We start from the raw sequence: 65,844 nt of genomic DNA, 5'->3' as shown, positions 1-65,844 counted from the left end.
GGCTGTATTCTTTTATTTTTTTATTATAAAATCTAAGTGTATGTTTTGTGACTTTCAAATTCTGACACGAATACGATTGATTTTGTAATTCAACATTCGACTTAACAGACACCGTCTTTAAAAATCTGAATTGGTCTAGGGATATTTCATCATCGAATATGATAAACGAAAAGATTCCAGCTTCACACAAATTTTATCTTCTCGTTCAAGCGGTGAAGCGTAAACGTTTTATTCAACGATTACCAACAGTTAAAAAAAATAAATATGTTTCGCAAAAGTTTATTCTTTTCACTATTACAAAACCACAAATGATGGCAGTCAATAGCAATAGATGATTAATTGATTGAACACGAAACGCTCTTATAGCCAAACGTGTCAGCTTGATCATGGAAAACGTTCATAGATAAGGAATCTACAGCAGTGTTTAGAAGCAGTCGTATTATAAATCTGACACACTACAAAACCGTCTTGTTTTAAAATTTAGGCAAAATGAAGACACTGCTATAAATAAACCTTCTATTTATTCTTTCAAAACATCTGTAATAATAGCACACATGAAAGTTTTCATCCATATAGTTTGCTCATATACTGATATCACAGTCAATATTGTCACCATAAAAAACTCAAAAACCATCTCCTATATTTTGTACCTGATTATCCTCTGTCAAAGAGGGGCGAAAAATACCAGAGAGACAGTCAAACTCATAGATCGAAATAAACTGATAATGAAATGGCTAAAAAAAAAATACAAACAGACAAATAAAAGTACACAAGACACAACATAGGAAACTAAAGACAAAACAACACAAACCCCACCAAAAAATTGGTCTCCGGAAGGATAGGCAAATCCTGTTACACATATGGCACCTGACATGTTTCCGAAGGTGGTGTATTAAAGTCGTTTATGCGGTTTACGCCTATTTTTTTTTTATTGTAATTGAATATACAGGAAGAGCGAATTTCCGTCACGGACTGGCAGAAATAAAGAACTAACACTGTTACGTTGTATCAATATCCAATTTGTTTATGTTTATCAGAACAAAAATACAGATGGACGAATTGTGCTTGTTCTCTTTTTAGGTTTGCAATATTATTTTTGTTTATTCACTCCAAAGCCAGTTTGGTTTTTGCAAACAATCCATCAATGCGTTATTTTTTTATATCTTTTCGCAGATTATAAGACATTATATAAATTATTGACACAAACAATTTGCTGTTTACATAAATCTTATCAAGACCAAGACATTTTATGACAGAAAAACATTGAATTATCAGGAAAAGACAAACTCATTGATCACGATTAAAAATAGATAGAAAGTAAAAAAATATCTAAATTCAATCATAACACAATTATATCAACTGGGAGATAAATACTGCATATGGCATATTATATTAGCTTTGCGATAAATACTGGATATGGAATGGTATATCAACTTGGAGATAAAAAATGCATATGGAATATCATATTAACTGGGAGATAAATACTGCATATGGCATATTATATTAGCTTGGCGATAAATACTGCATATGGAATGGTATATCAACTTGGAGATAAAAAATGCATATGGAATATCATATTAACTGGGAGATAAATACTGCATATGGCATATTATATTAGCTTGGCGATACATACTGCATATGGAATGGTATATCAACTTGGAGATAAAAACTGCATATGAAAAATCATATCAACTGGGGGATAAATACTGCAAATGGCAAATTATATTAGCTTGGCGATAAATACTGCATATGGAATGGTATATCAACTTGGAGATAAAAACTGCATATGAAATATCATATCAACTAGGGGATAAATACTGCATATGGCATATTATATTAGCTTGGCGATAAATACTGCATATGGAATGGTATATCAACTTGGAGATAAAAATGCATATGGAATATCATATCAACTGGGAGATAAATACTGTATATGGAATATCATATCAACTGAAAAATAAATACTCCATATGGAATATCATATCAACTTGGAGATAAATACTGTATATGGAATAGTATATCAACTGGGAGATAAATACTGTATATGGAATAGTATATCAATTGGGTGATAGATTCTGCATATGGAATTTTATATCAACTGGGAGATAAATACTGCATATGGAATAGTTAACCACCTGGGAGATAAATACTGCATATGCGTCGACAGAATTTCTAAATTAAATTATGAAAACTTTATAAACGGCACTGTTCTGAGGTGCTTTATCAAGATTTCTAAATTTTCACATTTGAAAGCCAGGGATGGCTTATAAAACGTTTTAACCTTTGAACATTAATGACCATTTAACACTAAAGTATAAGATAATATTGAATCTTGCTTTCGTTATTCCCAATATGCGTTTATTGAATTAAGCAGTTTTGTGATTAGAAAAATAAATTGGAATATATATATATATAGGTTGATACGACAAAATTAATCACAAAAATATTTCAGATTTTGTATTTTTAATATCAGTATATAAGATATAAAATTCTTTCTCAGAACAAAGCAACCATGATGTCTGTATTATAAAGTTAAGGTAACTGAAAGTGTCATGAACGGCAGCAATCACAGTTGCATAGTACAGTTCTTTCCTCTTACTTAGTATATATTACTAACCACAAAACCTAAGTTGTCACAGGATATTTTATAAACATGAGAATAATGGCGGGAGTAACTTGTATATCATTTAACACATCTCTGAGATATATTTCCCCATCTAGAATGTACCAATTGACAAACGGAATATGATATTCAGATTGATAACATGTTTATGAGAAATTTTCTAAAATAGAAGCGATGTTTCTAAAGCCATTTTTTTCAGCATACATGAGAGCTGTCCATCCATAAATATCAAAACTACTGACAGCACAGTTATTGTCGATAAGAAATCTTACAAAATTGGCTCGCTCATTTTCAACAGAACTCGATTTTCTACTTGACGTCTGGTTGTTTCGACATGTTTCTATAAGTGGTGTGCTGCCAAAATAGTTTATACAGTTTACTGGTTCACTTCTTGAAATTATTTCTGCAGCCAGCTTAAACTTCTCATCATTGATTGCCTGAAATAAAGCGCCGATGTTTTCATTTTTGTTATCTTTGGTAAATCCTGCCCCCATTTTCTTATGATTATCCAGAAAAAATATATAGCAGATCAAAGAATTTACTTATTTTCTATTCGATGTCAAATGTTGCATTGTGGTATTTTCCTTAACGTCATGTCTTTTAAATGAATTGATAACTGCGTCATTTTTAGATAGAAGTTCGTCATAGCCACGTGGGCTGCTTATGACGTTTGAGTTGACACCAACTGTGAAATACAACAAAGTAATCAAGAAAAAGGCATATTAGATAAACTCATAATAGATACCAGCACTAAATTTAGTAAATACGCTAGACGCGTGTTTCGTCTACAAAAGACTCATCAGTGACGCTCGAATCCAAAAAAGTTAAAAAGGCCAAATAAAGTAAGAGCATTGAGGAACAAAATCCCTAAAAGTTTATGTTCATTACAGTTTCAAAAGAACGATCGTCAAACAATACTTATAGGAACTGTATGTCTTCCATTTATGAGTTTTCTTGTTGTAAAAGGCCGTACGGTGACTTATTATGTTAATTTCTTTGTCATTTGTTCTCTTGTGGAAAGTTGTCTCATTGGCAATTATACCACATTTTTTTTTATATTTTTACAGTTTATTATGTATCGAGATACGTATACTACAGAAGAAAATGTAAAGTATAAGAGAAAACAAAACATCTGCATTCATATAAGTAACTGCTATAGGATGTTCAGTCTCATTGTAAGGTAGATTGTCATTGTGAGAATAACCCAATTACCTCCATACGTGGGTTGTCCTGAAACTACTATGTTCATATGGGTAACCTAGTACATGTATATAATGGGCATGTCGCATATTTATTTAGTACATACTGAACAAAAAAACATCATGCAACATACTTCGAAATGACAACTAAACGTCAATCAATTAAAACTAATAGGAAATGAAGGAGCTATCTAAAAATAGTCTTAAATTGTATGATCTATTCAATTGATATATTATTCAAACACACTCAACTTACGACGTAAATTAGATTTACATCTACCATGCTATCATATAGAACGATTTATGTATTGTTAAAATTTATATTGTTTCTGATCTTCTGTTTACTTATTTATAAATATTCACGAACAAATAGACTTACTGACTGGACCTAACCTTGAAGAAGAATTGTCATGTGACTTCTTATAATGATCCATGTAAACTTTTGATGAAATGGAGATTTCTGTATTTTTTTTATATCTAGGTCTAATGCTCTATTCCCCTAAGCAACTATCAAACGAGATATATACATTCTTGTATTCATAACTATACTTGATGAACATCTGAAGATTAAACAAATTTTGTATAGTGTTGTATTTCCACTATTTTCCATTATTGCTCTTAAACAATTGTTAACAAAATGATCTTCAAATGAAAGTAGTGGTTTGAATTTGTATTTTTTCAACTCATTCAAAAAGTACCTAAATAGAGGCGTCCAGAACGTTTAATGTATCTTATACTCTATTTAACGTGCGTGTCGGATATTGAGGATGCGTTTGTTACGGATGAAGGAACAGGTATCAAATTAAATCATTTCAATGAAAAAATAATTGTTTAAAATAAATCTTATAACAAATGTATCATACGGAAATGAGATATGTCGAATACTTCTTAGGTGGATATAAAGTTATCTCTTTTCCCGGACTTAGTATGTATTTTAGGTATATGGACATTGCAATGAAAACCTAATGTACAATAAAATACATACTTCTTCGTACTTTATCACAAAGACATATTACCATATAAGAAAGGTGTTGAAGTAACGTATGTTTTTGACATATATATACAGATGCTAAAAGTTAAGAAATTGGGTTGAAAATCTTTATGCTATCAGCTTCATTGCCCTACGTCAAATTAACTCCATTGTCTCGAAAATGCCCTAAAATGAAAATTTATGCCTTTAGGCATTTCTGGTAAAATTGTAACCTGATTGTGTAAATTATATTTATCGCATGAGGAATCGATGAGTCAGTGTAAGGTGAACCTGATGGCCGGAGGCCAGAGGGCGATCTTACACTGACACCTCAAGTCCTAATGGGATAACTATTTTACATCTCAGCTGTTCTTAAAAACCATTTACAATTCATAAAATCCGGTTCAGAACGCCGCACAACCATTATAATAAATACCCTTTATGACCTCCGAACACGATGTTCAAAATATGTAACCATATCAACTCGTCCCACTGGCCAACCAGTCCCACACTAAATCGTCACTTTCTAAAACATCGCCCCACTCTTGTTTACCAACTCACCCCATTTATGAAAAAGGTTAAAATCCCATTGAATAAAGGTCAGCAAACTCGTCCCACTTAAGAAAATAAAAAAAATCCACGATTGATTTAGTCGTGACCACTTACCCCACTCATCAGAGAACTCTTCACTTAGATAGTACTCGAGTGGGGCGCTTTTTTTAAAGTGGGGCGAGTTGCCAGTGGGGCTTGTGATCTTGTTTCTTTTAAATATGTTATATTACTGAGAGTTTGTATCCAGTCGTCCTGTTGTAGGGGTTTGATTTGTCTTCGTTTGCTGAAGGTCTTGTGTTCCCAGCATAGACACTAGATTTTTTCAAAACAAATTTTGAAAGTTAGTCTTTTCCGTATAAATATTTATAAGGTTTATTGTGGATATAACATTCCCGCCAAAAAGTTACAGAACAAAGCAAAGCATGCAAACAAGGCGGCTCCAGCTAGGTTGATCTTGTAGGGGTGATCCGGCTCAGATCACCCCTGGTAGAACATAGGGCTGGGATGTAACAGTGTAATTAATTGACAATGGGATAAAGTTAAATACCTTGCCTTTGGCAGTTTTCTCATCTCTAACGATTGTTTACTGCTAATTAGGAAATTTAAGATAATCAAACAAATACTAGAGAGTTAATACAAAATGAAAATGTCCACATTTTCCATTTGTTCATGTACAGCATGTACACCTGAAAAACTTAATTTAAGTAGGCATCAAATTAAAATGAATTGTGAAACGATCTTAAAGGTACATATATAGTTGACTTAATAGTTAAAAAAATGTTTTGTGCATACCCCTGAGTTTAAAATTTAAAGAAATTCGTATTTTGAACATATAAAGTGACCACTTCCTGTTTTACTTATTGTATTGATAATCCTCCTGATATAGGAGCACTTATACCGAGGCCCCTCATGGGGGGGTCCTAGTAATCACATAATCACCATTTTTTTGCCAATATAATCACATAATCATTAAATATTTGCTTATCTTTAGTAATCAAATAATCATAAACTAAAAATACAGTCCTAGGTAATCAAATAATCATGAAATATTTGGCTTAATAATCAAATAATCATTAAAAAAACGGCCAAGTAATCACATAATTAAAAACCCCATGAGGGCCCTCTATACCAAATGCTTTTATTTTCAACAATTATGGAGAACATAAGGAACCATTACTGTAGTATTGGCCCGAGACCACAATTAATTCCTGTGTTAGTTCTTAAGAACGTGTTAATTTTTTTTTTGTCTAATTATTTGTGTGTGTAATGTACAGTAAAAGACCAAAAATATATCCAAATTTCAGAAAAAAATGCATGTTTACGTCATACACATTTGGCTAATACGCCCCTATATGCAAGTCAAGAGATATTCAAGAGAAATATTACCTTTTTGCACCTGGCCTAATCACTCTTTTCCATATCAAAATCAGTTAAAATAAAACATTCGAAAGTTTATATTAGCTCTCTTCTTTCATTTGCAACCCATAAAAATTTTAAAAAATGTATGAGAAAGGGATAAAATGAAGAAAAAATACAGCGTTCATTATCACTGAACTAGTACATATTTGTTTAGGGGCCAGCTGAGGGACGCCTCCGGGTGCAGGAATTTCTCGTTACATTGAAGACCTGTCGGTGACCTTCTGCTGTTGTTTTTTCTATGGTCGGGTTGTTGTCTCTTTGACACATTCCCCATTTCCATTCTCAATTTTACTATAATTTAAGCGAACTATTTTCGTGGACAACGAAAAGCGGGACATTAATTGTGGTCTTGGGCCTATTACATTAATATATCATCTCCTGTTCCACCTGTTGTATTTTTAAAACTCCGGATCCTTACCTAGGACAATTTGATGTCCACTTAATATTTGCTGTAACAATTTACTAAGTTTACAGCCTTAACTTAGTATCCCTCATGTTAGCTTACCTAATAGTTAAAGTAAGCACTATTAGGCAAGATATTATTTATTCATAATATTAGTATTCATAACACAAGACATTTCACAAAATATATTTGATAAATTATTGCGATTATACACATACATTACATTTTGGTTTTTTTTTTCTCTCCATAGTATTTATTTTTTCCGGAATCAACTCCGTTATTGGTATGATCCGTGTTTCCATTAATATTTGGCACAGTGTTGTTTTCGCATGTTTTTCTGATGTTTCAGTCTCGTTAAAATCTCGATCTTGAATTATTTCCAAAACATGTGATACAAGTTGGAAATATCAATGAATTTTAATTTTTTTATTATCAAACTTAACTCGTTAAAAAATGTGTAGTTACAATAAGTGGTTTTTGAGTAATGAGTTTTTCAAATCTTATTTCCAAATAAATTGAAATAATATGCGTTTGTTCCTAAACTAGAGAAAAATCACAAAATTACAAAATTGAAAGCATGGTAAATTTGACACTAAAAAGCATCAAAATGGGATAAAACGTTCATATATTAATACACCTACCTAAAGGTTTTTTAAGTTAAATTTATTCAGATTGGTCTAATTCATCTTTATTGAAAGTATGCAAAAAAAGTTTAATTGTGGAACAATAATGTGATGGAGCTTTAATAATTTGTGAACGCTCAATCGTATACTTAATCTATGGAAGTGGTGTAGCAATGGAACAAAATCACAAACTTTAAAAAACTATTGGAAAGGGATTATTCATCAGATCGAAAGCAATCACAAATATCAAAATGACAAAGCTCCTAAACATACATGAACTATTTGCCCCTTGATGTTAAGCAACAAACAATCAATAATTCATCGCTGTATCATGTCAAACCTTACAAGGTAGCATGGAAACTGACTAAAACAAATATGATTTTCAGTGAACTATGGAAGTTATACTATTATACTAGCAAACAACTTTATGGCACTACTATATCATAGTCCTAAACATACATGAAATATTTGCCACTGGATGTTAAGCAACCAACAATCAATAATTCATCGCTGTATCATGTCAAACCTTACAAGGTAGCATGGAAACTGACTAAACAAATATGATTGTCAATGAACTATGGAAGTTATACTATTATACTAGCAAACAACCTGATGTCATTACTATATCATAGTCCTAAACATACATGAAATATTTGCCACTGGATGTTAAGCAGCCAACTATTAATAATGCATCGCTCTATCATGTCAAACCATAGAAGGTAGCATGGAAACTGACTAAAACAAATATGACTGTCAATGAACTATGGAAGTAATACTAAAGTATACTAGCAAACAACCTTAAGTCATTACTATATCATAGTCCTAAACATACATGAAATATTTGCCACTGGATGTAAGCAACCAACAATCAATAATTCATTGCTGTATCATGTCAAACCTTACAAGGTAGCATGGAAACTGACTAAAACAAATATAATTGTCAATGAACTATGGAAGTTATACTATTATACTAGCAAACAACCTTATGTCATTATACTTTATCTTATATAGTCCTTAACATACATTAATTATTTGCCACTGGATGTTAAGCAGTCAACAATTAATTATTCATCGCTGTATCATGTCAAACCATAGAAGGTAGCATGGAAAATCACTAAAACAAATATGATTGTCAATGAACTATGGAAGTTATACTATTTTACTAGCAAACAACCTTGTCATTACTATATCATAGTCCTAAACATACATGAAATATTGGCAACAGGACGTTTAGCAACTAATATCGATACTAATTAGTATGTCAAGCCGTTTAAGGTTACATAGAAACTAATAACAAATAAATATGATTGTCAATGAACAACGAAAGTTATACTATTATACTAGCAACAGATCGTTGGCGTTTCAATGGGCAGAGTTGCCTCCCTGGAAATATCTGATATTGCTATATTTGACCATAATTATAGACATAAAACAGAGAAATATGCTATAAAAATAATATTAAATTCCACTTAAGAATGAGAATTGATGGATTTAATAAATTTAATGAAGAAACGGAACAAAGTGAACAACTATTTGAAATAGTACACTGTTTTCATGCCTTCGGAAGGTACGAGAATTCTTAGAAACAATAGCAACATGCACAAATGAGAATATCGTATATATACGGTCTAAAGTATACATGTCTTACACATTTCACCCTAACGAAACAGTTAGACTAAGTTAGCATAGATGCATATAGCAACTTCTAAAGAAACCAAAGATTAGAAAACAAATGACTGAAATATTTTTGAATATCTTAACACGGTATTAACAAAATTTTGGTATATAATTCGGAAAGAAAAAAAAATAGATAAAAAAACTAAATCCAAACCAGATAGTGGTTTTAAAAAACAATATGAATATTGGCAACATGATAATTAATCATTAAGCCGAAGACATCAATTTGATTCACAATACCCCACCACGGGAGGCTTTAGTATACAATCATTATACTGTGAAACAGATGTAAAAAGACGTGATGCCGTTTACTTTCAAGCGATCACGTACAAAGGAAAATCGAATGGTTCGGGTTATATTCATGTATAGATCCGACATGGTATCTACACAAACCTCCCCAATTGTTAAACAGGGAGACTTTTGATATTATCAAATAGGTGTTAAAACATACACGATAGTCTAATGTGAATTTCACAGTATAGCACTGATAACTACTATCTCTATTAGATCTCGTGTAGAGTTAGGATAGATTAGATTACGTGAATAAAGACAATAAGTCCTTTCATTATATATATGAATAATTAACCAAAGATGCTGATCTACTTGGTCAGTTTCTGTAGTCTGTAAAAAGACTAGCTACAACGTAGACCTATATGCACGTGAAGTAAATTTGAAAAAAAACTGTTATGAAACAGACACACATCTATCTATGATACTAGATACGAAATAAATAAAGAAAGGTCGACCTCTGATGAGGGTTTACCTGGGATTATTCCCGAAAAAAACCCGAAACATTGCATATTAAATTCTAAAGAATTAAGCAATAAAAAGTACGTAGTGTCAGGTCAGAAATATTGATACCATACCATGAATAGGTGGGTTTATGGTCAATTTATAAAACTACAAAGTGAACAACTATTTGAAATAGTACACTGTTTTCATGCCTTCGGAAGGTACGAGAATTCTTAGAAACAATAGCAACATGTACAAATGACAATATCGTATATATACGGTCTAAAGTATACATGTCTTGCACATTTCACCCTAACGAAACAGTTAGACTAAGTTAGCATAGATGCATATAGCAACTTCTAAAGAAACCAAAGATTAGAAAACAAATGACTGAAATATTTTTGAATATCTTAACACGGTATTAACAAAATTTTGGTATATAATTCGGAAAGATCCGATTGCCAAAAAATAGATAAAAAAACTATCTAAATCCAAACCAGATAGTGGTTTTAAAAAACAATATGAATATTGGCAACATGATAATTAATCATTAAGCCGAAGACATCAATTTGATTCACGATACCCCACCACGGAAGTTTTTAGTATACAATCATTATACTGTGAAACAGATGTAAAAAGACGTGATGCCGTTTACTTTCAAGCGATCACATACAAAGGAAAATCGAATGGTTCGGGTTATATTCATGTATAGATCCGACATGGTATCTACACAAACCTCCCCAATTGTTAAACAGGGGGACTTTTGATATTATCAAATAGGTGTTAAAACATACACGACAGTCTACTGTGAATTTCACAGTATAGCACTGATAACTACTATCTCTATTAGATCTCGTGTAGAGTTAGGATAGATTAGATTACGTGAATAAAGACAATAAGTCCTTTCATTATAAATATGAATAATTAACCAAAGATGCTGATCTACTTGGTCAGTTTCTGTAGTCTGTAAAAAGACTAGCTACAACGTAGACCTATATGCACGTGTAGTAAATTTGAAAAAAAAACTGTTATGAAACAGACACACATCTATCTATGATACTAGATACGAAATAAATATATAAAAGTCGACCTCTGATGAGGGTTTACCTGGGATTATTCCCGAAAAAAACCGAAACATTGCATATCAAATTCTAAAGAATTAAGCAATAAAAAGTACGTAGTGTCAGGTCAGAAATATTGATACCATACCATGAATAAGTGGGTTTATGGTCAATTTATAAAACTATAAGACCACAATTAATTCCTGTATCAGTTCTTTAGAACGTGTTAATTTTTTTGATTTTTTTTTTTTTTTTTTGTCTAATTATTTGTGTGTGTAATGTACAGTAAAAGACCCAAAATATATCCAAATTTCAGAACAAAATGCATGTTTACGTCATACACATTTGGCTAATACACCCCTATACGCAAGTCAAGAGATATTCAAGAGAAATATTACCTTTTTGCACCTGGCCTAATCACTCTTTTCCATATTAAAATCAGTTAAAATAAAACATTCGAAAGTTTATTTTAGCTCTCTTCTTTCATTTGCAACCCATAAAAATTTTTAAAAATGTATGAGAAAGGGATAAAGTGAAGAAAAAATACAGCGTTCATTATCACTGAACTAGTACATATTTTTTTAGGGGCCAGCTGAGGGACGCCTCCGGGTGCAGGAATTTCTCGTTACATTGAAGACCTGTCGGTGACCTTCTGCTGTTGTTTTTTCTATGGTCGGGTTGTTGTCTCTTTGACACATTCCCCATTTCCATTCTCAATTTTACTATAATTTAAACTATTTTCGTGGACAACGAAAAGCGGGACATTAATTGTGGTCTTGGGCCTATTACATCAATATATCATCTCCTGTTCCACCTGTTGTATTTTTAAAACTCCGGATCCTTACCTAGGACAATTTGATGTCCACTTAATATTTGCTGTAACAATTTACTAAGTTTACAGCTTTGATTTAGTATCCCTCATGTTAGCTTACCTAATAGTTAAGGTAAGCACTATTTGGCAAGATATTATTTATTCATAATATTAGTATTCATAACACAAGACATTTCACAAAATGTATTTGATAAATTATTGTGATTATACACATACATTACATTTTGGTTTTTTTTTCTCTCCATAGTATTTATTTTTTCCGGAATCAACTCCGTTATTGGTATGATCCGTGTTTCCATTAATATTTGGCACAGTGTTGTTTTCGCATGTTTTTCTGATGTTTCAGTCTCGTTGAAATCTCTATCTTGAATTATTTCCAAAACATGTGATACAAGTTGGAAATATCAATGAATTTTAATTTTTTTATTATCAAACTTAACTCGTTAAAAAATGTGTAGTTACAATAAGTGGTTTTTGAGTAATGAGTTTTTCAAATCTTATTTCCAATCAAGTCAGTCTTTTTAGCCAAAATTTTAAGAAAATGGGTAAGAAGAAATGATTTTACCGGAAAGATGTACATCCCATATTACATTTATTTTTCAAATTTATTAGAATTGTATTTTTTCAATCATTTAAAACAAAGAAATTGAAATAATATGCGTTTGTTCCTAAACTAGAGAAAAATCACAAAATTACAAAATTGAAAGCATGGTAAATTTGACACTAAAAAGCATCAAAATGGGATAAAACGTTCATATGTTAATACACCTACCTCAAGGTTTTTTAAGTTAAATTTATTCAGATTGGTCTAATTCATCTTTATTGAAAGTATGCAAAAAAAGTTTAATTGTGGAACAATAATGTGATGGAGCATTAATAATTTGTGAACGCTCAATCGTATACTTAATCTATGGAAGTGGTGTAGCAATGGAACAAAATCACAAACTTTAAAAAACTATTGGAAAGGGATTATTCATCAGATCGAAAGCAATCACAAATATCAAAATTACAAAGCTTAACAAAATATTTTTCATTCGTAGGGTGAACTTTATAAAATAAATCTTTAGTTGACCAAATGTTGTGTTATTCAGACATTAACCTTAAGATTTAAAATCAAATGTCTCAATTTTGAGTATCTGTGAAATAAAACAAAAATGTCATATAATATACGTAAATTCAAAACTGTTCTTATTAATTGTGTTAGTGTGTCATTGTCATAACTGACGAAAAATTGTGTCTATGTTGCATATATGAGTTAAGGATTAATGTGGGAAGCCCATATACATGTTTTAAAACCAAAAGACGTCCGTGGAAATGAGACACGAAGTATACTTAACATAAGTTCTATAATAATACATACACAAATGATGCATTTGTTTTGAGATTTAATTCAGTTTTTTTTCTAAATTGAGAATTTTACCTGCTAAACGGCAGGTTTGAACCATGTTCTATCATTCATTACAAATGAATTCTACGTTACAATATCTTTTTTGACGCAAGTTCACGGCAAATGAGACGAAAGATATATTATGTTTTAAAATGTATTTCTTGAACGATACATGTAAATCAAATCTATTGAAGATACTCATAACATACATATGCATGTGTATAAACCAAACAGTATGCTTAACTTTTGAGACAGCAATGAAACGGGGATGGTAAAGTTTATAAGGGTCAATTCTAATTTTTTTCCTAACTGTATTTTGCCAACTAATGTCATAACTTTTAGTATATGTGTGATAAAACAAGACGTATAAATATTATACGTAACTTCAACACATTAATAATGTGTTTAACACCTACCTTATGTGTTAGTGTGTCATTGTGATATAAGATTTTCTTTCGATGACCATATAGCTACATACTATAAACGTTCGGGAGCAAATACATGACATATAAGAATCATATAATTTACCTAAATACTCGACATATCACACATGCGTATAACACATTGTTTTGTTTTTTTAGGCTGTTTTTTTTTTTCATGTTAAGAAGATGATTAAAAGTTATACATGTCCATCGTCCATTACAAGCGCATGTAACGTTCGAAACGTTCGTTTAATTATTATGAATGAATAAAGGCAATAGCAGTAAGCGAAACAAATCCGGGTCACAAACCAACACTCAGGGAAACACATTAACTTTAAGAGGACAAGCGGAACAACAGAAACAGTGAACTATTTAATAGTAACTGCCATAGTCTTGACTTGGTAACGGACATTCATAGAAATAAAACAGTTTTGTTTAACCTGAATGTATGGCTAGCCAAACCTCAGTTTGTAATCTAGTTAACTTGTTTTTTGTTTGTTCAAGCGTCACTGATGAGTCTTTTGAAGACGTGTCTTGTGTACATTTGTTTTAAAGTATATATGATGAGCAACTGTTCGTGAACGCTTAACCCTACCCTCTTCATTTGTCACTAGTTTGACATATTTTACATAAAATTAAGGTGTTGTGGTTGGTCCTTGGTCTCTTTTATAAAGTCTAAATATTGATTCTGTAATGAGAATGGTCATAATGCCTTACTTTTGATTACTTTGTTGTATTTCACAGTTGGTGTCATTATAAATGTCATAGGCAACCCATGTGACTAAGACAAACTTTTAGCTAACAATGATGCAGTTATCAATTGATTTAAAAAAGATGGACGAAAGATACCAAAGGGACAGTCAAACTCATTAATCTAAAACAAACTGACAACGCCATGGCTAAAAATGAAAAAGATAAACGAACAACAGCACACATGACACAACATAGAAAACTAAAGAATAAACAACACGAACCCACCAAAAACTAGGGGTGATCTCAGGTGCTCCGGAAGGGTAAGCATATCCTGCTCCACATGTGGCACCCGTCGTGTTGCTTATGTGATAACAAATCCGGTACATAGTCTAATTCGGTTGGTCACATTCATGAAAGGGAAGGGGATTGTAGATACGACGTAAGGAACATATCTGATATCATTAAAAGACCCAAAATGGGAGAAAATATATCAATTTATCATTTTATATTGAATATATAAGCACAGTTCTGCGATTTGATATTTTGTGTTGATAAATATAAGAAAATGGGAGCAGGATTTACCAAAGATAACATAAATAAAAACATCGGCGCTTTAATATTTCAAGCAATCAATGAGACGAAATTTAAGCTTGCCGCAGATATAATTTCTGTTTTGGCGATTTTGTGGTGACATATGAAACAGTCACACAACTCTTTTACCATATTTTGCACCAAAAAGTTTTATTGAACCTTTTTAACTACTGTAAATCAAGTGGAGAATACTGATTACAAACATATGTAAATTTATGACACAAATAATAACCTAGTTAGACTAAAAGGAATAATAGTTGGTAACATTTATGATGTTTAACTTTGATTTTTTTCTAATTGTATATTTCAAACTAATGTCTTCATGTGTTAAATAAAACAAAATATGTCAATTATCAAACGTAACTTCAAGACCTCAATTATGTGTTTTACACATGTGTTAGTATGTATTTGTCATCACGTACGATTTACCATACATGTCCCTTGTGGAGAGTTGTCTCATTGGCAATTATAACACATCTTTGTTATATGTAGTTCCAGCTAAGGTCATTACCCGAGAATGCACTTGCAATGAATGATGAAACATGGTCTAAATTTGATTATCTGCCGCTTAACCAAAAAAAAAAAACTCATTGAAAAAATAATTTACATGTAAATAAATCTCATGATAAATGTATGACATTTATGCTTGATATATCAAATATTTAAATATTAAAAGTATGGCAAATGTGAAGCAAGATCCTCATACTGTTCCTGAGCAGTTGTTTTTTCGAAGTATTTTCATGGTATTTTCTTTCAGCTATAGAAGATAAACATTAATCAGCCCATTGTATACTCGGTAACTTCAATGAACAGGGAATACGAACTTATATAATGTGCTGTGGTTAAATATTTTTGTGAACACCAAATCGATCCTCTAGATTGTCACTGTTTAGACATATACTTTAACGGAGGGGTGGGGTTTGGTGGGGGGTCTGTAAACGATTGTGATTTTGATTGTCTACTAAATATCTTTTGATTTATGTAAAATGTTACTCTTGATACTGCTATGAGTATTGTCATAATATACTTTAGTCTTTAATAACCTGTTGTAGTTCACAGTTGGTGTCATTTTTAATGTCATAGGCAACCCATGTGGCTAAGTCGAACGTTTATTTAACAATGACGCAGTAAACAATTCATTTAAAAGACCTGACTTTGACAAGAATATAACAGTATATCATTTGATAGCGTATATAGAACAAGTGCTAATCTCGATCTGATATTTGATAGAAATGGGAGCAGGATTTACCAAGGATAACAAAAATGAAAACATCGGCGCTTTATTTCAGGCAATCAATGAAGAGAAATTTAAGCTTGCTGAAGAAATAATTTCAAGAAGCGAACCAGTAGACTGTATCAACTACTTTGGTAGCACACCACTTATAGAAACCTGTCGATGCAACCAGACGTCATGTAGAAAATCGAGTTCTGTTGAAAAAGACCGAGCCAATTTTGTAAGATTTCTTATTGACAATAACTGTGTTGTCAGTAGTTATGATATATATGGATGGACAGCTCTTATGTATGCTGAAAAAAATGGTCATGAAAACATTGCTGATATTTTGGAAAAAAGAGAAAGGATGGTATGTATATTGTAATAAAGCAACGTAAATTACGAGCTAAACAGTGGAAAATTACAAGACATACAATAATGACTTTCTGGACCAGCACTTCTAATCATTGATAAGTTTCTCTTTTCTAATAAACTTTATTAATGATTATTTTTTTTAAAGTTAATTTTATTAGATATGTTTGTGTATAATCAATAAGTTATTAGTGAATCAAGATTTGAAAAAAAAAATTCATATTGCGTGTGTAATGATATTAAACATTGAAACATTTCGTTTTATTTTCTATGTTTACGCCATGTATCCAAACAACGTCTCCATATTTTTTATAGAGACTTAAGCCTTCATCCTTTAACATTTTTTGTTTGTCATTAACGGCCATGCGTAAAGCTAAATACGAAACAGCATATATCAAAGGGTCGTAATGACTTCAATATCAACAAAATAAATAGTTTACATGTAATATTTTATAGATTAAAATTCCATTCACATTTATTTTACTTTTAACTCGGAAAAAGAAGTCTTGTAGAAATGTATTTAAATGCAAAAGATATATATTAAGGATGCAACACCATTTTACAATTATTATTCTTATACTTTCAGATTTACTAGAAGCTGAATTGACTATCTACATGGGTTTCATATATCCTAAACAAAATGGTACTGGAATCAAATATACAAGACATCCGATAATTAAGTGATCGTCATAGCTTCTCAACATTACTATACTTATTTCATAGAAAATATTTGTTTTAATAATTTCGTAATTTGTAATCTGCAATAGTTTATTATATCAATGTTGAGATAACTGTGTTGCTATTAATATGATACCAAATAGACCTATCATAGATACCAGGATTGAAATTTAGTATTTACGCCTCACGCGCGTTTCGTCTACAAAGGTCTCATCAGTGACACTCGAATAAAAAAATTAACAGGCGAAATAAAGCTATTAATTTGCTGTTGCCTTTATTTTTCGGTCTGAAAATAATACAGCATTTTTCCATAGACATATTCAGTATGATATCTATCTCTTACAGGTATTATATCATACTCACGTTGCTCCCGTCATGGTTATGATAGCTTATAAATATCCGTTTGTCCCAACGTTGGTTTCTGTTCTCGTTCTTTAGTTTGCCTCAACTAAATGTTATGAAACCTAATCACATTGCTTATTACCATAAAACAAGACTAAGTTTGGTGGTGTCACTTAAACCGTCCAAGAGTTATGTCCCTTTACAAATAGAAATCTTGCTGAATTTCCGTTTCTGTTCTCTAACTTTAGTTTGTCTTTACCAGATGTTATTAAAATTATACACAATGCTTAAAACCACCAAATGCAGATCAACTTTGAATTTTGGTGGTGTAACTTTCACTGTTCTATGCAATGCCTCTTTATAGAGGGAAAAAGTTGCTGAATTTTTTGTTTTGTATTTCTTTCTTTAGTTTGCCTCAACCAAATGTTACGAAACTTTTACACAATTCTTATCACCATAAAAGTTAGTACACAATTGGTAAGTGTCTTCAGTCATGTCCGTTTATGACTTTTATGATATGGAAGCGGGAGCATCATCTGTGTCCAATGGACACATTCCGCATTTATTTCAAATCTTTTAGATAAGTTAGATTATTATATATTAGAATAAAAAGAAAGGTTCTGTAGTTCTTCTTCAATTTCAATTTTAGCACAGTTAAATCGACATAGTGACAAATAAGTGTTTGCATAAAGGTTTCGATACATGTCGATTTACATGGGAGGTAAATAGTAACAGCCATTATGTGTACATAATCTGACTCTGTGCAATAGTATACTAGTCCACAAAAGAAACGATGCAAGGCAATGTATTTTCCATAGATAATGAAATTGGAAACACTGTACCAAGATTAAAACTGTCCCATTTGTCTAATCTTTACAGAGTGTTATTATCTTATCAAAACCACTGATTTAAGACAAAAAAAATATTTTATTTTTTTATTTTTGTTATATCAAAAATAGTATTTTTATAAATAAACCAGATGCTCCGCAGGGCGCAGCTTTATACGACCGCAGAGGTATTGCACAATACTTAACATAATAATTTTGGACCCCGATTTGGACCAACTTGAAAACTGGGCCCATAATCAAAAATCTATGACCATGTTGAGATTCAGCATATCAAAGAACCCCAAGAATTCTCTTTTTGTTAAAATCAAGCTAAGTTTAATTTTAGACCCTTTTTATCTTAATGTAGACCAATTTGAAAACAGGACCAAAAATTAAGAATCTGAATACACGGTTAGATTTGGCATATCAAAGAACCCCTATAATTAATTTTTTGATGAAATCAAACAAAGTTTAATTTTGGACCCTTTTGGCCCCTAATTCGTTGGGACCAAAACTCCCAAAATCAATCCAAACCTTTCTTTTGTGGTTATAAACCTTGTGTTAAAATTTCATAGATTTCTAATAACTTATGCTTAAGTTATTATGCAAAAACCAAGAAAAATGCTTATTTGGGACCTGTTTTGGCCCCTAATTCCTAAACTGTTGGGACTAAAACTCCCAAAATCAATCCCAACCTTCCTGTTGTGGTCATAGAGACCTTATGTTAAAATTTTATAGATTTCTTTTTACTTATACTAAAGCTATTGTGCGAAAACCAAGAAAAATGCTTATTTGGGCCCTTTTTTGCCCCTAATTCCTAAATTGTTGGGACCAAAACACCAAGAATCAATGTCAACCTTTCTTTTATGGTCATAAACCATGTGTTTAAATTTCATAGATTTCAATTTACTTTTACTAAAGTTAGAGTGCGAAAACCAAATGTCTTCGGACGACGACGACGCCAACGTGATACCAATATGCGACCAAAAAATTTTCAATTAAAAAAAATCGAAATTAGAACTTAATTTTTTTCGTTTAAACATGGTCTGCTTAAAATTTTGATTGCCATCCGTCCTTGTGTTCATCTGGCTGTCCTTGCAGCGCTCGCACATGTACAAATTATGTCAGATTTTTAAGAAACTAATACTTTAGGTTATTATAAGCAATATCTCGAACAAGTTAGATATTGGTGGTCAATCGACTTTAATAAAAACATTTATAACCCTTGATAATAATAAATTTATGGAAAATAGCCCCTTTAACGCTCCCACAGGTACAATTCTTGCCAGATTTTTAATAAAACTTATACACTAGATTAATATCAACAATATCTCGGATGAGTTCTATAATCATGGACAATTGACTTTTTTAAAAGAGTTATGACCCTTAAAAATATTTAAATTTATGGAAAGTTGCCTTGTTAGCGCTCTCGATGGTACACATTTTTTATTTTTTATTTTCAGTTTATTTCTGATAGTACGGACGTAGTTTTTTTAGGTCACCGTTTCAAAGGAACTGTGAATTTTGCCATCACTTTGCTTCCGTTGTCGTCTGTCCGGTGTAAAATATTTGAAACATTTCCACTGAAACTACTTAACCAATTCCAGTAAAACTTATAAACTGAATGATCCTTAGGATATCTAGAATTAAGTTTGTGTTCTATTTTCTATTTTGTAAAAAAAACATGGCCGCCATGGGTAAAATAAGAACATAGGGGTAAAATGCAGTGTGTAGCTCATATCTCAAACACTAAAGCCTTTTAAGAGCAAATTTTCAGATGAATCTAACAACCCATTGTTGGGTTGCTGCCACTTAATTGTTAATTGTACGGAAATTTTGCAGTTTTGGTTATTATCTTGAATATTATTAATGACAAACTGAATGATCCTTAGGATATCTAGAATTAAGTTTGTGTTCTATTTTCTATTTTGTAAAAAAAACATGGCCGCCATGGGTAAAATAAGAACATAGGGGTAAAATGCAGTGTGTAGCTCATATCTCAAACACTAAAGCCTTTTAAGAGCAAATTTTCAGATGAATCTAACAACCCATTGTTGGGTTGCTGCCACTTAATTGTTAATTGTACGGAAATTTTGCAGTTTTGGTTATTATCTTGAATATTATTAATGACAAAGATAAACTGTAAACAGCACAACTTTCAGCAAAGTAGGATCTACAAATAAGTTTATATGACCAGAATTGTCAATTGAATCCGTATGGAGTTATAGCCCTTTAAAGAAATTTTTCACAATTTGTTCATCTAGTTTGCTTCCTTTAAAAAAAAATCTTCTTTTGATATTGAATATGCTTAATCAATTTCAGCCCAACTTGGGAGTTATAATCTTGTATAAATTTAGTTTTTTATTTCCTTGTACTTCAAGAAACTTAGCCACTATGGCTAAAATGGAACATAGGGGTAAAATTCATTTTTTGCTTTTGAAGAAAAAACGACAGATACAAAGAACATTTAAATGGAATTGTTAAGCCACTCACTGATATATATTGAAGGGACAAATAATCATTGATCCAAGATTTAACCAAAAATTACAGGTGATCGATTCAGGTTCTTTAGAGTCAATTTTAAAGACCATGAAATAGAATCTAAAGATTTAAATTTCTGTTTGGGTTGTTCTCTCTTTGACACATTCCCCATTTCTAAAAAAAAATCTAATATATAAAAATGGTGTAGGGGGTTCTATTATTGCCCTCACCCTTTGAAGAAATTTCATGTTTTAATGCTCAAAATGTTCACAATTGAATTCCATTTTTTAAATTTATTAATGATTTTTTGAATTTTGAAAAAAAAGGGGGGGCACCATGCCCAGAAAGAAAAAATGTCCTTCTCTACAAAAATATCTCTATCAATCATATTTCCTCATTTATAATTACCAAATTTGTGTCAGGAATGCACGCATAAATGGAATGTTTTAGCTTTTTAAGTTCAAAATGTTTCAGTATTCATCTGTTTGGTAATCTGAATTTTGGTGAAAATTGACAATTTTTGACTAAAATTATTTTTTTAAAGAAAAAAAACACACGACTTTCTTTTTATTTTCTGAATATATAGAATGTGGTCTTTCAAAATTTGTCAATGACATGTCATGGTGTTGTTGGTCTTGGGAGATAAACAGATTTAAAATTTTAAAGTTTTTGAAATTTTTCATTTTCGAATTTTAACACATTTTTAAATGGTTGCTATGGAAACAAACCATTTAGTAAATTCAAAATTTTAACGTTTTTGTATAGTTTGGGGTTGTGTTTGTCAATACTGTAAATATACATATTGTTTGTATTGATTAACTTTATTTCTATGGTTCTTTAAAATCCATTATATTTCAATTTTCAAAGGCTACTTATGGACGTATTTAGGCAAAATTTTGTAAGGATGGTTTCCATGGCAACCAAAGTTGAAAAGAAAAAATTAATACAGAAAACTTATTTTCATACCATACCTTCATCATAAACAAAATATAAAGACATTTGAAGAGGGGTCATGAATCGCCCACCAACAGGAACCTGCATGATTCTTACAAAGACCGGTACTTAAGAGCAATAATGGAAAATAGTGGAAATACAACACTATACAAAATTTGTTTAATCTTCAGATGTTCATCAAGTATAGTTATGAATACAAAAATGTATATATCTCGTTTAATAGTTGCTTAGGGAAATAGAACGTTAGGCCTGGATATAAAAAAATACAGAAATCTCCATTTCATCAAAAGTTTACATGGATCATTATAAGAAGTCACACGACAATTCTTCTTCAAGGTTAGGTCCAGTCAGTAAGTCTATTTGTTCGTGAATATTTATAAATAAGTAAACAGAAGATCAGAAACAATATAAATTTTATCAAGAACAATACATAAATCGTTCTATATGATAGCATGGTAGATGTAAATCTAATTTACGTCGTAAGTTGAGTGTGTTTGAATAATATATCAATTGAATAGATCATACAATTTAAGACTATTTTTAGATAGCTCATTCATTTCCTATTAATTTTAATTGATTGACGTTTGGGTGTCATTTCGAAGTATGTTGCATGATGTTTTCGTTCAGTATGTACTAAATAAATATGCGACATGCCCATTATATACATGTACTAGGTTACCAATATAAACATAGTAGTTTCAGGACAACCCACGTATGCAGTTAATTGGGTTATCCTCACAATGACAATCTACCTTAACAATGAGACTGAACATCAGATTGCAGTTTACTTATATGAATGCAGATTTTATATATTCTCTTATATTTTACATTGTCTTCTGTAGTATACGTATCTCTATACATAATGAACTGTAAAAATAAAAAAAGACGTGGTATGATTGCCAATGAGACAACTTTCCACAAGAGAACAAATGACAAAGAAATTAACATAATAAGTCACCGTATGGCCTTTAACCACGAGAAAACTCATAAATGGAAGACATACAGTTCTTATAAGTATTGTTTGACGATCGTTCTTTTGAAACTGTAATGAACATTGTCCTAATATGCCCTTTTCATGATTACTTTGTTGTATTTCACGGTTGGTGTCAATTCAAATGTCATAGGCAGCACACGTAGCTATGACGAACTTCTATCTAAAAATGACGCAGTTATCAATTAATTAAAAAGACCTGACGTTTAGGAAAATACCACAATGCAACATTTGACATCGAATAGAGAATAAGTAAATTTTTTAATCTGCTATATATTTTTTTGTGGATAATCTTAAGAAAATGGGAGCAGGATTTACCAAAGATAACAAAAATGAAAATATCGGCGCTTTATTTCAGGCAATCAATGATGAGAAGTTTAAGCTGGCTGCAGAAATAATTTCAAGAAGTGAACCAGTAAACTGTATAAACTATTTTGGCAGCACACCACTTATAGAAACATGTCGAAACAACCAGACGTCAAGTAGAAAATCGAGTTCTGTTGAAAATGAGCGAGCCAATTTTGTAAGATTTCTTATCGACAATAACTGTGCTGTTAGTAGTTTTGATATTTATGGATGGACAGCTCTTATGTATGCTGAAAACAATGGCTTTAGAAACATTGCTTCTATTTTGGAAAATTTCTCATAAACATGTTATCAATCTGAATATCATATTCCGTTTGTCAATTGGTACATTCTAGATGGGGAAATATATATCAGAGATATGTTAAATGATACACAAGTTACTCCCGCCATTATTCTCATGTGTATAAAATATCCTGTGACAACTTACGTCTTGTGGTTAGTAATATGTCAGAGGAAGGAGCTGTACTATGCAATTGTTATTGCTGTCGTTCATGAAACTTTCAGTTACCATAACTTTATAATACAGACATCATGGTTGCTTTGTTCTGAGAAAGAATTTTATCTTTTATACTCTGATATTAAAAATACAAAATCTGAAATATTTTTGTGATTTATTTTGTCGTATCAACCTATATATATTCCAATGTATTATTTTAATCACAAAACTGCTTAAATCAATAAACGCATATTGCGAACAACGAAAGCAAGGTTCAATATTATCTTACTTAAGTGTAAATTGGTCATTAATGTTTAAAGGTTAAAACGTTTTAAGTCATCCCTGGCTTTCAAATGTGAAAAATTTAGAAATTTTGATAAAGGACATCAGAACAGTTCCGTTGATAAAGTTTTCATAATTTAATTTAGAAATTCTGTCAACGCATATGCAGTATTTACCTCCCAGGTGGTATACTATTTCATATGCAGTATTTATCTCCCAGTTGATATAATATTCCCTATGCAGAATCTATCTCCTAGTTGATATACTATTCCATATGCAGTATTTATCTCCCAATTGATATACTATTCCATATGCAGTATTTATCTCCCAGTTGATATGATATTTATATCGAGTATTTATTTCCCAGTTGATATGATATTCCATATACAGTATTTATCTTCCAGTTGATGTGATATTGGATATACAGTATTTATTTCCCAGTTGATATGATATTCCATATGCATTTTTTATGTCCAAGTTGATATGAAATTCATATGCAGTATTTATCGCCAAGCTAATATAATATGCCATATGCAGTACTTATCTCCCAGTTTATATGATATTCCATATGCCCTTTTTTATCTCCAAGTTGATATACCGTTCCATATGCAGTATTTATCGCCAAGCTAATATAATATGCCATATGCAGTATTTATCTCCCAGTCGATATGATATTCCATATGCAGTTTTTATCTCCAAGTTGATATACCATCCCATATGCAGTATTAATCGCCAAGCTAATATAATATGCCATATGCGGTATTTATCTGCCAGTTGATATAATATTCAATTTGAAGTATTTATTTCCCACTTGATATCATTACTTTGTATAAAGCTCGTTGATGCTTACAAGGAACCAATGACCGAACGGATCCTAATGGTAAACATTGAATTCATATCTCCGAATGTTTGATGGGCGCTATATTAATTTGTTAAAGATGTCTCATATCATCTTTCTTCTTTAAAGACATTTTTCATTGATTCTTACATGAATCGTTCAAGGCTAGACATTTTCAAACAGTTTCAGGTGGCCCCTAAATAAATATGTGTAATGGACGTCATACTAAACTCTGAAACAAATAAATGAATTAAAATAAAACATCATACAATACTAACAAAATTAAGAGACTCTCGACTTGGGACAGGGGCAAAAATACGGCGGGGTAAAAAATGTTTATAGAAATATCAACCCTCCCTCTATAAATCTACCCAATATATAAAAAACAAACACAAAACAGTACGCACAGTAAAACTCAGTGTAAAGGAAGTCGGAATCTGATGTCAGATTAAGTTAAGAAAAAGTATGTTTTTTACCTCTTATCCATTTCTAATTATGATCGATAGTTTGTCTTCTCCTGAATAATATCACCTGATTCGTTCAACAAATGCCTTGGTCTTTATGACAGGTGTCACAAGTTATACAGGTATTCTCGTTTTCTTTTTAAATGTAATGTTTTGTAGATTGTTGTTTGTTTCTTCGACATTTTATATAAGCTCTGATAGTATTCGTAAATTTTTTACCTTTGTGTTGTGATTGCAGTTTAATATTTGTTTACTTTCTATCTATTTTTAATCGTGATCAATGAGTTTGTCTTTTCCAGATAATTTAATGTTTTTCTGTCATAAAATGCCTTGGTCTTGATAGCTTTTATGAAAACAGCAATTTGTTTGTGTCAATAATTTATATAATGTCGTATTAACTGTGAAAAGATATCTAAAAATAACGCATTGATGGATTGTTTGCATATAAGTGAGTACTTTCAAACCTAAAAAGATAACAAGCACAATGCTTCCATCTGTTTTTTGTTTGTTCTGATAAACATAAACAAATAGGAGATTGATACAGTGTTAGTTCTTTATTTCTGGCAGTTCCTGAGGAGAAATGCATTCTGGCTGTATATTTGATTACAATAAATACAATAGGCGAAAACCCCATAAACGACTTTGATACACCACGTTCGGAAACGTGTCAGGTGCCATATGTGGAGCAGGATCTGCCTACCCTTCCGGAACACCCAGTTTTGGTTGGCTTCGTGTTGCTTAGTCTTTAGTTTTCTTTGTTGTGTCTTGTGGACTATTATTTGTCTGTTTGTCTTTTTCTTTTTTTAGCCATTGCATTATCAGTTTATTTTCGATCTATGAGTTTGACTGTGACTCTGGCATCTTTCGCCCTCTTTGACAGCGGATACCAGGTAGAAAATATAGGAGCTTGAAATGTGAACGAGTGTTTTTTTGTGTTTTTCATGCTGACAACATTGACTGTGTTATCAGTATACGAGCAAAATATATAGATGAACACTTTCATGTGTGCTATTATTATAAATGTTTTGAAAGAATAAATAAAAAGTTTATTTATTGTGGTGTATTCGTTTCGCATAAATTTTAAATCTGACCCTGACAAGAAATTTTTGTGGTGTGTCACATTTATAATGCAACAGCTTCTAAACACTGCTGTAGTTTCCTTATCTATGAACGTTTTTCCTGAGCACGCTGACAAGCTTGTCCGATAAGAGCGCTTTGCGATCAATCAATTAATCAGCTATTGCTATTGACTGGAATCATTTGTTTTTTTTTGTAATACTGAACAGTATAAAGTTTTTCTCAAAATATTTACTTTTTTACTGTTGGTAATCGTTGAATAAAACGTTAACGTTCACCGTTTGAACGAGAAGATAAAATGTGCGTGAAGCTATAATCTTTTGGTTTATTATGATCGATGACGAAATATCCCGAGATCGATTCAGATTTTAAAAGACAATGTCTGTTAAGTCGAATGTCGAATATCAAAATCCATCGTATTTGTGTCAGAATATGAAAGTCACAAAACATACGCTTCGGTTTCATAATATTTTTATTTTATTATACAGCCCCATTTTACCTAACTTTTACTTCTTGCAAGTAAACATATCACAAAACTTCATATAAGATATCATTAATATTCAAAATTAGACAAATCGACTATCGACAATCTTCTTTGAGTACAATATAAGGACACTCAAATACTTCAGGTTTTGTGTTGCATGTATAAACTATTAAACAAAGGTAACAAAAAACAAAACAGGCTGGTAACAACTGTCGCAGTAAAGTGTTTTCTGCATCTATAGATGGACTTTGTGTAAGTGTTAAAAATATCTAAAGAGACAACAAACGGTTTAATTTATGGTAAAATAAAACATTAAAAACAAATATTGCAGACACGAACTGACGATAACCAGAATAATGTGATGAATTTTTAAATTTATGAAAGTTCAAAAACCTCCTTAAATCTGGAACAGTGACATACCAACGGTACAAAAGAAAAAAAAATCTGTAAAAATCTGTCTGATTCAGCTTCAGTAACGAAGTCGAAAGCAAAAAACAAACGAAACAGGCACAACTAAATCGAAATAATACATTTTGTAGCTGAAACCGACATTTCAATAAATAAAAAGGCCATCATGCTTTCTTAGAATTCTACAAACTAACAACTTTATAAAATGGATTAGTTGGTGGCCAAAATTTTGTGATTTGTTGCCATTAACCTGACGATTTACAGCAACATGTCTTGACTTTCAGTATCTGTGAGATAAAACCAAAACATGTCAAATAATATACGTACCACCAACACCTTCATTATGTGTTAGTATGTCATTTTCATAATGAACGAAGATTTAGGTCTTGTGTTACATAAAAGAATTTATACGCAAAACCCATATATTAAAAGACAAGACAAGTCCGGAGAAATGAGACAATAACATATACATAACTTCATATCACAACTATGATGCAAAAACAAACAAACAAACAAATAATTTATTAGAGTCTCACCTCTTTAAAACATTTGATATACAACACAATATAATATTAACAATTTATAAAAGAGCCACTCTAAAAAGAGTTATGAGAGACTGTAAAAACACAGATTAAAATACATTGATATTACATCTATTACATATATCAATATATCTTAGCATAAAACACCATACTATTAAAAATAATTATACAAAAGAAAACAAACAACATTATAAACACTTATTACGAGTATAAAATACACTTTCTCTTAAAAAGTACTTCATGGCAGATTTTGGCTGTAAAATAACAAACTCTATCATCATGAAACATAAATAAAAACTTTTCTTCATTACTTAAATACTAAAACTACTTTCTATATTACATACACTGTTAAAAAATATCGTTCGCAAATCTGCATATTCTGGGCATTCTAATAAAACATGTTTTTCATCTTCAATTATATTCAAATCATTTTTTCTACAATTAAAACAGAACCTTTCATTTACATCTATACCTTCATATCTGCCAGTTTCAATTTTAATCGGAGCAACACCTGCTCTAAATTTAGCATATGCATTTCTATATTTACCGGGCATAGTAATACTTAAATATTTTTCTGTACAATAATTTGATTTAAATAGCCTGCAAGTACGCAATTTACTGCTTTCATTAGCTAGTAAATTTAAATGCCAATTATTTTGGTACATAATAAATAGTTTGTTTTCAATATCTTTAATAACAAACTTGCTCAAAATACATTCCATATTACAATACTGATTAAGATCAAGTTCTTTAAACTTTGTATTCACTCTACAGTTCCAATTTTTTACTTTATTAAAACTGATATTATTACTCCAAAGAAAAATTTTCTTATTAAGTCTACAATTAGACATCTTATTAAATCGTGACCATGTCCTAAATATGGAAGACCATTGTTTAACAATACATGGTTTCCATCCCATATCTCCATAAAGTGCTAAGTTAGGGGTATATCTACCCACTCCCATAAAAAATCTCATAGCCTTATGTTTAACAGCGTTTATACATGAAAATTCTTTAGTACCCCAAATAGAGGCACCATAGTCAATCACTGACCATACAATTGAATTGAACAATTTTGTAAATACATCATATTGAAAACCACCATGAGCTTTACATTTTGCTATTAGTAACCCTAATGCCCTACTGGCAGATTTGGCAACTGTTTTTGCCATATCCTCATAACTCAAATGTTCGGTTAATAATAAACCTAAATATGTATAATTTGATACTTTATCAACACATTTTCCATTAAAAACAAAAGGAAAATTAGTACATGGCACAGAAGGTGTTCTAAAATGCATAACTTTTGATTTTTCTAAATTAACCTTTATCATGTTTTTATCACACCAACATTCTAAAGTATTCAACTTTTTGACTTCATCAATTAAATCATTAATGAACAAATTAAACAATAATGGTGAAATTATACACCCTTGTGATGTGATTTATTTAAGCCTTATTTAATTGATATATTGGCAGTTAATTAGAATTTGGCTCATCCAATACAAATTCATTCTGCGTCCCAATACCTTTTTGAAGCAAGATTACGAAAAAATTGAGACAAAAGAGATACAATTTTTATTGATCTCTGGAGAGATGCCTGTAAACAGTTTCAGGAAATGTATCAGTTTAAAGGACTAACATTCTGTTTTGGCGATTTTGTGGGGACATATGAGACATCCTCACAACTCTTTTATCATATTTTATTGTAAATAAATGACGATTATTGATATGAACGCACCAAAAAGTTTTATAGAACCTTTTTAACTACTGTAAATCAAGTGGAGAATACTGATTACAGACATATGTAAGTTTACGACACAAATAATAACCTAGTTAGACAAAAAGGAATAATGGTTGGTAACATTTATGTTTTTAATTTTGTTTTTTTTCTAATTGTATATTATATACTTATGTCTGAAAATGTCAAATAAAACGTCAATCATTAAACGAAACTGCAATACCTCAATTATGTGTTATACATCTGCCTGATGTGAGTATATTAGTGTGTTAGTATGTACTTGTTATCACGTACTATTTACCATACATGTAATTTCAGCCAAGCTCATTCCCCGAAAATGCACTTGCAATGCATGATGAAACATGGTCTAAATTTGATTATCTGCCGCTTAACCGTTTAAAAATAAATCTGCCTACAAATTTTTGAAATTTATGCGTGATATTTAAAATATTTAAATATTAAAAGTATGCCACATATGAAGCAGGATCTTCATATCCTTCCTGTTCTTTCGAAGTATTTTCATGTTGTGTTTTCCAGGCTATTGATTATTCGGTGACTCCCATGAATAGGGAATACGAACATATATAATGTTCTAGGGTTAAACATTTTTGTAAACACCAACACTATCCTCTAAATTGTCACTATTTAGACGTATACTTTAACGGAGGGGTATGGTTTAAGTGGTGGGTCTGTCATCGATTGATTTTAATTGTCTACTAAATATCTTTTGTTCCTGTAATGATTGTTGTCATAATATACTTTGGTCTTTAAAATCTTGATGTATTTCACAATCGGTGTCATTCTAAATGGCATAGGCAACCCATGTGGTTAAGTCGAACGTTTATCTAATAAAATGACGCAGTAAACAGTTCATTTAAAAGACCTGAATTTGAAAAGAATATAACAGTATATTATTTGAAACGATTATAGAATAGACTCACATCTTCGATCTAATATTTAATAAAATGGGAGCAGGATTTACCAAGGATAACAAAAATGAAAACATCGGCGCTTTATTTCAGGCAATCAATGAAGAGAAATTTAAGCTTGCTGAAGAAATAATTTCAAGAAGCGAACCAGTAGACTGTATAAACTACTTTGGCAGCACACCACTTATAGAAACCTGTCGAAACAACCAGACATTATGTAGAAAATCGAGTTCTGTTGAAAAAGACCGAGCCAAATTTGTAAGATTTCTTATTGACAATAACTGTGCGGTCAGTAGCTTTGATATATATGGATGGACGGCACTTATGTATGCTGAAAAAAATGGCCACGAAGACATCGCTAATATTTTACAAAGTATTTCATAAACGCGATATCTATCTGAACATCATATACCATTTGTCAATGGGTATATTCAGTATGATATGTTTCTCCTAGTTGTATGAAATGATACAATAGTTACTCCCGCCATTATTCGCACGGCTAGGAAATATCCTGTTACAAATTATGTTTTGTGATATTGCAAAAGGAAGGAGGTCGAGTATACAGTAGTGATTACGACAAATGCACATTGTCCTCTAACACAGTTCTTCTGTTTATATAACGATGTCATCCTTACGTTTATCAAACTTTTAGTGACTTTGTCCTCGGAATCAAGAGATCTTGTTAATGTAGCTTTGTTGTATGAAACAATTTTCTTCCTGATATATTGATATTAAAAATATAAAATCAGAAATATTTTTGTGATCTATTTTGTCATATTAACCTTTGTTTCCTAAATATCAAGCATACCAAAGTATAGCTATGGTATTGATCATTCCAAATTTAATTGAAATAAAGGTCGTTAACTGCTTTATGCAATAAAAGCATATCATAAAAATCGAAAGTAAGATTGAATGTTTTCTTACTAAAATGGTATTCCTTTGATAGCCATCAAGTGCCTAACTGGTACGCATCTCCAGCTTTCAAATGTTTAGGTTTAGGCAGTCTTGATGAAGGTTAAACAGGGTGTACTGTTTATAAAATATTATTTAATTTAGATATTAATAAAAAGTAATTTTAAGTTACATAACATTCTATCAACGCACAAATATGAAGTATTTATTTCCCTGTTGATATGATAATCAACTATTTGCGTTTCGTATCATGATTTTGTATAGAGCGTTGATGTAAATGGATCATAATAATTAAAATTGAAGTCATCTCTCCGAAAAAAAGATAGGTGCTATCCAAATTTGGAAACAGATAATATCTTCTAGGTGTCTCAAATCTCCGTTTTTTTAAAATTAGTTTTGACTGTTTCTTACATTTATCTATCCAGGTTAGACATTCCTTTATAGCTTCAGCTATCCCCTAAATATAAATGTATACTAGGTCAGTGATAATGGACGTCATACTAAAACATATAAATGAACTACTTTAAAAATTATACAAGACTAACAAAGGCCAGATACTCTTGACCTGGAACAGGTAAAAAAATACGGCGAGGTTAAAAATGTTTAGTGAGAATTCCTCCCTCCCCTATACCTCTAGTCAATGTAAACAACAGACACACAGCAGTATGCACAATAAAACTCAGTTTAAAAGAAATCCGAGTACGATGTCAGATTAGGTTAAAAATAGAATAAGCAAAATGTCAATGGTCTATTGATTAACAAAGGACTACTATCAGTTACTGACATGCAAGCTCCAGGTCTCAATTAAACTGATTGAAAAATTATTTCTCTTTCTTTTTATCCTTATACATGTTATAATCGATGGCTATTGTTTTGATATGAGTAAAAAACAAGTGATCTTTAGTTGATGTAGTGCTTTGTAGATTTGCTGTGTGTTCCTTGACATTTTATTTTAGCTGTGATGATGTTAGTAATTCTATGGGCTTTGTGTTTTGGCTGCAGATTGTATTTTTTTACTTTCTTTTTTATAAATTGTGATCAATACGTTTGTCTTCTGCTGATTTTAATATCAACTAATTCTGACAACAAATTCCTTGTTCTTTATGACAGATGTCACAAGTTATACAGGTATTCTTTGTTTTAATGTAGTGATTTGTAGATTGCTGTTTTTTCGTCGACATTTGATTTTAGCTCTGATTGTATTTGTAAATATTTGACCTTTGTATTGTGATCGTATTGTGATCGTATTTTGATTACTTCCTATTTTTTTTAATTGTGATCAATGAGTTTGTCATCTCCTGATAATTCAATGTTTTTCTTTCATAAAATGTCTTGGTCGTGATAGCATTTATGTAAACAGAAATTTGTTTGCGTCAATAATCTATATAATGTCGTATGAACTGCAAAAATATGTCTAAAAATAACACACTGGAAGATTGCATAAAAAACCAAACTCGCTTTTGCGTGAATAAACAAAAATGATATTGTAAACATAAAAAGAGAACAAGCACAATTTGTTATCTGTATTTTTGTTCTGATAAACATAAACAAATAGGAGATTGATACAACGTATCAGTGTTAGTTCTTTATTACTACCAGTCCATGATGGGAAATTAGCTCTGGCTGTATTATACAATTATAGCCTTTGTATGAGGTTGATACGAAGTTATATCGACCTAAGAGAAGCATATTGACTGAGGACGAAGTCCGAGGTCGATATGCTTCTCTAGGTCAATATAACATCGTATTGACCTCAACCAAAAGCTACAATTGTTATATTATTAATCAACAACTATTGCATGAACAATGTAAAATTGGGGATTTCTAGAATGTATTTTTAGTGACATGCTGTATGCCCTGTGCAATATGCTGTTTTTGACCTACGGAAAGCTTAACACAACAGTATTGGCGTGCAATCTGAGTAAATACAAATGTACATGTGATCAAGTTTTAACGAATCACAAATCCTTAAAAATATTCAATTAATAATATATTCAAATACAATAATAGAAAAAGGCGTAAACCGCATAAACGACTTTAATACACCACATTCTAAAACGTGTTGGGTGTCATATGTGGAGCAGGATCTGCCTAACCCTCTGGAGCACCCAGATGGTGGGATTCGTGTTGCTTAGTCTGTAGGTTTCTATGTAGTGCCATGTTTACTATTGTTTGTCTGTTTGTTTTTTTCTTTTTTAGCCATTGCATTATCAGTTTATTTTCGATCTATGAGTTTGACTGTCGACTTTAATCTTTTGCCCGTCTTTGACAACGGATATCAGGTAGAAAATCTAGCAGCTTGCAATGTGAACGAGTGTTATTGTTTTTTTATGCTGACAATATTGACTGTGATATCAGCATATGAGCTGAACATATAGATGAAAACTTTCACGTGTGCTATTATTATAAATGTCTAAAACGAACCATTAGAAGGTTTATTTAATGCGTTGTCTTCGTTTTGCTTTAATATTAAAACTGAATATGACAAGACATGTTTGTGGTGTGTCTGATTTGTAATGCGACTACTTCTAAATTCTGCATTAGTTTCTCTAAAGGGCTCTGTTTAAGTGTTAAAAATATCTAAGGAGAAAATAAACCATTCTCTGTAAGCATCAAAATATGATGGAAACCAGTGGTCACAGATTTTCATAAAACTTTTTTAAATGAATGCTTAGTGATGTAAAAACATCTTTGTCATAATAAAAAAATATTGTTATGTTCATTGCCATGGTAACCATACAATTCATTTTCAGAGATTTACAGTAGAAACCTTTTAAATCCAACTAAGTATTTCTTCAAAACGCACCGATGAAATCCCTTGAAATTAACAGAATACAAAGTTCTCTCCTAATAGTTTTTATATACCAAAAATCAGATATGTGTTATTCCAAATAAGAAAAATAATTCACCTTGGTCATATAGAAATTTGCTATCAGGAGTGCAAAATTCTACTAGAGTTATTTCCCTTAGTACAACTCTTTTGTTGTTTATGTTAAAAATGAAAGTAGCTCCAGCAGCAGACACACGAAATGGTTTGCAATTTTAACACAAACTGCACTACAGATGAGTGTTCTGATGATGTTACTGATATCAACACATGTGATTGTAATGACAAAAATATAATTTTAACTGAATCTGGTCTTTTGCCAAAGAATTTTACTGATTTTTATATATGCTCAACCCATTTCAACCAATTATTGAAAAGAAACTCTGATTTGAGAAGGAGAAAAGTATGTCAGCTTCCTACTTTAATTAGTGCACATCCTCCAGTAGCATCACACTCTGTTGTTGGTGTAAAAAAGCCAAAGCCTAGCTGCAATATCACCATCACTGATGTAGAAAAGATTCAGAAGTGTTATGGCCTCACACTTCCTATTGGAACACGTAAGTTAAAAACTAAATTAATATATTTATTATGACTGTTTATTTTTTTTCTTTCCAATTGCCTGGTATAGTTTACATTTGTTCAATTCTTTTTTAAATAACACTCTAGAAATACAAAAGAGACCCTTTTTAGCTACCATTTGAATTTTTAGGGGGGGGGGGGGTCCTGTAATTTTTTTAGTTGTAATCTGAGATTATCTCTCTCTTGCCGTTTATTTTTTCACTCTGACTACAGTAGATATTGGGTATTGTTTTATTCTTTCATTGATTTTATTCTGACTTTTTTTTTTACATTATTTGTCATCCTGCCATTTTGTGGACAAAGTTGCTCATCTTTTTTTTACCTCAGAACTTCTGATGCTCTTGTCCTGCCTTTTTTTTTATTTTAATTTTTATCCTTTATCCCTTTAAAAATCAAATGGAAGCTTCCTAATAAGGGGAGGAATCCTACACTTGAGGTACTGATTTCTGTTTATATAAAACTATATATCAGTGGGGTGCAATTTACATGTCAATAGGTCATTATAGACATGAACATGTTGATCTTTTCTGTTACATGTAAGATGTCTGTAAAAACTATGTGTTGATCTCTTCAATCTCAATATAAACATAACCATTTCTGTAAAGTTTCTATTAATTAACCATATTCATGTACATGTATTATGTAAGTTTTCAGGAATGATTGAACCCACATATGAGAAAAAATCCAATATATTTAAACAACACATGGCATATGCCCTTTCAAAAAATATCTTAAGATGCACATTTCAAAATGATCAATACAGCCTATGTCAAGTCAATGCTTCTTTTTTTCAGCTGCATGCACTAGCTGCCTGATTAAAATTTCCAAGCAGTCCACAGAGATAGAAGCTGAAAGTCTTGATCAAGGAAAGTGTGAAGATGACCAGGTAAGGCAAACAAAATATTGTTTTAACAATCAGAATACATGTGTCTGTGAATTTATCTAAAATTTCATGTACAGCAAGCTCTTTAAACATAAATATGAATAAAAAAAAAATCCAATGCATAACCAACCCTAACTGCTAAACTAATTATACACTTTATACAAATTCCATATAGGGTCAATAAACTCTTTACCTAATTTACTGGAACAAAAAATGATAAAAAAAAAGAGTCCGACTTTTTTACTTTGTAAACATGGTAAACCTGTCTGACACCAGTATCACTAGATGAATAATTTTGTGTACCACAGACACATTGCACCATAACGTGTTAAGATATAGGTGGTTAGCATATATATTTATGCCTAATTGACTGTATGTTTGTTCAATATATATACATTCTATGTAGAGATGTTGAATGATGGGCAATGAGACAGCTACCCACCAAAGAACACAGATATGAACAAATGCAGGTTACTGTATGGGTTTGCAATGAAAACAATTCTTTTGGAATGGAAAGGCTATAAAAGGCAAGGGCCCCTGGATAATAAAATCTAAATTTAAAGCAGTCCAATAAAGAAAATAAATGTTGACAGGATGTACCAAAAAGTATTGAATAACCGATACATTTCTTATCAATAGACTTTATATTTGTATTTAACAGATTCAGCAATGCACAAAATTAAATACAGATGATGAAACATATCTCATGGAGACTGACCAGTTGGATGTGTTAACAGAAAAAGAAAATATTTGCGATAATCTTGTAAGCATGTGCAGCTAGTGTCATTTTTGATATAATTGGTTTTTTAAAGTTTTTATTTGGGGGTGGTTAGGGGGGGGGGGGGGGTTTGTGACCCTAAAATATTAGACAATCATAACAAGGTAAAGGATATATTTTAGTCATCATTTGCATTATTTCAACACAAGAACAACATATTTATAATTTTTTGGTCACAATTCATACAAAAACAAGAAGATGTGGTATAATACTAATAGCCAACAAGTTAAATCTCCACCAGAGACCAAAGGCATTGAAGTAAATAGCTAATGCCATTCTTATGTCTTCAACAATAAGAAAAACCCATAAATCACAGTCAGCTACAAAAGGCCCCCAAAAGACAATTGTAAAACAATGCACGAGGAAAACAAGCATCCCCTCCTTTATAAATCTGTCCCTTTTTGCAATGATTTTGAATTACAAAATTTAAATTAAAATTACCTTCTCATTTGATAAAAGTGCAAAATAAAAGCACATAGAAATTGTTCATTTTGCTAAGAAATACATTTAATTTTAACTAAAGTATATATTTGCATTTGTTTTTCTGACGTCACTTTTTTTGATGATGTTCGATGTTTGATGTTTAAATGTAAAGATTTTATAAACAGGTTTATGTATTATATACTAGTACATGTGTCTGTGTCTGTGTCTTACGTACCAAAACAAAATTAATATTTGTCGGAGGTAAAAACTTTTTAACTTAAAACAAGGTTAGAATATAGTTTAGTGCAAAAATAGATACTGTATACAGACCATAATATTTGAAAAAAAATATTTTTTTGTTTCTATAGTAATTAATTATGTTTGAAAACTAAAAATGTGTTAATGCATTTAGCAAATTCAGGATTTCAAAAAATGTAATAACAAAATACATCATTATTTTTTCAGATTGAAATTTCAGCATCCGAATATACAGTTACATCAGAAGAGTCAGGAAGTCAAAATTATTTATCCCAGTCACAAGTAAGTAAAATCTCCAAAAAAAGTATTCTATCACATTACATTGATAAAAGTTTATATCATTAACACTTTAACATGATTAATGTGACAATTCAAAAACAGAAATTAAAGCCGCATTCAAAAGAAATGAATCCTATATTTTAGGCACAATTACCAGAAATTAAAAGGAAACAGAATTAAAAGAAGAACAATCAAAACATATAAGCATTACATTTAGGAGATAACTGTATTGTGTTTTAAGCTCCGACGGCATCAATTGGGGATTTGATGGTCGCAAATTAAATTTACTGGCGATGCATTAGCGGAGACAGTAAACGGGTATTTGCGACCATCAAATTCCAAATTGATGCCGTCAGAGCTTAAAATACAATATTGGTATCTCCATTCTAAGGAAACTGTCAGAAATGTATTCAAAATTTGTCATATGCCATCTGCGCTTGCGCGAACGTCCCATAGCATCAATTGTCAATTGATGCCATGTAAATAAATGATGTTATCCAATCAAAATGAACGTTACAAACGTTGTTGCATTAGAATGTTCAGTTGTTTTTGTTTATGCAAGATTAATTATGAACATAAACATAATTCTTTCCCGCTGCCTGCATAATGTCTAGGGGCAAGTATTTGATGCATATTTAGAGTGAAAATAAAAACTGTAGTACAGTTATAATAATCTTTTACTAAGAAAATTATTTTGTACATGTACTAATACACTGCTGTAATACTTTACTATATAATAATATTTAACATGTATGAGGATAATGCAGGACTAGCTTCCTGCAGAGGTGTTTCAATTTTTTTTTTCAACATTTCTGATTTTTTGAAAGCTCTTGAAATCATAATATAAAAAAGAAGATGTGGTATGATTGCCAATGAGACAGCTGTCCACAAGAGACCAAAATGACACAGATATTAACAACTTCAAACATCACTGAACAAGTGACATTACGTCCTGTGGCAAATATTTCATGCATTTTTAGGACAACAGCAAATTTAGAAAACAATAAATATCATTGTAAAGTTCTTTAATGAGAGACGAAGGACTTCTTCCTGGTACTTTAGAATTATAACGTTGTTATCACAAGTTTTTGGGATCGCACCTCAATTTGTACAGTTATTAGGAATTAAAATTTGTTTTAGTTTTATGAATATATTTCAATCGTTCATTATCAGTTTACAAAATGTATTTGTCTGTTTAAACCATTCTGATTTCATTTTTGATTTAAAAGGGAAGTAACTACTTACTAAATCTATATCATATGGTTGCTAACCCTATGCGGTAACTAAACCATGTATTTTTAAGGACAATCTATATCAAATATATATAGACACCATGTGTAATTCATTAACCAATCATATCCCCATAAATCTCTAGGAGGCAAGATCAAATATATTATTGCCACTTCAATTATCTGAAATAGATTTGTATATTTCTCATTGAGTTTCCATTGACAACAGCTTATGTATGAAAAAAAGGAAATGTTGTAAAGTTGTGAATAAGACAACTATTTACCAAGTTTGTCCCTTTAAAATGTTACATGCAAGCAGAGGAATCATCTATGACCCTTGGGCCCATTCCTCCTTTATTTAATTGTAATCAGTTTTATACTTCTTTGCAGCAATCAGTCAGAAGTTATGAACGTTGCAGTTATTTGACATCTTTGAATGATTTCCTGTCATCAGTCAGATTGCAGGAATTCTCAGAAAAAGAAAGAAAAACATGGCGGTCCTACACATTTAAAACAAGAAACACCTACAAAGAAACATTTGATGAGATTATGAAATTGATAATAGAAATTTTATTTCCAAATGATGTTGATGAAGTAATTGATGACATAAAATGTCCCAAGCAGTTAAATGAAGAAAACAGAACTAGTCATACAGAGTACAAAGATATTGTCACTTCATACAGAAAAGCAGAATCCTGGCAACAAGGAAGACAAGTTCTTTCAGTTCTTGCCTCAAGAATGTCCTTCAAGGACTTACTGTCTCTACTACCAGAAGTCACATCTCATCGCTACTATGCTGCTCTCAGTCATTCAAAGAAAATTGGACCAGCACTTCCAATTCCTGAGAAAAAATTGCATCGACAAAAATTAGATCCTGAAAGATTAGACGCATTCTTAGATTTCATTACATCCAGTCATGTTGTCCGTGATCTACCTTTTGGGGAAAAAAACTGAAGTTTTCAGATGGAACAGTCCACAATTTACCTAACGTGGTACGTTGCATGGGTTCAGCAGACATAATACAGCAGTACAAAGCATACAGTCAGGAAAATGAAATTTCACTTTTAGGTAAGGCCAAATAAAGATATATATGTATAGAAAAATACACAAATTAAAGGATATCATATGGGGTGTCTAACCATGACACAAAATCTAAAAAAAGAAAACACACACAAAAACAAAAAGCATACGAACAGTGCATTTTAATATTTGTTCTTCATCTCAAAGTCACAATGACACCTTCAACAAGGTGCAGGTTTAAGATGGCTCCAAGCACTTTCTTGGCTGGAAATATATGCAAAAACAATTTTTTGATAGACTTTGTCAAGTTTTATGCAACACCACCTGAATTAGCACAGGTTAAAAAAACACATACTTAAAGAAATACATATTTAAAACCAATTAGTTTCTTTGCATAGGTGTAAATTTAAAATTAACATGATTTTAAATTTATGTGTAGAATATATTTAAAAAGTATCAGATGAAAGGTGAAGGACTGGTTATCCTTGTAGAATACATATTGACTAATAATATTGAATATTAGAAAAAAAGGTATGAATGAATTATAAAATGGATCAAATCTATTTGTGCTACTTGGACATTTAAAAAATAATCAATCAATCTAAACCAGTTGTTACTTTTATTAAATAGGTGACAGTACCATGTTTAAAATACTTGCCCAGTGTGGTGCCAAAGTCAGAAAAAGTCTTGAAGGACTGGACTATTTTGTAGCAGAAGGAGGACGTGCCTTCATTACCTTTCAAGATGTCTTAGACAAATTGCTGACCTACGACGCTATATCACCAGATAACCACAAAAGTTTCCAGGCACTGTTCTTACAATCAAAGCAGTATTTAAGGACTGACTATAAGGTTTGTTAGACTAAATTTGGACACTTTTAAAGGATAAATAAGTCCATTTTATGTGATAAATTAGAAATTGCCATTAGTTTTCAGGTTTTTGAATTTCTTCAGTTTCGAAATCATTGGGGTGCCAAAATATTATAATTTTTTTATGAAGATTTGCATCCATCCATTACATAAACTTCATTTAGATTAAATAATCCCTTGATTTTTGTCTTGCCTAGAAATAATAAAAAAGCGACTCATATGTATGCTATTTCCAGCATTGATGGCATAGTTTGTGATGAGATCCAGTTTAAATGTATTTGCAAACCACTAGTATAAGGCCAATGAAATTGGAACAAGTGTAGTTCATATGTTACTTTATATACCTTCACATTAATTTATTACATTTTCAGATTCATATTTCAAAGGGAAGAGAAGTAGCTGATCACTGTATGTTGTATGCCCTCAGTGATGAAAAAGATGAGGCATTTACAGAACAATGTTCTCACAATCACCAGATGGTCTGTGAAAGCTGTGAACAGTTGAAAGAGACCATTGCTGCATTACAAAAGATCTTTGTTACTTCCTCAGTAGATGGAAAAGAGGATGAGATGAATGACCTCAACTTCAGGGTAACTTATTATATTATTTATATGACCACTTTTAAATGTAAAAAAGTTTGATTACATTTACATATGATTGTTCAAGGAAATTAATTACCCTTATCTATTATTGTTGTTTGCTGTTAATTCAGCTTGCTATGAGATGTAATCAAGCTTATTAGTTTCTTTGAATATTTCCTCCATATATATGTTTCCCAAATACAATACTATCTTTTCCGATTTGTTACTTGATGACCAATCTTCCTACCGGTATTTTACTGGCTTTCATTCTGCATAAAATTTCCATTACACAATATATGTACTGGACTAGAAGGAAAGAGCAACTGTTTAATATTTAATTATTTTTGTATTAACTTATGAATTAAATAAAAAGAATTAACTAATTCAGGATATGTTTTATCAGAGAGTATTCTATTTTTAAGTGTGAATGAATCGTCACTAGGCTAATTGAGTTGCAACAGGAAAGTCTGTAATTTATATTTACACTGCTTTAATTATTCCCCTAAGAAAAGACCAATGAAAAAGCATACATTTTAGAAAACTGACATCAGAGATCAGAACAAAATATTGGCTAACAGGTCATACCTAAATTTAGAATAAAACTTAATGAAAATATGTTTTATGAATTGATCTTCATTTTTAGGTACAACAAGCAACAAAGAGTATTTTCAGCCTGAAAAAGCACATAATAAGATGCAAAAACCAAGACTTAGCAAAAACTCAACTTTTTGAAACCATGCCTTCAGATGAAGTTTTACTGGTATGTGACTGGGCTATGAAGTTTTTACCCCGAAAGTTTCGTGAAGATCAATGTGATTGGTTCGGAAAGAGAGGAATACCATGGCACATATCTATAGCCTTCTGTAGGAAAGATGATGGAAGCATTGGTAGCCTTGGGTTTGTTCATTTGTTTGCAACCCAAATATCCCAGGTTAGATTTTTTATATGAATAAGCTATAATTTTAATTGTTTTTTACTGTAAAGATGACATATTGAACAATATATGGTAGGGCAAGTAGGAACTTTGTTGCAAAATTCATCTATAACAAAGAAAGAATAGAGGGTACAGTGATATTGTTGGCTTTTTTCAAAACTACCTCTACCCTTTTTTATTGGGAAAACATGCGTCATTTTCATCAAATTGGGAAATTTAAAATAAACCATGAATTTGACTGAAACTTCAATTTACAGACCCATTTTCAAGATTCAAACCCTGCTTTAAAATAAGACCCCATTTTGTCAGTGATGATACATAAATAGACTCTCAAATGTGCACATATAGTCATTTAGGCAAGATAATTGGTTAAATGAGTGTTTTTCAGTTTGTATTCATGCACAATTACTACTGAGACCGCACTGTTTGGGAAAAAAGTTGTCTTTTTGGGAATAATTTTAAGCCATTTTTTTCAAATTGGGATTTTTCTCCAGGGGAAAAAGCCTTTATTCTCCACTAATTTAAGGCAAACAATATCACTGGAGTAAACGTACACGAGACAACATCTTAACATATAACATAGTTTTAATTATAATAAATATGAATGGCACACAATAAAGCAAGTTGAAGATGGTGTAATAGGCCTAGCAGACAACTTATAAAATATTTTTAAAATGTGTAAGAGGAACCATACCATGATAATGAGTAAGAATATCACATAAAGAAAATAAGGTAGAGACATTGGCTAATAAATTAAATTGTGCCATTGGTGAGATTAAATGTGGTCTGTACACTGATGTAGCTGTGAGATATGTATTATCCATTTTCATAATGCATTTTTATACACTAAGAATAACAGACAAACAAATGAACATCTTGGGGTTAACCTTTGGTATCATTAATCAAATAGTGTATGTACATGTATGACTACCCTAAACAAAATTGTGTTTGAATACCTATCCATATACTTGATATGATACTTTCTTCTGAAAACAATTTAGTATCTGTACTCTAATTTTAGTTGTAGTTGATCAATTATGCTTAGGAAATGGATATTTTATAAAGCAGTTTAAAAGTTGTGATTTATTTTGTTTACATTCTTTTAACAGGACAGCCAAGTAACAGCCAGTATTATCCAAGATGTAATGGATAAAATTAGAGAAATTAACACCAATGACATAAAGTTTCATGTATGGTCTGACAATGCTGGTTGTTACAAGTCAACAGAGATGCTTTCATTCTTATTCCATTCAGGTCTTACCCTGTCATATGACTTCTGTGAATCCCAGAATGGGAAGGGACCATGTGACCGCACTGCTGCAACCATCAAATCTTCTATTAGAAGATATGTAAACCAGGGTCATGATGTACTTACAGCACAATCAATGAAAAAGGTACAGATAATTTTAAAAACCCAATCAGTTTCATGTCTTAAACATCCCTAGGTTACAGCTGTAAATGTACTTTGAAATTAAGAAATTATTGCAAGGTTTTTATTAATGGTCATTAATTGGAATTGTTAGACTGCTTGATTATAGAAATAATAAGAACTCTCATTCTGATATTTTAAACATAAATCTGTATGCACCTTTTGCAAATATGGCAGTAACTTATCTCACAATGTCATTAATTCTGTAAAAATTGCAATAACAATACAAGGATTTCTGAAATTTGGTTTCAGGGTTTATCTAAGTCAGCTATACTGTGTGATGCGTTTTCAGATTGATCACTTGACAACTTCCTGTTTACCGAACACCTGTATGATTTTACACATGATGGCCAAGTTAAAAATTTTCGTCACATTTTTCTCAGGAAATACAATACAAAGATTTCTGAAATTTGATTTCAGGATTTATATAAGTCAGCTATACCGTGTGATGCGTTTTCAGATTCATCACTGGACAACTTCTGTTTACCGAACACTTGCATATTTTTACACTTGATATTATCCACTTGCGGCGGGGGTATCATCAGTGAGCAGTAGCTCACAGTTTCACTTGTTATATTTTAAATCAAGATTTACAACCAAAAAAGCCAACAGTTCCAATCTACTCTAGTTATTTTTCTTCTTATAAGCATTTACAATAATTTCACTTTATTTACAGGCAATAGACAAGTCATCAAAAAATGTAAAGTACATAGTTCGTGTCATAGAAGGAACTGAGTGTAGGAAAACTAAGTACACTGCTATACCTGCAATATCAACCTATAGTAACTTCACATTTAGCACACATGGCATTACTGCATGGAAGGCATACCAAGTTGGCACAGGTAAAAAGATAAATATTATTTTTATAATTCCCCGCAACATGAATATGAAAATAGAAGATGTGGTATGATATAGCCAATGAGACAACTATCCATAAAGAGACCAAATGACACATAAATTAACAGTTATAGGTCACTATATGGCCTTCAATGATGAGCAATGCCCATCAGAGTCTTTGCAATACTTTTAGATTGCTTGTTAATTTACTATTTTCTTATCCTTTCTTTTTATAATTTCCTAATCATGATTAAGATCTCCAAACACTGATTTTCTATTGATATATGTAAGCAGTCAATAGACCATAACTTGATATATGTGATTCAAGTATTATTTTTTGCGATTATGTTGAAAAATTTGTCACAAATTTGTTAGTTTGCTCCAAGTCAGAATATAGTATCCAAATATTATTTATGACTTCCTGCAAACCGTTTCCTTCATGTGGGTTATTAGGTTTAAGATTCAAATAAGTTTTTTTGGCACTATTTAATTTACTCCCTAACATGGGACAGTGGAGTAACAGTACAACATCGGAACAAACTATAAAAACACAGTTCTTACTTGTCAGATAGATCACAACAAAGCAAAAAACAACTAACAATATATAGACACATACTATATGTGGCAGCCAAGGATTATGTATATCCAGCACTAGACTCAAAGTTCAGTTATATTCATTTCACACATACTTTTCGTGTCAATAGCTACACTATATAGCCAGTTCATTTTCACTGAGTGTAAAACAGCAACAATCAATCAATTAATCAATTATTGTTTAAACAGTATTCTCAAATTATAAGTTATGCAATTTTATTTTCTACATTTTAGGAAAGCTTATACCTTCATCTGCTATTCCAAGTGTTGAAAAGTTTATTCTAAATACCTCATGTCCAGAGATAGAGGGAGAAATTGATGTGGTTTTTCACCAACTGCCACTTAAAGCTGAAAAGGAAGAAAACACCATAACATGTGCAAATGAGGGATGCACACTGTCTTTTTCATCTTTTCATGACCTGTCAAGCCACTTAATGTTCGGCAAGTGTGAGTTTGAATTCAGGTGCCAGTTTAGTAATGGATGTGACATTACTAAGAAGACTTACATCACAAAGATGTCTAAGTCTTTTTCAACCAACTTTCAAGTTTCATCAGCAGGGCTGACAGTTGGAATTAATGACAACTCTGATTTAGAACTTGGCTGGGCATTAAAAGAAGAAAGGAAGAACAAAAGGTTTAATGTGAACCAAAAAGAATATCTCACTGAAAAATTTAACAAAGGTCTAAAAACTGGCAGAAAGGAAGATCCTTTTTTGGTATCAGAGGAAATGCTGACTGATAGAAAAGAAGATGGAAATAGAAGATTTTCATATGATGAAATGCTTTCGATACAACAAATCACAAGTTTTTTTTCTAGAATGAGCAGGAAGAACAAATCATTTGATGATTCTGTTGATGCATCAAGGGAAGAAACTATCACAACTATCAGGAGAGAACTAACTGCAGATGAACTTAATTAAATTTCTTTTACCAACTTTATGTAAAAAACTACAAATATTTTATGCACTTATAGTATGGTATGATTGTCAATGATACAAATCCTATAAATGACACGAAAGGTCACTGTAGAGTCTTTAACAATGAGCAAAGCCCATACTGCATTATCAGCTACAAAAGGCTTCAAAATGGCAAATTTAAATAGCTTTAAGTGAAATTGTTAAAACAATTTGTTTTTCCAATAAAAATACCAAAAGAGACATCAAACTCACAATCCATTGAACATAGACAATGATGGTAAGAGTTTCCGTTATAAGTTTTTGGTAAAAGATTTTGGTCAAGGTAGTTTTTGATGAAATTGAACTCCAATCAACTTGATCAACTTGAAACTTAGTACACATGTTCCCTAAGATATGATTTCTAATTTAATATGTCTAAATGCCAAATTAGATTTTTCCCCCAATTTCACAGTCAACTAAACATAGAAAATGATAGTGTGCATGGAGCATACGAGCATCTGTGAATTTGACAACATTTTGTTCTTGCTTTTATAAGTTAATAGTGAGATTTGGATTTCAATCATAGACAGAGACATTGACTTGTGTTTTGTTTGCATAGTGTTTTAGCACCAGTGCAACTCTGTAGTATATTATTTCAAAGTTGAAGTGAAATGAGGTGCAAGATGTATGCATTTTCACAGGTTCTGATTAAATTTACACTTAAAATTTTCATAATTTTACCACTTAACCATGTTAACTGTTATTTACAGACTCTTGAGAGTTGACAAAGTCTTAATCTTTACTGACATGGTAACCTTCACAACAACCATTTTGTTTGAGATATGATTTTAGAAAGAATACCGGAGTAAATATTTGTATGCAGAAGCTATAAAATACATATTTTTGGCGATTTCTCTTTTTTTTGCTTAGGGTCATATAAATGGTTACTATGGTAGCCACAATCTTAAATTGACATTTATCTTTTCAAATAGTGTTAAATTAATAATCAGATCCAATTGAACTAAATTTTCTTCATTTTTGACTTAAAATTTTCAAATTTTTTTTTTTATATATTTTCATTCACTGCCATGGCAATGATTTTTTTTATTTTTTTTGAGAAATAACACTACTCCAATTTTTTGATATTTTGGACTTTATGCTTTAAACATTATATATGCATTATTTTAAGAACATCTGTCGGTGCATTTTTTCACAGTCTCTTATTAAAATTGGTAAAAAATCCAATTTTTCAAAAATCCCCAAAAAGTCAAAATCACGGTTTTTGGCAGCTTCAAAAAACTGTGATAGGATATTTTTTTTATTATGTTATATATTGTTATTATATGCTTAGATCATTGTCTTCATGATGACAAATAAAGAATATGACCTCAGAATAGTTTGCTTTATGTTTTATATGCAAAGAAAATGGTAATTTCACTGATTGAAAGACTCTGTAAGAAGCCTTATTTGATGATGTATGGTAACCATGGCAACCGCAACTCTGTGTATCAATATTATACCAAATTTCAAACAAGGGTGACATATGAGTATTACCTACCAAGTTTCATTAATATTTGAGGTCCTGACTTTCCCACCCTATATCAGAAATTTTGATGCTAACAGAGAATGGCTTTATTCTCCCTGTTTTATGCCCGTTGCCATGGTAACCATCAAATCAACATTTTGGCTGAATATGTGAAAAAAGACCCTTTTTGAAAATATAAAATAAGGGAATTTAAAGTCCCATAGAAATAAAGTTAATCAATACAAAGGATATGTATATTTACAGTATTGACAAACAAAACCCCAAACTATATAAAAACGTTAAAATTGTGAATTTACTAAATAGTTTGTTTCCATAGCAACCATTTAAAAATGTGTTAAAATTCGAAAATGAAAAATTTCAAAAACTTTAAAATTTTAAATCTGTTTATCTCCCAAGACCAACAATACCATGACATGTCATTGACAAATTTTGAAAGACCACATTCTATATATTCAGAAAATAAAAAGAAAGTCGTGTGTTTTTTTTTCTTTAAAAAAAAATTTAGTCAAAAATTGTCAATTTTCACCAAAATTCAGATTAACAATCAGATGAATAATCAAAAAATTTGAACTTAAAAAGCTAAAACATTCCATTTATATGCGCAATTCTGACACACATTTGTTAATTTTAAAGGAGAATATATGATAAATGAAGATATACTTGTAAAAAATGAAAAATGATCACTCTGGGTATGGTGCACCCCCCTTTTTTTTCGATTTTTTTCTTTTTTTTTTTCAAAATTATAAAATTTGTTGAAAGAAATGTGGTATCTCATTGTATTTACTTGTGAACTAAGTATTTTAAGAATTTAAGCATAACACAACTTCTAAAGTTGAGGGCAGCATATGTACCCCCTCCCTTCAATCTTATATGTAAGATTTCTCAGAAGTTTAAAAAAAAAAAATGGTAATACGCATAACCCTTTATCGTGTCTAAGACTGATGCTGTCAGTGAAAAAGAATAAAGTTGAATCCAAAACTTAATTACTAGTAAGTCTATGTATAAAGATAAGAGGATGTGTTGTAATTGTCAATGAGGCAATTAACTCTCAACCAGAGAGAGCAAAGACATAGAAATAAACAACCACAGATCACCGTATATCCTTCAACAATGAGCATAACATGATTATCTATAAAACAAATCTTAATGAACATTTAAAAAAAATAGCTCAGGATACTTTCTCTTTCAAAAGGGCTATAAAGAAGTTACAGTAACAATTTAATGCAACTCATTGTTGGTTTTTGAAACAGATTGATGCTTTAAAAACTTTAACCCTAGACTAAGATCTGCTAAACAAGAACACTCTCCCTGAAATGTCTGGTTGGTTTTATTTATAATTGAATTACTTTTGAAACTCTGTAAGTGTTATGTAAAGATTTTAATACAAGTATCATATTAACTTAACATTATCAATGTTCTAAGAAAATGAGGTCAGGGTAAGATGAACTATGTCAGACAGACGAAAAAAAGAGAACGGAAACGGAAAATTCAGCATTTTTTCCATTTTTAAAGGGGCATAACTTATTGACAGTACCTGTTACACCAATAACATTCTAACTGTTCTGAATTTTATGGAAATAAGCATTGTGTATAAGTTTCAAAACATTTGGTTGTGGCAAACTTAAGTTAGAGAACGGAAACAAAAAAGTCAGCATTTTTTTTCCATTTGTATAAGGGTATAACTCTGGAACGGACGTACTGACAGACAAGGGTACAACTTAATGCCCCCTTTGCTACAGTGGGGGCATACAAATTCTACATGTTCTATCTGAGGAAATATATACCAACGATCTACATTAATTGTGCAAGAATTTGTCAATGTTTCTATTGTATATGGTGGGAAAAGACAGCTTGTCTATTATTTTTTTTAAAACCTAACTGAATTATTATTTGTATACCGCAGAATAATCACGTTTTTTTATGGTTCTCAAAAATATTATCCTTGTGGCCCTGAGGAAAATTTGCTGGTCCGAACTATTGTATACTGTTTTGATTCTCAAACCTTTATGACAACCATGTGCAATGGCCATTCTTAAATTTTGCCTAATTTAATCAATTGTTATATTTACATATTTTTATGACCCCGCAGTGGCGGAGGGGGCATTAAGGTCACCGCACGGCCTTCAGCAATGAGCAAAGCCCATACCACATAGTTAGCTATAAAAGGCTCCGAAATAACAATGTAAAAAAAAATCAAACGAGAAAACTAACGGCCTTATTTATATAAAAAAAATGAACGAAAAACAAATATGTAACACATAAACAAACGACAACCACTGAATTAAAGGCTCCTGACTTGAGACAGGCACATATGTTAAAACATGTTAATTGTAACCACAAATGTTGATTTGCTTGTGGAATAAAACTATTTATGAATTGCTCCTTTGCTTTCTATGATCGATTCTGCATCTTGACGAATTTGAATTATTCATACCTATTGTGTTATAAATTTAAATAAATTGACGGTCATGTCATGTCCAAATTTAATCTTAACTTTGCTTGTGATAAAAAAGTTATTAGAATATACGATTGTACAGGTTCCCGGCAGTATGGTAGTACTTCTGACATAAATACCTAGCCAAAATGTGCCCTACTAAGACATTTCAGGTACATACCTTATCATAATTTTTAAAAAAAAATCTATATGTGTTCTGCAGTGTCCGCACCTCATTACGTATTCGTATTATAACTATATAAAGATAACAGCTAGGAATAGAAACTATTTTGTACAAATAATTTTATTTAAGCTCATGTGTGTCATTACTGAATATAATATTCGGGAATATGATATCCGACTATAATTCTTAAGCCAGTAAATTTTGAACCCCACACCTAATTTTCTACCATTTAAAACTGATTCTCTCCTAGATGAGATGATTCCATAATATGACCATTTTTTAATGCTTCAGTAATTATGCGAAAGCAATCATATTTTTGAAATAATATTACAGCACTTTTTCTGAGCTGCTGTATCTTAATGAACATCATGAACAATTGTTAAAATGGTCTCTTATGAAAGTACAAGGTCTTTAATAAGAAGTTGACAACAGGCAACAAAACGCAACATGAAAGTAAAAACAGACAACACTTTCTTAAAAAAGATGACATGGCAAAACTAAAAGAAACAAATTACAAGGAAATACTTGACCTGGAATACGACGCAACAAATTATTTGAAGCATTCCATTGAAAAAGATGGAGTCAATTGAAATTGGACTTCACACTGTTTGAATAATAAACATAGAAGAGTTATTTCCTATCATACTCATCATAGATACCAGGATTAAAATATTTTGTACGCCAGATGTGAGTTTCTTTCATATAAAACTAATCAGTGACGATCGTATCAATGCAATAAAGCCAAATGATTTACGAATATAAAGAGCATTGAGGAAACCTCCACCAGTAGTTGCATGGACCCAGTGATTGTGAATAAATTCGATATAGATACCAAGAATATTTATTCTGTACGTCGAATGTGTAATTCGTCTGCAAAAGACTCATAAATAAAAACAGATACTGGGTAAAGTGTCATATGTGTCCATCTAACCTTCAAAAACGATTCCGCTTACAGCAAATAAATTATCTCTAAGCTTGTTGTATGGTCAGTCAGTAATAAGATAAGAATTGATCTTCAGATACAGGTACAATAATAAACACATTACGCCCATGATTCAACATAGGTTCCAAACATGGAATGTTATAAAGTCCACGAAAATATAGTGAATTGAATGTACAAAAATGTATATGAACAAAAAGAATATGTAACATAAATATGGGTTAGGTGGAATAACTGCATTATTATTCCTTTCTATAGATTTACAAATGTCTTTTGAATTGTCCTGTTTCTTACATTGAGTTGTCTTTACTTAATTGATGTACGACAATTGAACATCGATAAACTACTGCCGTGTTAATTTATAAATATTAACATCAATATATTACATGATAAATTACATCTTATTTACGGAGAAAAAATAGTATAACTAGACAGCATATACAATTTAAAGAAACAATTTAGATCGTAATGTAATCATGTATATCATATATTACTGTGTTTATATATCTCAACTTGTACGATTCGCTCGTGTATGTTGCAATGTTTTAGATTTTAATGAGAGAAATTTATATATTACTGAAAAATTATTACACCAGGGTTTTCGATATCAAAAACTAGTCAAAACATTTACTAAATTTTATCATCGGTATAAGGACATCATTCGTAAATATAGCTCAACATGCAGACTTCTTATACGTTCAGGTATTTCACATCCGATATTTTATGGAAATATTCTTTATAAAGCACAAAAATGTCAGTATTCACCTCAGAAGCTAACAAAACCTTTAAATAGACTTATTAAGAAGGGATATAGTTACGATACTGTTGTCAGGTCATTAAAAATTGCATATTTTGGCGTTAATATTGATTCACTTATAGGTTCTTTGCATCGGAACTAAACACATTTATTTAAAAACCAGTTGTTGTCATGACACGGGTTATGTTCTTCTCATATATGTTATGATGGTATGATACTAAACCGCTCACGGGAAGGATTGTGCCTGATATTCATTTGATGAAGACATAATCTTTCAATCAGTTTAATTGATGTCTGGAGCTGGCATGTCAGTTAACTGCTAGTAGTCTGATGTTATTTATGTGTTATTGTAATTTTGTTTATTTTCTTTGGTTACATCTTCTGACATCAGACTCGGACTTCTCTTGAAATGAATTTTAATGTGCGTATTGTTATGCGTTTACTTTTCTGCATTGGCTAGAGGTATAGGGGGAGGGTTGACATATCATAAACATGTTTAACCCCGCTGCATTTTTGCGCCTGTCCCCAGTCAGGAGCCTCTAGCCTTTGTTAGTCTTGTATTATTTTTAATTTTATTTTCTTGTGTACAATTTGGAGTTTAGTATGGCGTTCATTATCACTGAACTAGTATATATATTTGTTTAGGGGCCAGCTGAAGGACGCCTCCGGGTGCTGGAATTTCTCGCTGCATTGAGGACCTCTTGGTGACCTCCTGCTGTTGTCTTCTCTATGGTCGGGTTGTTGTCTCTTTGACACATTCCCCATTTCCATTCTCAATTTTATGTAGTAAAGCACTACTCAACGTATTCGATTATCTAAATACATAACATAGGTCTTTTGGTTTGAACTCTTTAACCAATTAGATAGTATACACAATAATTCCATTTAAAATGTGTGGTTTCAGAGCCCTGTGTTATGTAAGTACCAATCACTTTTATATGAGCTTATAGTATTTATAAGCACCAGAGTGTTCAATGCTGTAATATTTTACTCTTTCATATTCAATAAATCCTCCATTCATGCCAATTAGAAAGTATTTAATTAACATACTACTAATTTTGTTTTTAAGAATAAAATTGAGAATGGAAATGGGGAATCGGACATAAAGACAACAACCCGACCAAAGTGAAGATAACAGCCGAAGACCAACAATGGGTCTTCAATACAACGAGAAAATCTGGTACATGGAGGTGGGAATCGGCTTCTAAATAAAAATGTGTACCAGTTCAGTGAAAATGGACGTTATATATATATACTAAACTCCAAAACCTACAAACTAAAATTTAAAAACATACAAGACTAACAAAGGCCAAGGCTCCTAACTTGAAACAGGCGCAAAACTGAGGCGGGGTTAAATATGATTCATGAGATCTCAACCCTCCACCTACACTTCTAATAAATGTAGAGCAAACAAACACACAGTATACACACAGTAAAACTCAGTTTAAAGAAGAAGGTGTATCAAATGATAATGATAACAGAGTGTTGAAAATCCAATTAATTAAATAGTATAAGAATTACTACAAAGATTATCAAGCAAGCAGTTAACCAAAACTCCTCTTAAATAGCCTGGCAGTTCTTTTTTTTCTGGAACAAAGAAAACATATACCTAATGACCTGAAGATTAATATATCAAAAGCTTAAAATGCACCTATCCCCTCCACCCTCCAAAAAAATACATCATCGAATAGGGTTATAGGGTTTACCAAAAAATGAAATCATACAATAACAACAGTACTGGATAAGAAATAAGAGTAACTAAAATATTTCACACAGCAATAAAACTTAGTTATCACCAATCCTAGAAATAAATTTATAATGATATCAAACTGATTTATTGATCAAATATTTTTCTGCAACATGTTAACAAGAAAATATATGATGACCATGAACTATATACGTCTGCTTAACCAGTATATCATTAATTTCAACATTAATATTCTTATTTAAAAATAAAAAAGAGTCGCAACAGATTGACGTGTGCATGTATGTGGAACGTTGATTGTAAAAATTTCTGGGGTAAGTTTTCTTGTTAAAATCATTAGAACATTTGGATCCTAAGAAAAGGTTCATAACTAACACCCTGTTTAACTGCCTGATATTCAGTATGGTTATATGGCGACACATCTCTCTATGCTTTTTTTTATTAATGCGACAAATAGGATTTGATTTAATAAAATAAAAAAACAAACTGCACAAACAGGTAGATTTTTAAATTTGGTATGAGTAAAAAACATTACAAATAAAAGTTTATGTGAATGATTCGTTGGTTCGTGTCTATCGTGTTTGTTAATCCTAAAAGTATAAAATATGCATTTAACGTTCCCGTTTGAATTGTTTCACCTTTTTCATGTGTGGCCTTTTGAAGTTATATGGAATGGGTTTTGTTTATCATTGTTGCAGGTCGTGTGATGACCTTATCTTAGGATAAGAGAATTAACGTAAAGTTGCATTGTTTTGTAAAGATCTGTGCGTATAAGAATTAACCACTTAAAATATTTCCAAACGTCTGGAACATACTATTACCTTTACAATTCGCCTTTTTAGAATCTAGGGGACTATGTGTAATCTCATTGTTCATACATCAAAATACAAATAACGTTACGTCATTGGTTGAATCCTATTGTTTATCACGTGTTAAACCAATCACAATGTTTTGATGTACGCTTTTGAAAATAATACCCAGAATGCTTTAGATTCTGAAAAGGCGAATTAGTTTTCTTAATAAGCTTTGCCACCATATGTATTCGCAGGTTTGTTCACTTCCACCGGTGGGTAAACTTCAGAATATGCATTTTTTCTAATTTCTGATTTATCATATAAAAAGAGGAAGAAAGGTTTATCATTGTAACCTAGATAAATATTCACATACCTACATTCTATTTACTACTTTTATAAATAAAGGTCTGGCACTTGTTTTTTTTTTTTTTTTTTTGGAGTATGATTATTCATGAATAGCATCTCGCTAAAATGGTGTGTTAACCAAAACAAAATTAATTAAGTGTTGCTTAAATATTTTCCATTTGTTTACAGGTACAACAGATTAAATCAGAATAGAATTCTCAAAGTTTAAATAGTTTATACGTGAAGACTAGTTTTATTCGAAATGGATTCATTTTTAATAACAACAATTTTCATTGGAGTCTTTACGGCCTCGAACATTGTCGCCTTTGTACTGCTGTATTGTTTTGCACAACACACGTATTCCATCAAGTTCATGTGCATCCTTATCGTAGGGTACATATATGAATTGGTCCTTGTTTTTTATTTTGAAAAAATTATTGGGAGAATCACAAAAAGTACAGAATTTGCCTCAATCATATTGCCTTTATTGGTTATGCCTGCTTTATCGATGCTCTGTTTCTTACTTTTCGGTGCTATAACTTCGGCATCGTTTTCAGTGAAGCGTACATTCTCAAAACTACTATGTTTCATGTACATCTTCATTGCATTGGTATTCATCATTTTATGGATCAATAGTTTTAGCTCATGTTTAACAATGGAAATTTCTTACGAACCAAACAAGAATTATACAATGGACATGGTGCAAACGAATAACACTGCCTACAACGCCTGCATCGACAATCTCAAAAGCAAGCCGGATCAGCTCAATATTGTTTTATACTGCTTTGCGGCATTGAACTTGAAGATGAGCGACTACTTTCTTGTGTTATTACTTATTTATATACCCATACCTGCAATATTGTACTATAAAACGGCAACATTTTCTGGTAAGTATACCTGATTTAAGTTAAACCGACATGTGGATTTGGCGAAACTGAAACAACCTCAACCTTAAATACCAAAAATATCAGACAGTACAACCACAATAACCGTTAACGTTCGACTCTTCCGGAAAAGGCAATTGTACAAAGTTAAACAACAATGAACAACACATGGTTCAGATTGTGCTTTTCAGTACACGCACCAAATGTGATGGGGTGAGGCTGTTTTAAATGCTTTACAAATGTTCCCCTTTGCCTGGTTAGTCTACATGTTGATAAAGTAAAGTTCACACACAGGAAAGACGTTCCATATATGAATAAAGACAACAATATCATACCGCTGTTCAATAGTCATAAATCGAATAGGAAAAAACAAATCCGGGTCACAAACCGAGGGAAACACATCCAACATACAAATAAAACAAACTACCATATTTCTGACTTGGTACACAGGACATTTTTAAGGACAAATTGTGGGTTAAACCTGATTTTATGGCTGGCCAAATCTCCCATTTGTATGACAATTGGAAAAAAACCACTAACATGAAATTATTATGTTACATGTGGAGCAGGATCTGCCTAACCTTCCGGAGCACCTGAGATTACCCCCAATTTTTTTCGGGGTTCGTGTTGCTTAATCTTTAGTTTTCTATGTTGTGTATTGTGTTCTATTATTTGTCTGTTTGTCTTTTTCTTTTTTAGCCATGGCGTTGTCAGTTTATTTTCGATGTATGAGTCCCTCTGGTACTTTTCACCCCTCTTTTACAGGAATACAGTATAAATAAACGACTGAACACTTATAAACAAGATGACTACTATTTTGAACAATAATTGAAAAGGTTTCCGAAATAAAAGCTTTATCTATATACTATACTGTTAAATTTATTTCTATCACGTTGTACGAAACAAGAAAACAACAGCGCTTTGAGTGATAAATTATAATAATCCGATGTCCTGGGATATATAAAACATCCAGTAGTATAGCATAAATATAATATGTTAAATGTTAAACAGTATTTAAAAAAAAATAATTTTATTTATTCCATTTCAGAATGGTGGAGTTCGCCGTCAATGGAAACCTGTCCAATATGTCGTTTTAACATATCTCTTTACAACCACATGATAGCACTGTTTTTCTTTATTAATTGGTGTATCTGTCCAATCACTTCTCTGGCCTGTGTCATTGATCACAAACCCATTTATCTTAACTCTATTTTCATGGCATTAACTACGACTCTATACATTCTGCCATTGATTTACATTCTGAATTTTTTCCTATTTCGTACAAGAGATTCGAAAGTTGACAATAATAGTCAATATGACGATAGTGTTGTCACCAACTGTGAACTAAACTGAAAAAAAATCATTATAACAAATAGACTTTCACTGGTTTTTGTGTTTCTTTATTACATATTTGATTGTTTTTATAGTAATTAAGATTAAAACACAATAGACTGTTGTGCTTTATTGTTAAATATTTGTTTGTTTTGAGATTGCGACCCAGTGATGACTGCTGTACCCATATTTTGACTATTTCACCTATTATGTCTGTTTTGTTCACGCATCGTTGTAAATGTAATGGAATTTGATGCGACTGTCATACAAGTGAGAGGTTTAGTGGTATAAAACCAGGTTCAATCCACCTTTTCCTACATTTGAAAATGCCTGTACCAAGTCAGGATAATGACAGTTGTTGTCCATTCGTTTGATGTGTTTTTATCATTTGATTTTTCCATTTTATCTTTTCCTTACCTATTATGCCTGTCTGTTTAGTTTACACATCGTTGTCAATATAATGGAATTTTCTGCTGTTTGACTGTTATACAAGTGAGAGGTTTAGATAGCTATAAAACCAAATTTAATCCGCCATTTTCAACATTTAAAATATACCTGTACCAAGTCAGGACTATGGTCGTTTATTCCTTCGTTTGATGTGTTTAAGCTTTTGATTTTGCCGTTTGATTGAAGACTTTCCGTATTAAATTTCCCTCGGAGTTCTGTATTTTTGTGAGTTTACTGTGATGAACAGTTCATTTTGGTTACCTGATTGCTCAACGTATTATTTACAAATATGAAGGATCTAAAACGATGAACTCCGTATGTTTTAGAAAATAACCGTCGTATTTACATTCACCAATAAAAAACTGTTCTTTAAACATGAAGTATGATAAATTGATTAGTTAGTAAATACAATGTAGTCTTTATGATCGTTTACTCTGTACTTTATTAAGCCTTTTTTACTGTCGTGGATTCGAAGTCACTGATGGTACCACATGTATAAATATCTCATTCAGTATCGTTAATACAATTCGTTCGTTGTAATGGTGTGTACTGATACATTTCATAATGTATACTAAACATTCATTCCAACTCTCATATACAAAAGGTGTTGTTAAAACATTCGTCAATCCACTTTTACCTGTGACGTCACTTTTGTGGCGTTGACCCAGTCGTTTGAAAGACAGTTCGTGGTTCTATTGGACTGTTTTGTGTGCAGTCCTATGTTGTTTTATGTGTTAGTTTTTTATTTTGTGGTTAGCATGTCGAAGTGTACTATTGTATTGTTTATTTGTGTATTTCTCTGTCCTGAATGTTTATTTATTTGTACTGTATTTCGGTAATGTAATGTTGTCATTTTATTTTTATATTTAACATTGCCATAAAAGTGCGAGGTTTGGCTATCCACACAACCAGGTTCAATCCACCATGTTTTTTCTTAAAATCCTGTACCAAGTCAGGAAAATGGCAGTTGTTATCGTATAGTTCGTCTTTGTGTGTGTTGCAATGTCATTTGCTTTTAGTTCACTTAGTGTTTCTGTTGTTTCGTTGTTTTTCCTTCTGTTTCCCTCGGTTTAAGTTTGTAACCCGGCTTTTGTCTCAGTCGATTTATGACTTTCGAACAGCGGTATACTACTGTTGCTTTTATGTATGTATGTTCATCTTCCTAGATATACCGCATATATACCATTTGTAGGTTTTATTTAAACTATTTGATAAATACAGTACTCCTGGTTATTGACTTCAATTACTTTATATATTAATAATGAATCTGTTGTTTTATATCTTCTTCTTCCTTTATAGTACAAACCTCCCAGTGGAGTATTATCGTACTGTTTTATGTACATGTTCGATGTGAGAACAACAAATGTGCGGTTAGGTGCGAAATATCTGCAATGAAACGGTGATTCTTTAAAATAACGTTAAGAAAAAGGTTGAACATCTATCGAAGCTGGACCAATAGCACACTCCTTTTGAATGATTCAAGGGTTGTGCAGCTTACTAGTTGTTGTGGCAGTTCATTCCAGATTCTGATGGTGTCTGGGGAAAACGAGTATCGATATACTTGAGTCCTGGCAAAAGAAACAAGGAATCGTTCTGTGTGCCCTCGTACTGTTGTTGTTACTGGCTGTAAGTATATAGATGGTATAGCAATGAGTTCGTGCACTACTCTGATGGCTTATCATTTAGCTCTTCTTTCCTGTAATGTATCCTGATTTAAAGTTTGTAGCATTGATGTTACGCTGATTGTTCTTCTATAATCAATAAGTACAAATCGTGCGCATCGTCGTTGTATGGCTTCTAATTTGTTTATATTGTCCTTAGTAGCTGGATCCCAGATGGTGCTAGAGTATTCCATGAGTGGTCTTACAAGCGTTTGATAGCATAAGGTTTTTGTTTCACTAGGACAGTTTTTGATGTTTCTTTGAAGAAAAGCACGGGTCGAGTTAGCTTTCTTTGCGATGTTGTCTATATGTTTGTTCCAACTCAATGTATTGTGTATAGAGAGGCCAAGATATTTCGCCGAGTCAACCTCTTCTAGGATATGGCCATGTATATTATAGTTCGCCTTAATCGTGTTCCACTTTGTTGTTACTCTTAAGAGTTGGCATTTTTGGGGGTGGAATTCCATCTGCCAGTCTGCCTCCCATTGTTGTAGTCCATTTAGGTCGTTCTGAAGGGTGTTCGCATCTTCTTGGTTTCTTATTTGACAGTCGTCTGCGAAAACTCTAACGTTTGATTCTGACACATACTCTGGGAGGTCATTTATAAAAATGAGTAACATCACAGGGCCAAGCATGCTACCTTGTGGAACTCCAGACTGCACTAGCGAGGTTTCTGAAGATTATCCTTTCAGGAGTACACATTGCTGTCTGTCGTCCAGAAAAAAAATCAGCCAGTTTATTGTTGTCCCTCTTATACCATAGTGGTCGATGTTGTACGGTGGTCGCTCATGTGGGACTTTGTCAAAGGCCTTTGAAAAGTCTAAGAGGATTAGATCTATTTGCTCTTTATTGTCGATGTTCTTTGCTAGGTCTTGAACTGTGAGAATCATTTGGGATTCACAGGACCGTTCTTTTCTAAAGCCATGTTGAGCATGGAGTGGCATTCAAGGTGTTTGATGATATTGGTACAGATGATATGCTCCAATAATTTGCATAGAATTGCAGTTAGAGAGACGGGTCGGTAGTTGATGCTTGGCTACTATCCCCTTTCTTGAATATTGGAACAACGTTTGCATTTTTCCAGTCAGATGGTAATGTGCCTTGATCAACAGAGGCTTGGAAAAAGGTGGTGAGTATTGATGATATATCAGGCGCTACTGATTTCAATAATCTTGTAGAAATTTCATCTGGTCCAGATGCTTTATGTATGTTGAGATGTGACAGTAGTCAGTAGTGTATTCCGTTTTCCGAGATAGTGATGTTTTTCATCTCTGGGTACGGGTTTGTTTTCATTTCCTTTATGGTAGATTTGTCTTCCTTGTTGTTGAATACTGAGGAGAACTGGTTATTAAGTATGTTTGCCTTCATTTTGTTGTCTGAGTATGTGAGCCCATCTGTGTTTCTCAGTGGTACTACTCCTCCATTTTCGTATCTTTTATTCTTTGTGAAGCTCCAGAACTTCCTTGGATTGGATTTCTGCTTTGGACTTATAATGTCGTGGATATATGTGGAATAGGCTTTCTTACATTCTTTCTGTGAACTCCCACAGCTCTGATATTGAGCTTTGAGCGTTATACATTCCATGAAATTTTTCAGATAGTTCCTGTGCATCTGATTTCATTTTTTCTATGTCTGTTCTCTTCCAGATGTAAATATTTCTTTGCGTTGGTTTTGGGTGCATTGCTATGGCATTACTATCAATAAAGACGATGTCGTGGTCGCCTATTCCAGGAATTGGCTCGCATCTATTTACCAAGGATGGTCTGTTTGTGAGGAAAATATCGAGTGTTGCGGATCCTCTAGTGGGAAATGTTACCACTTGGTTTAGGCAGCAGTTATTAACCATATTTACGAACCTATTATTGAGGTGTGTAGAATATTGGTTGCCGCATACTGAATTGGATTTCCAGTAAATATCAGGAAGGTTTATGTCTCCTCCTAGCCATAATATAGATGATTTATTCTTTTTAAATACTTCTTCTGTCGTGATGCACATTTTTTACATGTAGGTGATATCGCTACTGGGTGGTCTAAAGAGACATCCAACTATGATAGATTTACTGTCAGGTGTTGTTACTCTTAAATATAATGATTCCGTGTCACTTTGTACGGGTAGTTCTTCGCTGATGATGATATTTTTACAGCTATCAATACACCTCCGTATCCATCAGAACGATCTTTTCTGTATACTGAGTATTGTGGTGGAAATATCTCAGAGCTTAATATGTCTGGTCTTAACCATGTTTCAGTCCCTAATATAATTTCGGGAACTACTATCGTTTCACTTTTCCGTAGAAAGACTTTTTGATTTTGTTCTGATTATATGGTTTTTCTTCCATTACTTTTGTTCCTGAAAAGTCGCTTTTGTTAGTCGACATGGTGATATCATGTTTGATAATTGATATCGAAGAGTTATTGCGCGTTTGAAACTACCTCTTTTTACTCAGTCATTTTTTTTCATATGGGAGTTTAATTCCCCTTATATCGCTTTTCTTGTAATCGCTTCTCCTCAGAAACTTAGAAGATTTCTCTGGTCGATTTTTCAGCAAAGAAAGTGATCTGGTTATATGTAATGGAATAAATCCCTGTTAGTTTTCGATATAAATGGTATGCCATTGTAACTCACTAATCTTAAGAAATTGATGGCATTGGTACGTTTTTGATCTGAAGTCATTGACACATAAGTAAAAAATCCAGTTTGAGTTTAAAGGTTAATGTTTTGTTTTAAATTTTGAATCTTAATTGCTGTTTCAACTCCTCAGGCATAATTTTTTTCTCAAATTGTTAGTTAGACTTTACGCATTTCCAATACGTTGTGTCAAAGTGTTTTTGTGACTTTTTATAAACCGAATTAACTTTAATTTGCATTTTATATACCAAATATATTATACTCCTGAAAAGAAATTGTCATTTTTTTGGTAAAATGTAGATGCCGCCTCTTTAATTGACATACAATATACTGTGAAGTGAAACGGATGGTAACACCAATTGCTCTGTATAAAATGAACGATAAATTCCGAGAAAATCAAAGGCAGGTGTACCGGAAATCGAGAGCGCTCTCGGATCATAATAATGGACGAACCTACACATTTTGATCTGAAAAGGTGTATAACTGATGAATTGTCCATTGTGTAGCAGATGGTTGCAAAGTTTGCAATGCATCATAAGTATGTCATTCCAAATATTTGAATCATATGTACTATTATTTTGAATATTTACAAATAAGAAGATTGTTGAGATTATTCTGTCTAGTTCCTGGTGATATCACAATCCCTTTTCTCGCGTGAATCTGAAAAGAAAGCATACAAAATTGATGTGTATTAAAATTAAAATCAGGTTTTCTTAGTAGATCCTGTTTTTCCTGAATACATTAATTCTGTATTATCTGTCATTAATATGAGCAACACGACGGGTGCCACATGTGGAGCAGGATCTGCTTAGCCTTCCGATGCACCTGAGATAGCACCTAGTTTTTGGTGGGGTTCATGTTACTTATTCTTTAGTTTTCTATGTTGTCCCATGTGTTTTATTGCTTGTCTGTTGGTCGTTTTAATTTTTAGCCATGGCGTTGTCAGTTTATTTTCAGTTTATGAGTTTGACTGTCCCTCTGGTATCTTTCGTCCCTCTTTAAATATCACTTTGTTCCTGTATAAGCTTTACAGAGGCAAAACATGTTCTACATAAAAGAGGACTCAAAGCCCTTTTTAAAATTTATTAAATATTTTAATTCATAAAATAAATTAAATATTTATAAACCCAAAATTTAAACTGTACTACATATATTTGACCAGACAGTGAAACCAATTTTAACTTATGGAACTTCGTGAAATGTGGGGCGCTTTTGTTTTTAAAAAAAAGGTTAACTGTAAAAGAAGATTGTTATTTTGAAAAATTATGCATAGAACTACAAACTGGATGAGTTCATTTAAAAATCTTTAAATTTTCACTGGGAGTAAGAAAGAGAAGCACAAATATGGCAGTGATAGGTGAGCTAGGGAGATATCCTTTATCTATTGAAGTTATACATGTTATAGTTATATGCTTTCATACTTAACACGTTTAACAAGTACAGAGGACAGATTATTGTATGAAGCTCTCCTTGTATCAAAATCCTTATCAAACCATAGTAAGAAAAGTTGGTATAATTCTATGAGTTCATAAGCAAAATGATTAGACATTGATTTATGATATTTTTAACATGATATCCAACTTGAAAAGATAATAAGTTGTGGTATTCATCTTTAAACGATGATAGAAAAAAAAATATGGCATTTGGAAATAAACTAAGAACATACAGGCTTATAGAGAAATATAAGTTTAGAACCTTGTCTGTCTATAGGTTATATGAATCTGAGAATTCAGATGACAAAGTTTAGAATAAGTCACCATAACCTAGAAATAGAGAGGTAGGTACGGGGGACTTCATGCAATGGATAGAATTTGTAATCTTTGTAAAAAAAAAGAAGTGGAAGATGAACTCCACTTTCTACTTAAATGTACATCTTTAGAAAGTGAGAGAGTTTCCATCATTTCAAAACATAGTTCAAAGTTACAAAATTTTTCACAATTTATTTGGATAATGTTTAAGTTTAATCAAGTGAGCAGTTTAATTAATAATTCAAATATTTTTCGAAAACAACGATTAGAAAGTTGGTTAAGCAATAGATTTTACTGTTAAAATGACAGAGGCATAAATTAGATAGTTATAATTGTGCTTGTCACTGTGAGACATAATATTTATAAATATGCAGTATTGTGTGTCTTTTCTTTTCTTTTCGTGGTAATCATAGATTTAATTGTATTCAAATCATTGTAATCATTGTAACCTTTTGTACCAAATTTAACTCGATTATTCTGCCTACAATTGACATAACATATGCTTTGATTTTGTATTATTATGAGTTTATGGTCAAACTAAGTAAAGATACATCTAACTTCCTTGCAATTGACAGAAAGGGGTTAAAGATACCAGTGGGACAGTCAAACTCATAGATCGAAAATAAACTGACAATGTTATGGCTAAAAATGAAAAAGACAAACAGACAAATAATAGAACACACGACACAACAAAGAAAACTAAAATCTAATTAACACGAACCTCACCAAAAACTAGTGGTGATCTCAACATCACTTACCATTATCTTGATGCTATTTTTGTTGTTGTTAAATAATCAAGAATTCTCTAAATATATTGCTGACATTTATTCAAAGGAAATTACATTGAAATGAATTAAACTTCTACAGCAATAACTATCCTTCTTTCGGAAAATTTTAAAAGCCATTGAAAATACGGCAATGACTTGTAAAAACCACAAACGTTGTAAACCAAGAATTGAAGTATTTGTCAGATTTCACATTTGACAATTTATACTATTCTAAATTTAGAGATCTAACCGCCACTACGTGTTCCCTTATCTTTCTTTTCCAATATATCGGCAATATTATCATAGCCATTTTTCTCGGCATACATCAGAGCTGTCCATCCGTAAATATCATATTTAGTGATATCACAATCATTACTAATAAGAAATCTGACAAAGCGCTCTCGCTCAGATTCAACTGTATTCCCTCTCTTGTTGGATGCCCGGTTGCTTCGACATGTTTCAATCAGTGGTGTGTTACCAAAGTAATTGATACAGTTGACACCTGCCCCTTTTGAAATTAAATCAATGGCAAGCTGAAATTTCTCTCTCCGTATTGCCTGAAATAAAGCACCAATCTTTTCATTTTCGTGGTCTTTTGTAAATCCTGCACCCATGTTACTATGCCAGTCGGACAAACATATGTTTCACCATCAGAGAACAGCACGTGCTTCTAATAGAGCTTTAAGATCAGCTCTTACATATCTATTGTTATACTTCAATAGTTCTATTTTAGCATTAAAATGTGTTGATTATATACATGTTTGTCATATAGTCAAAGACCGTGTAAACCTTAAGCCACGCCTTCAGCCTGAACTTCTGGTCTGTTAACTCAATGAATTGTTCACACTTCTGCGATAAAGGAGCGACGTAAGCTCGTTTCTTTAATAAAATGGAACAAACATTATTGTTGTTGTTCTTATTGACTGTAAAAAAAATTGAAGAAAATGTTACGTTAATTGCTTATTGCTGATAATATTTTTGTGAAGCAACCGAACTTGTTCAACATCGGACTGATTTTAACAAATCGCATTTTGAAACGTAACAATATTACTCCGCGAAAGTAAGTGTCTTGTATGGTGTAAAACTTGATCAGCATTTTGTTTTAATATTAAGAAAATCAAAATGATAACTCTAAAAGGTATAAAATATTTTTCGATTGCCGTATACAGACGAAAAAAGTGCATTGACTTGACTAATATACCAATGAAATGATTCGTCACTAAACTTAATATACAAACACTCGCATCAATCCCGTATCTAATCCTCAATCTAACAATTGCTTGTTGTTTGCTTAACGCCCTATGACAAGTATGTCATGTATGTCCAGGCACAGTCCAGCAATGACTGTCTATAAAGGTTATCTTTCCACATGCAATTCGTATGACATCATTTGAATTATTGACCAAAAACAAACATGCTTTATAAGGACCCCAAAAAAATGGAGCTCACCTCGGGGAGATTATTAAAAAAACATACGTTTGTACATGTAAATAATTACATTAGATGTATGTTTCATTATAATATTTTATTCTGATTGGCTAACTGCAAATCACGTGTTATTCCGTAAGCAGTTGCATTGCTCAATACAACTTTTCACTCATGATAACACGTGCTCCAACAATAAAGTGCACAGGTGAATTAAATAATAAAATATATAAAATTCTTGTTTTCATGATCATAGCTAAAAAATGTTATTATAAGTATTGAATGCTTCTTTTTGTAATTTTATAGGGT

At 31.7% G+C, this 65,844-nt stretch overlaps 1 pseudogene; it reads left to right on the top strand.

Moving 5' to 3' along the window:
- Window positions 1–39,321: 39,321 nt before the first annotated feature.
- LOC143062511 (uncharacterized) lies at window positions 39,322–45,961 on the top strand (annotated as a pseudogene).
- Window positions 45,962–65,844: the final 19,883 nt, after the last annotated feature.

Source organism: Mytilus galloprovincialis, chromosome 2 (genome assembly GCF_965363235.1).
Source record: "Mytilus galloprovincialis chromosome 2, xbMytGall1.hap1.1, whole genome shotgun sequence".
Taxonomy (NCBI): Eukaryota; Metazoa; Mollusca; class Bivalvia; order Mytilida; family Mytilidae; genus Mytilus; species Mytilus galloprovincialis.
The sequence above is the reverse complement of the archived record's forward strand: the minus strand, read 5'-3'. Positions and strand labels throughout refer to the sequence as shown.